The sequence below is a fragment of the Schistocerca gregaria genome, chromosome 1, assembly GCF_023897955.1.
Source record: "Schistocerca gregaria isolate iqSchGreg1 chromosome 1, iqSchGreg1.2, whole genome shotgun sequence".
In the NCBI taxonomy this organism is placed as follows: Eukaryota; Metazoa; Arthropoda; class Insecta; order Orthoptera; family Acrididae; genus Schistocerca; species Schistocerca gregaria.
Window position 1 is genome coordinate 171128035 of NC_064920.1, and position 72089 is coordinate 171200123.

Genomic DNA, 72089 nt, shown 5'->3' on the forward strand with positions numbered 1-72089 from the left:
AGGAGCGTCACTGCAGGCCTTTGTTTGGACAGCTGATCGAATCGTCCAGTATCCAGTTTTGCGGAACATTCAGATGTGACAGTGCCCCAACTTTCATGGGAACATGAGGGTGGATATAATTGTCGTCAGTCTCGCGTTCGACCACCACAAAGGTGGATCACCATACTATGCACCAGACTCATTGTAATCTCTTCATGTCAGCACCTACCATCCGATAACATGTAACGGACTCCTTGTGACATTCTGAATCATCCCACACCATTGATCATAAACATGCAGTAGCCAAACTATTGTCATGGACAGAACGCACTGGCTGCTGACGAGTGCAGCGAGAATTTCGGTTCTGCCCAACCTTGTATAATCACGTAGGCGAGTAGGGCGACCTGATGAAAGGTCTCATTCTTACAATCTTGAAAGAGGAGGGCGGTGTTCCTCCTGGCGTTATGATGTGGGAAGCCATTGGAGAAAACTTGAGATCATGGTTGGAAGTGATTGAAGGAACTCTGACAGCACAGCGGTAAGTCGCACGGATCCTACGCCCTTCTAATCTACATTCCATGTGACAATATTTGCGGTCACGAGAATGTAGTCTGCATATTGGACGTCTCTCTTTGAACTGTCTGCGTTATGTTGAGGTACTTCCAGCGTCAGCAAGATCCGCAATGTATAGGACCAACTCGGAGATTTCGTCCCAGTGGCCGTTGGTTGGTTGGTTTTGGGGAACGAGACCAAACAGCGTGATCATCGGTCTCATCGGATTAGGGAAGGATGGGGAAGGAAGTCGGCCGTTCCCTTTTAGAGGAATCATCCTGGCACCAGTGGCGGTATCTAGTTGCATAGCTGTGGGCCAGTTTGCTTTGGGGGAAAACGCAACAGCATTGTGACACCCTTCCCAACCGATTCGGTGCTTACATCGAGATGAGAGAGGGTACACTATCATACTGATAAGTGGGATCGTAGTTCCAAGTTAGTTGTTAATTTGACTCAATTTGGTAATCACTAAAATAACATGACGTTACAGCTCTGCTGATGAGGTGTCATTTCGTTTACTCCCCTCCTTGTGGGTGCTTCACTATATAGTTTTTGTGTCACGCAGTCCATATACCAATCTCAGATACAGGAAGAAGGAATGTTCAACGTGTGGTTTCCCAGTGCTCGCTGCACAGATCCTGCTGCCCTGCATGCGGTACACGCTGTTTTAGCTGCAGCCCACCAGACACAGTCCATGACTGTAGTGGATGACGAGCGTGTCTCCGTCCTCTCCACGTACTACGTTCCCTCTGTCCTTTCGTCTTTCTGATGGTCACGTGGGAGTTCTGCAGGCACTGGCAGAGTTCATGCAGTATAAATTACTGAGACCATTGACAGTACTCGAAAATTTCAAGGAGGGTGGTTGTTCGTAAGCGATGGGGTTACCTTATAAATGACTACACACCTATTTTGCGGCCGATTTTCATTCCACTTGTTTCACCCTTTCCACGTCTGCCACACAGTCCTTCTTATAAAGATTAATAATAGATGATTGATCTAATCAATAGCCTTCCGCTAAACTGCATGACACAGGAGGAATTCAAATGACATGTAGTTAACGTTTCCGTTTACTGGCCGCTTCGTTTTGTTCTCATATACACCAACGTTTGAACCACTGTTGCAAGCGGCCTCCACCATAATGGTGTACTTCCTACTGGGCCAGAGCCGCATTCCAGTTTTATACAGTGCAGTTTGGACGCTGTAAACGATAACTGTTTTGAACGTAGCGCAGCAGTGTACGGAAAGTCGAGACGAACAGTTTGATATAGAACAATTGTGGTCTGTCAAGCTGAGTAACAACCGCAAATCACATGAGCTACACTGTATGCTGACCGAACGACATTTTGAATGTCCTCTCACTCCTTTACGAGTCTGTTTGTGACCTTTTGAATGTCATTTCCTCTTCTAAAATCGATATTGTATATTACAGAATCCTGCTTCTTGAGCCTGCACATTGCATAACTGAGTTTTTTTTAAAAAAATCTTGTCTGGAAGTTTCGCGACTTTTAACAGCGTAAATTGGACAGTCTAATGGTTTTGTTTCTCTGGGCTTCTTGCTATTAGAGTACTGTGCTTATAAGGGTTAAGTTTTAATCGAATTCCTCTCAAGCGGAATTTCAAATTGGTGATGTTGATGAAATTAAAAAAAAAAAAAATCAGTAATCTGACCAACTAAGCCGACGGCGTAAATGGGTGAGTGGGTACTGGAAATACGGCGCGGCACGAATGCACTCCAGCTTAAGGGGAGCCGGAACGATCCATCTCTCCATGTTAATTTTGGCAATTTGAAGGAACATTTTTTCTAAAACCATTAAGCATATTACTCTGAAATTTGGACTACATGTTCAGTGAATATTTCTCTACGGAGTTATAACACCATGTTAATAAATATTTTTTGGTTTTTATTTTATAATTTTTTTAAACAGATGCTTATTTTTTCTGTAAAATTTTGCACTTTTTCTGCTATAACTCTTGAATTGTACAATATATTTTTTACAATTTGTTATAAAAATGAAGGCAAAGAAATAAACAATATTCTGTATAAATTTCATTTATATGCTTTTATCACTTTTTTGAGAAAATGTTCCTCAAAGTTGAAAATTTTAAACTTACAGGAAACGGCTCTCAAAGTTTTTTAATACATTCCAGCCCCATATGATGGATTAATAGTATGCTCTTCTTTTTCCAGTGTTAGTTTCCTTTTCACTGGTCTTTTCTTCCCTTTTGCTGCATGTTGTAGGCTTTTGTCTCTTCTTCTTGCACCTCTTAGTCTTCCTTCATCAACTAGGCGCATTGTGGAAATGGTGTTGTGTCCTGGCTGGAAACCTATTCACTTCAGCCCATCACATTTGATAATGTCTCCTTCATTGTATGTTGCCACAACATGATACACTCCAAAATGCAATGCTTTTATCTGTGCCAACACTTTTGCTAATCCTAATCCAAATTATGTTATTTACATCTATATTTGGATTATGTGTTTTCCCATGTAAACACTTTTCCAATGAACTTGGCTGTGATAATTCTCTGAATATTGGCTTAATTACATGAAATACTGCATTTGGAAAACTATTTTTATGGGCATAATCCGTTCCCAACTCGTACTTACACCATGAGTCATCATCTGTTCGGCACAGTGCATGTTGTGGGTGCTCATTTGCTGATGCAGGATGAAAAAGTAATGCCCGTACAGCTCTCCTCATATGCTCAATGCTTCTTGTATTTTCCTAATTGCACACCCATAATACCTCTCCAATCTATCAATTGCTTTATCTGTCAATCTTCCTCTTCTTCCAAGGATCTTACCATCTCTAAGCTTCTGGGATCCTTATGTCTGCTTTAGTTTGTGCAAGTGAGCCCCCATGCCCTTCTGCACATGTCCAGTGCACCCCTGTTTTTAATGTGAATTTCTTTGCCGTAAGGTTTGAGTTTCTCTACAACTTTATACCCCTTAGAATCACCATCTCCTAGATAGCTAGTGTATTGTGCATTATACGACTCTTGTGGTCTGGAAAAAATTGCTTTTACTCTCTCTACTTCCATTGCTCCACTCGTGCCGTGAAAATTTGCTTGACAACTTTCACTATGTTCGTCCTTGGTATTGCCCTTACATATAAAATGTTTTGAGATAATAGCTACGTCAGTTACTTTGCAACTGTCTCCACTGGTGACTGTCACAGCTCCATTTAGAGATTTATGACCTCTACATTGCAATATCCATCTAATGCAACAGTTAAATCTCTACAGTTTCCATTATCAGTCACTGCTTGTTCAACTGCTTTCTTCATTGTTGCTTGAGCAATATATTCAGCAGAACATCCCAACAATTCATTATAAAATCGAAACTTGGTTGGTTGTTTTGGCAAGTTCATAACTCCACATAACATTGTCCCTGTGGAACTGACCTTGCCAATGCAACGCAAGCCATACACTAGCTTAACATTTATATCATACACATTCTTAGCATTAGAAAACGAAACTTCTGCAGCACATTTGTTACACTTCAATAACACTTTACATGCCAAACCAATGTGTGAAGTTATTTTCAATTCCGTCCTCTTTCTTTGCGAACTTGGCATAATACGTTATGTTTCAAAATATTAGAGAGCAAGGAAATGTTAATTATTTCAGTCACGTCATTACTGTCACTTTCATAGTTTTCAAATTTATGTTTCCTGTCACAATTTTTCTTGCTCGAAGAAGTTCGGTCACATTCATTTGGAGTAGTCTGTGAAGTAGTCTGAGAAGCATCTCCCTTCGAAACAACAAAAGATTTCTTCTTCCACTCATTGTGTCCTTTCTTAAACACTCGATTGTTGAATGGGAGCATATTGATATCCACTAAACATGTATGTATAACAGGTACGAGCAAAATTCGTGAAACATGCAAAATTGAACAGCTAAACAACACAAAGCCAACTCCACAAGTCAACACACACGGTATAGCGTTTATGTTTACCGAGATGAACAGTCACTTGTCACAGAGATAAAACCATACAACGTTGGAAAACAAAACACTGTCTAATTCCGCAAAGATGCCCTGCTTGCAGCCTGCGAGCGGCGCCGCCAGAGGTGACATATCAAGTCGCTACAACCGTTTACGCGGAGCATCAACTTTGCAGCGATAAAAAACACACTTAGAAGGGTGAAACTTGATTAGTTTTATTCAGGAAACACAGTTTTGCAATTTTCATCGTTCCGGCCCCCATTAACACCTACCGTGTATGAAGACGAGAAAACTCCACAGTTTCACGCGGCTGTAGATTAGGTGGTCTAAGAGAGCCAGTTTCATGTGATTTGCAAGCTTGGTGGACAAGTGTTCCGTATGAAGTTTGTCGTCTCGACTTTCTCTACACTACAGTGATACATCTTAATAGTTACCGTTTGCACAATGTATGTCTGAACCACCTGTCTGCTGAAACTTTGCTACGCCTACATTCAACCCCCTGCGCAGTTCGTGGGATGGTAAGATTGTAGTACTGTCGTTCGTAATGGTCATCTGGAGGCCCAGCTGACTGAGTGGAGAAGCTTTTGAACTGTCAGTGGCGAAGGCCGCCCCCCTTTACCTCCAGAATGGCAGTGCGCAATTGTGCTGGTATCTCTTCGGCGTACCTTCGAGTCGTAATCTGTGGCTAGCGGTCTTCAACGGGGATTATACACCATCGACAATCTGTGCGAGGCATATGTCCAACGTATTGTGTTTCATGGCAGTGGTTAAATGTTAAAATGGTATTGGCGTGGTGAACGCTATTTCGGCTGGTAATTTACTGTCTTTCTTGCCCTAAAGGAAGAATGCGTTCTCACAGCCTGCAATTGAATTCGTCGTCACCAAAGAATGTTCATACAATGTAAGATTTTTTCTGTTATTAGAGGTCGCCTATTATTAATTTTCATGCCTGCATTTATTGTAATGTGAACTTCCTTGCAATTGAACAGTGCAAATGGTATGCTGACGTAAACGTCTGATGAAAGCATTCACTAAATTTGTCTAAATTTGTGTAAGTGCATACAAATTAACTTTGAGTAGAAATAATATAGAAACCTCAAACTGTATACTAAAGAGGTTATCATGTGAATATTATGCAGTACAGCGAATAGTTCTACAATGCGTGAAATCACAGTACACACCTTTCAATTTTAACACGTGACACTAACAGCGTAAGAATCCTGCATTAAGCTACTAACTGACCTTTGCAAGAATAAATGCCCAAGATGCTCCTGTAGAAATGACTTTCAAATTTAAGTGCCCAAACAACTCGGAATCCTGCATGACACACACGCGAACATGCAACATGGCACTGTAAGTTCGTCAAAAGATATGGATCTGAGACTGATAATAATTTGTGTTGCAATGCATCAGAGCAATTTATCTTACTCTGTGTAAACAGTTATGTTAAACTAGATGTAACAAACATTTATGACTTACCTTGTGACACTGGGAACTCAGCAATGCTCGAGAGAAGAGACTAGCATTAAAAAAAACTTAATTATGACACTGGCTTTTATCGATACAGCAACCTTTAAAAAATTTTCTTATATATATATATATATATATATATATATATATATATATATATATATATATATATATATAACTGTGCTCTGATGTAACTCGTTGATGAAATGGTAATGCAGCTGTGAGCCAATGACTGAGTCCAAGTCATGAAACAGATAATTTCCTTTAATTTCGTCTCTGTAATTAAACTAACTGATGTAAATCAAATAAGGAAAAAATATTTGCCCTCCCCAATGCAGCAATGCACCGGCAACATCTGTCTTCTCACATTTAAAATCGATATGTACAAAATAGTATTTCTAAAAACCAACATCATCTGCATTTGCTTCTGTGTGTTCTACAAGCTCATCAAACTGACAGACATCACACGGTGTCACTTAATACACGCCAGTGCTACACTGGCAACGACAAACTGATGACAACCAAAGATCACGCTACTTGTACCCAGAACTTTTGTGAAGTAACATGTCGACTATTGAAGACATTTGCCTGAAAAGCATCCAGATTTCAAGTGTGAAATGTGACTTATCGAATAAAAAGAGAACTCTCATCACTCTCGTCGACTACCACAACTAGGGGACCTTACATCACTTTACAAGTGTACTGCGAATATAAGCCCCGCCGCCCCATTAGCGACAAAGCCAGCGCGCTCTTTTCCATAGAACTGAAGTTTCAGGTTTACTCTTAAGTTCATTACATGGGAGGGATTGTGTTGTACTTTCCTCACCACTAAATGCGCTGAGAAGGAGCTTCTCCACTAATGAAATAAAATAATTATGAGAATCTTTGTAAGTCATGATGGTAATCAAGAACATTAAAACATTTTAGCTCTTTGTATTGTACAAGAAATAATCTTCATAAAGGCAAAACAAAGTCACTGCGGCTCTTTCGTATTATGTTCTGTGAGCTTCTGACATTTACTGGTGTTAATCCTAGGTCACAGACTAAATAAGAACACTTGTTCCTCTATATGTACACTTGTGAAAGACCAACGATGGTCTGTTTCTGTTGTATAATGATGATATCAGTTTACAACTGTCAAAGCTTTTTTTTGGCTTATGTACACTTCTTATTCCACTACGTACTGTTGTACACTATTCGCCTTCTAATCACATTCACACGTTTGAATGGTTTCATCTAATCATCTACTTAACCTAAGTAATAAGTGACCTTAAGCAGTTACTGGTTTCTTGGGTTTCTGTGAACATACAGTGTTGAACAAAAAGATATGCAGGCGAGAATTTAACAATATGACAATATTTGTTGGCGTTTATTCATAAATCTGTTACGATGCTGTATTATTTATACAGTAAGCCGCTACTAGAACTGATACTTCAAATCCCTGGCTGTGGCTCCTGTAAATCATAACAAATTAATATAAAAGCGTTACACTCTGCTTTTACTTAGAATTCCCTGCAGTTTCCCCTCCAGTTTCCTGTACCAATGTTTCCTCTAAACATTTTCTGTTTAGCTTGTTGTTTTCCCCCAGTTATATTTGTATTTGAATTAGTTATTCTACACGTCTTGAACATTTCTGCATAAGAATCTTTTTTCCTAAACAAAGTAATATATGAAAATTTGCAGCAAATTCATCAACAAAAGTTGTTTCTAGATGTATTTTTCATTACTTCATTGTGCCCTTGCGATTATTTTTTTACTATACTCTACATACTTTATTACTCATTTGCCTATGTTGAAATAAAAAATAAATCAAACAACAACATTAAATTTTCTCTTAATATCACCAGTTTGTGCCGTTAATTATATGTGATATTTTGAATACCGCCTGGTCTTGCAGATACACTGCTACAAGCAGTGTTAACTGAGTGAAAGATAAACGGCATCATATAAAGAGCGTCGACTTGTACCTCCTACATTACTGAAGTCTGCGTGAGATGTACAATGAAAGTGTGCCTAAAAGCTATTCAACATTGCAATCATAATGTCAGGTCTTTTTCACAGAACACAAACACCACTTGCTAGTATGGCTCATTTACAAATTAATGATGAGCTGCATATCATTCATAATTTTGTTATCATTTTCAGTGGATTTGATTATTCTGTTACGTTAGCAGAATTTAATTGTGTGAATAATTTTACCATAGCTAAAAGTCAGGTCATGTGAGTACATAGAAATGTGTTCATTCGAGAGTACTTAAATACAAAATAGCTATGCTTTCTTTCGCAATGTGACGTATGTAGGACAGTGATAGTGAAGAAGGAATCTAGAAATATTAATTTAAACACAGTTCCAAAATTAACTTGTTTTAATTAACACAGCACAAGATGAATGTTACAAGGCAGTGCAAAAGTTCAAATATGTCTTTCAAAATTAATTCAGGTACATGAGGACCCTTGTCAATGCGTCCCACACTGGCTATTTTTCGTCATTCAACTGTTCATCTACTTCCCACCTGCCTGACTTGAATGAATCTTACCCCAACGAGCTGGCCATGTTCACTGAAGATCAGATATCGTGCAAGTCGGACCCAAATGTGTCTACTATGTTGCAGGCTACATCAGTCGAACAACAAGGCCAAATACGAATCTCTCTCTCTCTCTCTCTCTTTTGCTCTTTTTCACACAAACACACACACACACACACACACACACACACACACACACACACAATGAGCTAGTCTGTCATCTCACAAATCTATGAGGACATCATCAAAGCCCGACCACGTGTCCATTTCATTCAAACTCATCCCTTCAGTTGGGGATGTTGGCGTGTGGTCCTGCTCTTCTGCTGTTGTAGCCTGCAACAATGTGGATACCATTGGATCCCACTCACGCATTTCTTCATTCATCACTTTACATTCATACATGTCCTTGTCATCAGTCACCATATTCCACTCACACATGCCCTGCTTTTCCGAAGTCAGAACCCATTTGCACCCATCCTGATCTCCATTCATTGTATTCCACACACACACGTGCTGGTCTTCAGTCATATTACATTCACATACATCCTTATGGTCAGTGATCTCTTTCAATTCATACACATGCTGATCTTCACTCAACATGGCCAGTTCATCGAGGTCTTCATCATTTTCGGCCACAGGTGGACTGCATTGTGCTTCACTAGTGGGTGGGGAGGTGCTCACGACAGTAGCTGGTTTTCTGCAGTTGTGATTTGCCTGAGCCTTCCCGCAGCTCTCGCCACCACCTTCTTCATGCTCTTCACCCTCTTTTAAATTTGCACCCTCTTCTGCCTCCTTCCTTTCTTCCAACGCATCACCGTCTTCCACTACTTCGTCCTCTTCCACCTCTTCGTCCTCCTCCACCTTTTCGCAGCCTGGTCTCTCCATCTGCCTCCGCTCCTTCGCCTCGTCGAAGCTCCTCTGCAGCGCCGCCTTCAGCAGCGACAGCCGCCCATCCTTGCAGCGCTGCCGGCGGCCCCTGCGGAGCCTCCGGACCCTGAGCTCCATCCACCTGTGTGAAAGAAACAAACGGCTGCTTAGAGTCTCCCGTGACCTGGAACCTACATTTCTCAACATGGTGCACAGTCCCAGTTAAAGACTGTCTATTTCACGCCTTCCAGGGGAAAGAAAACTTTATTTTGACTATTCATAAATTTATAAATGAATTTAAAATTTTAAAATTATTTGAATATACTAACTGACAAGTAAAATATTACCTCAAATGTGTAACAAGATAATTTAACTATCAAAGTTAGACATCGTGTGTATATCAAGAGGCAGACCAACTAATGGTGCACAATGTATACAGGTTACTTGCGTCCACCACTTGAGAATGGGAGCACTTAGCGTCTCTCAACAATCTTAACACTGAATTTCAAACCTTTTCAAAACATTTTGTTGCTGACAACCCACATACTATAGCGAAAGGATAAACAGTTTACCTGTCACCATCATTTCACTTTTCTTGTAGCAAAACCTCACCATCAGGAAAGCAATTTTAATTTATTACCTCTTGACTACTAAATCCATTCACAACACATTTTGCTGATAGTACCCAATGCAACACTAAAGGTACATACCTGCAAAATTGTATCATAGTAACATGTTCAAATGTGAGTGGATTCTTAAGGGACTAAATTGGTATGGCCATAGGTTCCTGGACTTAAACAAACTTAAACTAACTTATGCAAGAACAACGCGCACACGCACACGCACTACTGAGTACTCTAACTTCCGGCGGGTGGTGGTGCCGCGCAATCCGTTTCAGGACGTCTCAAACCACGCAGTCACTCAGCATGGCTGAATTATTGTATTAGACATTGTTCAGGACATATGACGTTTTATACCCAGAGGTTCGATTGCTAAAAGAATTGGAGGTGTGGTTCTTATTGATTTCCTTATAATCTGGCACAGTTCTCTGCCGTTATCAGTTCCTTACTTCTTCGTCTGCGAATTCTGTATCATTTAGCACAGTAAAGTGACACTAAAGCGAGACAGAAAATTGCATTTAAACTAGGTCTGTATCCATCGTATTTGTTGTTGTAACTGTGTTAGGTCAGTGAAAGACATAACTGTGTATGTGACACAAACATGAGGCTGTCAACATTAAGCCACCCCTCATCATTGTCACGGAATGCACTGTGTTTTGAAAACAAAGAGGGGTCTGGATATGAGTCAGGATTTCACATTCAAGAGACGGCAAATTCCTCGATATAATGAACGAAATAGTTTCTGCAATCGAGATCGACTGGATTCTTCTCTCGCCAGCAAGTTTCTGTGTATACAAGTAAAACGAAATAAAAGTTATGGCAACTGTCAGTAATGAGATGGTTTAGAAATGGTGATAACGAGGGAATTATCTCACCTCTATCACCTTCTGAGTGCGTGAGAACCAAACATCCAAATCAAATTTAGTGACTTATACATAAAACTAATTTCCTTTTACTAAGATAATGATAGATTTTTTCAAGAATATAAAACGGATGGAAACGGTTGGAAAGATTTGAAGATAGCATTCCATTTAAATTAAGATATATTTTTAGTTTATATGCCGGATGTTCAGAAAAGAAATTAACTGCCATTAAAGAATTTTTTTTATTTAAGAAGAAAAAGTTGTTGGCAAATGGTTCAAATGGCTCTAATCCCTATGGGACTTAACATCTGAGGTCATCAGCCCCTAGAACGTAGAACAACTTAAACCTAAGTAACCTAAAGACATCACACGCATCCATGCCCGACGCAGGATTCGAACCTGAGATCGTACCGGTCTTTCGGTGCCAGACTGAAGTGCCTAGAACCGCTCGACCACTGCGGCCGGTCCTCCATCGTCTTCGCCAGTACAAATTGCCCGACGTCACATGATGTCAGAGGTCCTGTCGATACCTGCGGCGCTAGTGGCACCTTTCAGAGCGCAAACAGCTGGCTGGATTTTGCAGTTCTCTGTCAGTGTCAAGAGCCAGCCCCAGCTGCCACTGATATATCGTCGCTGTTCCGGTAAGAGATTTTGTCACATAATCCCAGTACGATGATGCGTAAGATCAGATTTTTGTTTCATCAGATAATTTTTATTCGTTAGTGGGTTCTCAGCAAGCGACGATTTTTCTGTATCTCAACTTCCAATGTGCTGCTACTGTTCTGCACGAAATATGGAAATTGTGTCAAACGGATATAGTTTGCATCTGCACAACGGTAATCTGCGTCGTCCAGGGACGCTTAGGCCAAGATGAAAAAAGTACTTGTTTTTTCTTGGACAATCGTGAAATTTATTTTATCTCTTGTCTGCCTAGGACCTTACTACGCAGATAATCAAACTATCAACTATGTTTCATGAAACCAGAATCTCGTCCAAACAAACTTTGCGGACACTTGTCAAAGATAGTATGGAGTTCAGACTGTGATACGTTAATACTGATATTGCAGCTGCAATTGTAGATTTGCATGAAAGTGGTCTCCAGAGACGTGATACTCAAAGTTTAATCACCTTGAAGAAATACATCGCGTAATTGATGTTTTGGCTATTAGCAGGCACAAGCCCGCAGTCTTGGTACACAGTGAAATACCAGCGCCACAGTGACTGTAGTGTATCGCGCGGCCAGAGCAACCAAAATAAACTGACGCAAAGCACAGTTGATGCGTCGCTGCAGCAGCGATGTCGCGGCTTTGGCGGGCCAGTCCATAGGGATGGGGAAGTCTCCGAACGGAGCAGCTCGCTGCTCGGTTCACGTTCCCACGCCCGGCACTAGCATCGCACACGTCGACACAACCTCTATCAGCACAACAGTAAGCTGTTACTGACGAAGACGAGTGAGATTAACGTCTAAAGACAGATCGTACCTGACACCCCAGGAACGCCTAGAATAATTAATACAAAGTTGCCATTGGGACAAACATCTTTCCTGCATGCCTCGATATAATACTAACCACTGAAATCACGATGAAGATTAGGAAAATCTGGAGAAGGAATGTGATGCTATACATGATTTTAAAAGCAGTTACTGAGAGAAAAGAAGGCTTTATGAACAGATCTAATTAAGACGAAAGGTATTTATATTCAAATAGTGGACATCTCTTCCCCCCAGAAGGTTTCCGCCAGCACGTTCAGTCGCTGACACCTATGAGTCTGGTTAGGCTCGAGTGCTAAGTAATCGACTGGTTTTGATGGTAAGTTGGGAAGTGATGGCCTACAATTCCTGGTCATTAGATTTTTTACCAATTTGCCAGATTTAATTCAAAATATATCGACCATGTCTCTTGGTGTAAAAACACCACGATATGGTCCGTCCGTTGGAAGCTGACATTTCGGAGTAGTAGTCTGTGACGGAATCAAAATTCCACGCTCTGCCGTCCGTCTAATCATCACCAGCAACGACACAAACAGGATACGACGTACCTTCAACACCCATTCATCATGGCTGCTCACACAGTACATCTGACACGATAAACGTACATGTGCTAAAATGATACCTACATCGTAGGTATCCTACAAGGAATGAGCAACACAGTAAATAAATCAAATTCTAGAGAAAATAACAACTTCAGAAAGTATCACTATCTCCGAGATTTTGCCTCTGGCAGTAGCTTCTTATTTCAACCAGTTATTGGTCCCACTCAGAGAAGGCAGATCCTAGAAATATTCAGTACCCAGCTCTCACTTAGTAAATATATACGCGTTTTCATCGACATCTGAGGGGAATAAGGATTGACAATATCAGCTACCGGTCTTGGGGAGCAGCCTCAGTTCTCTCACAAAGCACTCCAGATCACTGAAGGAATACAGCAACAGTGTGGGTGCACTGGCCCCTTTACTGGGCTGGCAGAGAACGAGGGAAGTTCACATTCTCGTCCGACACTGTGGCTTTAGGTAGTTTCCCTGACTAAATGTGAATACCAGGGTGGTTCCTCGTTACATGCAAGGGATGAATTACTGCACTATTTCTTTCCAATCTGACCTAGCAGCCCGTCCCTAATGACTTCATCGATTGGCCCTAAAACACCCGTATTTCTTCCTGCAAGAATATCTCGAAAGCGTTTTGTTTAGAAAGTAAAAGAAACAGCTTTACCAGCTTCTGTCTGTATTAAATATCAGTCAGATTAATGAAAACCTCAGGCTTCTTATCTTGTGCTCTGACGGATCTCCCGAAACTGACTTACCCTTCCCCTGATCAGCTGCCACAGCTAGTTATCCCCAAAGAACAGAGCAAACAAATTGAGTACTGTTTTACTTTCTAATGTCCTAACTACATACTGGCCTCGCTATTAGAGTTATAGAATTTCATCCTTTCATCCGCCAATTATCCTCCACCTATCTTACCAGCTTCTTTTCTGTTAAGATATGTCTGCTTTCAAGTGATGCCTTTCAATTTGGATTCGTTTCAATGCTCTGAGATAGGTTTAGTGTAACCAATACTTCAAAACTATTGGCTGCTGGTTCACTCTTGGTCTGATGACAAAAGCTACTAGTAGACGTTTATCAGGGTACCAGATGCCTAAATTGTGCTAAATAAATCTGCCTCAAATACTTCATTAATTAGTTGACTCATTTAACTTAGGAAATTCTCTGTAAACAAAATGATAAAACACGTCCTAAGACAGCAGAAAATAATTTAAAACACACTACTGGGTGCTCTAGGGGGAAGATGGGGGGATTGTGGAGGAAGACAATAATTAAGGTATACAAAACAAATAATTGAAGACGATAGAGGAAATAAGACACTGACGTAGGATATAAAATAATTAACAACCGCGTAAAACCAAGCAGGAAACAGAAATCAAAGATATTCCTAAAAAAATAAAGGAATACACATTACACTGCACGATTTCGTGTAGGGGATTAGAGAAGTGCTTCCTAGAGTTATTCGAAGAATTTATCATTGATCTCTCAGGAAACGAAACGATCCATATGATTCTGAAAGCGCGCAGATAAGCCCTGTTCTAAAGAAAGGTCGTCGCATAGATTAGTTTAATTAAACGTCTGTATCACCAATCTGTGCTATATTTGAGGAATATGTTGTACGATGGGGTACCACGATCTTTCCAGTAACACGTACATTATATAAATCTCAATTGAAATAAAAGGAACTAGAAGTCAGCGTCATAGATCGGCAGTTGTAAAGGTTAAATTTACTTGCGTACTTCAAATAATTCGGCATTCCGCCAGCTGTAGCCAGTAACTTTACTTGTACTGGACATATCTGAGGTGGACTGTGTGGTAATCTACTGGGTAACTTAGTACAATAATTGCGAAATGGGATGAATTCCGCCAGCTGTAGCCAGTAACTTTACTTGTACTGGACATATCTGAGGTGGACTGTGTGATAATCTACTGGGTAACTTAGTACAATAATTGGGAATTGCGATGCAACGTAATTTAACACAAATTAAATATAAATTAATGTAATGTAAATTACTGCAGAATACTAATTATACCTGTAAAATTGGAGTTAAGGATTCGAAAAACTGGTGGAATTCTAGAAACTGTGTTGATCAGACATTCATGCTCCCTTTATGATCGATCTGAGTTTGACGCGATTTCCAAGTGAAGCTTCCACCGCCAGATTTTTTTTTTAACTCTGAATTTTCTTAGTTTTTTAGAGTTTTTTCCACTTTCCCTCAAACTAAAACCTTAATTGAAAAGCAGGAACGCACATAAAATACATAATAACAAAAGATTCGATCATGTACTAATACGTTATTGAAACATTATCTCAAAAGAAGCTAATCTTTCCTGCTGTGATGGAAAACCTTATTTTACCTCCACAACACCTGCCGTATCTACGAAAGAAGCACATAAAAATGGCTTTAAGCACTATGGGACTTAACTTCTGAGGTCATCAGTTCCCTAGAACTTAGAACTACTGAAACCTAAATAACCTAAGGACACCAAAGACGTCCATGCATGAAAAAGGATTCGAACCTGCGACCGTAGCGGTCGTGCGGTTCCAGACTGTAGCGCCTAGAACCGCTCAGCCACTCCGGTCGGCGAAACAAGCACATTTCAACAAAAATACCTATGGATCATAATTGTAGGGGATCAAGTTTTGTCATGCAAACAACTCCAAGGGAAAACAGAACAAAAAATCTGTAACGTTCGTAACGCAATCTTTAAATTTATGGTACCGTTTATTGTACACCAAATGATTTTTATAAAAGTTTTTAAACAGCAACAGTACGATGTAGATTATCGAACATTGTACAACTCTCAGATAATCCATATTACAACGGGGAGGTGACCATCTAGATTCCTACCCTTGCCCTCCCAACCATGACGGCATCTTCAGGCAGGCAGCCGTTTGTCACTTACTGTTATAAAAGTAATGTGATATTACATTAGTTTTTTTCTCATTTCTTTATGGTTTATTCTTTTGCACTTTTGGAAGAGAAGCAACTTAATCCCTTCCGTACTTGACCCATTATCTCGATCTGTCTTTTCTTTTACTTTGCTGTCATAATGATCAGCATCCCAGTTATTTGTACAGTGTTAAGGATAAGGTCATCGGATTGGGCATAGGTACAGTACATGAATGACCATTGTATGGACTGCAGAGAAGCGAGGAGAAAAGATCTCTTTGCTAAAGGGGTTTCAAAAATATCGTAGCACTTCATCTCAGAAAAAGGATTTAGGGAGCAATGAATTGATCGGGCTCAGCCACATCTTCAGCAGTAGTAGTAGGTCTGCTAAATACGTTTGCTTGTTACTGCAAATTTTTATTTCTGTCTAACCCCTTAGGTAACTGCAGTTTTTCATTTCAGAAAAGTGACTAAGCTGAATCGTAGTTGCTAAGTGCATGTAGAAATAATAAATTGACTTAGAAGTAGAGGGAGGACTTAAATTTATTGGGGCTACAGACATTAATATCTGCTCTACCAGAGTTGAGTAGAAACTTATCAGAATTTGGTACTAGTGCAGCATAACATTCACTAGGAAGATTTCTGTGGTCTCCAGCGACAACCAAACAGTCAGAAAACTGAGCAATATCAGCAGCATCAACCATAATTAACGTATCTACATCAGTTTAGCTTCCAGATTTTAACTGGAAGTGATAGGACTGTATTCGTTTTGTTCGTCTGAAAATGATTTATTTTGCCGATTAAACTCACGTTGACTCAAACTCGACATCAGCGACCTTTCTTTTTCCACAGACACGCAGGCTTTCAGCTGCTGTAGTAGTACTCTTACTTCCTATACGTAAAAGAAATTCTGAATGTATTACGAATTCCACCTTTTCAAACGAACCGAATTTTTAATAATAAAATAATAATAATAATAATCATAAAATCATAAAAATCATAAATTAATAATAATCATAAAACTCAAAACTGATATTAGATATATCTTCCAGTAGCGAAAGGATACGGGGCTAACTCGTAGAGACAATATTTCCGAAGTTGTTCATTGGATTTCCTATGGAAATCAGCTCTGCGAAATGTATCAGCATTTGCAGGGACAAGCCTGATGAGAATTTTGATTTCAGATGTCACAGTGTTTAGAGGAAATATCGATTAGTTTTTTTTTTCTAACTTCACTCTACCTAAGTTCTGCCCCTACCATGTAACGCGTTCAGTTCAGTGACCCACTATCGCAGAGTTAATAGACACTACGTTCTCAATAACACGAATAGTATCGTGAGACGAAAATCCATCGTACAATTTCTTGGACTATACGTTATCCATTAGAATTCGTACAGGTCTAGCAACCAGATGCTGCTCCGGAGTTCCAAAGGTCGCGCCACATAACGGCTGGACTTGATCTAGGAACTCAACAACAGTAATCATTGAAGCAGTCCGCCCAGCCAGAATGATATGTATCTAGTAATGCTCTGCCATGTGTTAAAACACAATGTACTCTGCACTTTTCTGGCCTTTTTTTGAAAACTTCTGATGTTTGAAAACTTTGATCCTATGACGTTTTGCTAGAAATATGGTCGTTTCGTGGATATTTTACGTACTATCAAGACAAAATGGGCGTTTCAGTTAAACTTGGTGAGACTACCTCGTTTTGGCATTGTGGTTCTAAAACGCCCCTTCATTGAATGCAAACTTGATCGACTGAAAATTTCAAAATGGCTCAACTGGCTCTAAGCACTATGCGACTGAACAACTAAAGTCATCAGTCCTTTAACCTAAAGACGTCACACACATCCATGCCCATGGCACTATTCGAACCTGCGATCGCAGCAGTAGCGGAGTTCCGGACTGAAGCGCCTAGAACCGCTCGGTCACAGCGGCCGGTGACAGAGAATTTAATATCATCTACTGTATATACTTGTGTACTTTTGAATAAAATGATTATTTTGAGAAAAAGGACAGTTACAGAAAAGTTCAAAACTTCAGACATTTTTCCAAGGTAGTGGCGTAAGCTCGACTTGGAAATTGCGCCACACTAAAATTTACCATATGAGAAGTTTTTCTCAGTGATGAAAACCTTTTCCATAACTTCTCTAAGGCATCACATTTTCTAAATCTAATTTTACACGGCCACAATGTTGTTTCGTTAGACTGGAGACCAAATCATAAACAGTAACAACCATAAAATATCGAAGAGTATACATCTGGAATGATTACATGAAACTGATTGCAGAAAAAGCAGCTGCAAGACAAATTCACGGAATAATCAATAGGATATATTGTTCACCTCCGAAATAAGTAGGCTGGAAATCTATCTTCCTACAAATACTAAAATATTACTCGTTAGCCCGGGACCATTACACGATAGGATTAGTAAGGATAGGGAAGAGAGGAAAAAAAAAGGGCTGTACGTTTTTATGGGTACGTTTGGGCAAAGCTAGAGGAAGAGAAAACACCGTCAGCATCACGGAAAAGTTTGCTGTGAAATTCTATGAGTGGTCGTTAGAGGACGAGATAAACAATATACTTCTTATCATACACTCTCACAAAATTTAATTTTTCACTCTTATTTTCCTTCTTAACCTTACAACTGGAAACAGCTTTATGCTCTAATGAAAATCTCTCTGCATGAGCCACATTAGTCGCTAATATGGGCACCATCTAATGACTTTATCTGAGAATTCTGCAGTTTATGACCTCCTTCCTACGTTAAGGCACATCAAGACGAGGGACGTAAGTTTCCAACCCTTTTATTGCTGCTGCTTCTACAGTCTGTCTATGAAGTACAGTCTGTCTATGAAGTACAATCCTATTCTGCGTTTCTCAGTAACTCTTGATTTGTTCTGCATATCTGGCAAAATGGCTTGAATGTAAAAAAAAATCTTTTGAATTTGATCTCATAATGATACTTAGCGTAGGCTGCTGTTTCCGGGCAACATTTGCAGATGCAATAAGAAATAGGTGAAATAAAAAGAGACCTGTAGTACAATCCGCCACACCATGAAGCAGCTACCGAAGCACAGATATATGAACATGTAGCCTACTGCGTCTATCTTCATTGAAACTTACTGTACTTTCTGGATCTTACTTATACACATAGCGGTTCTTTTTTATACTACGAGCAAAGAAATATTTATCCATCCTAGCCTAAAAACGAAACCACCTTTCCGATGGCAAAGTCAATTAAGACTGTATTTGGTCACTTTGTGCTTGATTTCGGCAATAAAATATCCAAGAATGTAAATTGGTGTTCCATACCCTAGACGTCTCATTTGCTCCAGAACGTAATGTATACTGAGCTCGTAACGATTGGTGTTGCAATTTAAAAAGGAAAGCAAACTCTCAGAAAAGCTGACTACCTGGAAATGCAATTACGGAATGAAACAAGTCATATTCAAAAAACCATAAGCTATTTCTACACCGAAGAGCCCGTCTAATACGGTCTAGGGCCCCCGCGAGCACGTAGAAGTACCGCAACACGACGTGGCATGGACTCGACCGATACCTGAAGTAGTGCCGGAGGGAATTGACACCATGAATCCTGCAGGGCTGTCCAGAAATCAGTAAGAGCATGTTCCAAGGCATCCTAGACATGCTCAATAATGTTCATGTCTGGGGAGTTTGGTGGCCAGCGGAATTGTTTAACCTCAGAAGGGTGTTCCTGGAGCAACCCTGCAGCAATTCCGGACGTGGGGGGGGGGGGGGGGGGGGGGGTGTCGCATTGCCCTGCTGGAATTACCAGAGTCCGTCGGAATTCACAATGGACATGAATGGATGAAGGTGATATGACAGGATGTTTACGTACCAGCCACCTGTCAGAGTCGTATCTAGACGTGTCAGGGGTTATATTGTAAGTAGGCTGTTTAGGTTTTCAGAATGAGATTTTCACTCTGCGCTCATATGAAACTTCCTGGCAGATTAAAACTGTGTGCCCGACCGAGACTCGAACTCGGGACCTTTGCCTTTCGCGGGCAAGTGCTCTACCAACTGAGCTACCGAAGCACGACTCACGCCCGGTACTCACAGCTTTACTTCTGCCAGTACCTCCCCTCCTACCTTCCTGTTTAGGTTTTTATATTGGTAACGCCGCCGCCACGTAGCGCTCTGTATGAAAATCACTGGCTGTGCCTTGTGCAGTTTGTGGCTGGTTTGCATTGCTGTCTGCCACTGTAGTGTTGGGCTGTTGGCTGTTAACAGCGCGTAACGTTGCGCAGTTGGAGGTGAGCCGCCAGCAGTGGTGGACGTGGGGAGAGAGATGGCGGAGTTTTGAAACTTGTAAGAATTGGTGTCATGAACTGATATATATATATATTATGACTATAAAGGTAAATATATTGTTTGTTTTCTATTAAAAACTTTCATTTGCTAACTATGCCTATCAGTAGTTAGTGCCTTCCGTAGTTTGAATCTTTTATTTAGCTGGCAATAATGGCGCTCGCTGTATTGCAGTAGTTCGAGTAACCAAGATTTTTGTGAGGTAAGTGATTTGTGAAACATATAGGTTAATGTCAGTCAGGGCCATTCTCTTGTAGGGATTACTGAAAGTCAGATAGCGTTGCGCTAAAAAAATATTGTGTGTCAGTTTAAGCACAGTCGTGTATAATTTTTCTAAGGGGACGTTTCATAATATGTATATCACGCCTACTGGACACGCTCCGCACCATTGCAGAGCCTCCATTAGCTTTAACAGCCCCCTGCAGAAATGCAGTGTCCGAGGATTCATGAGGTTGTCTCTACACCCGTGTACGACCGTCCGATCGATACAATTTGAAACGAGTGTCGTCCGATCAGGCAACAGGCTTGCAGTGATCAGCAGTCCAAAGTCGGTGTTGACGAGCCCAGGCGAGGCGGCAAACTTTGTTTCGTGCAAACATCAAGAGTACGCAAGTAGTCCTTGGTTTCCGAAAGCCTATATCGATGATGTTACTGTTAATGGTTCGCACGTTGGCACTTATTGACGACCCAGTACTGTAATCTGCAGCAGTTTGCGGAAGCGTTGCACTTCTGTCACGCTGAACGTTTCTCTTCATTCGTCGTTGGTCACATTCTTGCAGGATCTCTTTCCTGCTTCAGAGATGTCGGAGATTTGATGCTTTATCGGATTCCTGATATTCACGGTACACTCCTGAAATGATCGTCCAGAAAAAGTCCCTACTTCGTCGCTACCTCGGCGATGATGCGTCCCATAACTCGTGCGCCGACTGTAAAACCACGTTCAAATACACTGCCATTGTAGCAGCAGTAACCGACCTAACAAGTGCGCCTGACATGTGCGCCTGACATGTGTTGCCGGATATAGGCGTTGCCGATGGCAGCGCCGTATTTTGCCTTTTTGCATATGTCTGCGTTTGAGTACGCATGCCTAAACCATATTCTTTGGCGCTTCAGTGTATTTTTATGTTCTAGCTAGTAATGCAGTAGTGGAGAATTTTTGCAGATCGTCAGGAGATCATGGAAGGTCAGTTGCAGTGCACATCTTATTCTCTACAGTCTACGGCCACTATGCATTTATTAAACATCACGCAAACAAGCAGGCAGCTTCAACGAAATTATGCTGAATTCGTTAGAAATATCTGATAGATTTGCCACTTACCGTGGATTCCGGTTGCTGAAAGGTGTCGTGGCATAAATTTCTTCCAACGAGTGCACGGAGACCACCTGAAAACCATGACAAGAACCATATTACTTAACAATATTTGTTCAGAAGTTTGCAGAAACATTAAAAGATATTATTCAACACAGACGGGGCCTCTGTAGTTCCTTGACGATGATAAATGACTTGCAGTTCCGTTCTCGCTTAGTACTGATTACTAACTGTAACCTTCAAAGCAGGTCAAGAATTGAGGTGTTATATTAAATGTTATTAAGACCTATCCACTGTTTTTTACGTGAGTGTTTGATCTCTACTTTTTTTAATGAAGTTTCACTAATATATCAGCTCTGTAGCCATAATTGAGGGCAAATGTGAATTTAAAATAAAACACCTAGATAATACAGTGAAGTAAATATTACAGAGTATAAAAGTTGTTACATATTTAAAGAGCATTACTCACAGATGACAAAATGTCTAAAATGTCTGAATGACACTTATAGTCAAAACATTACAATATATTTCAGGTCACGTACACCAGGCGTTGCAGTACAGGATATGGGCCCGTGATAAAGATGGATAACGTGGCTGACGATCTGCACAGCAGAAACACTTCATTACAGTGTGCCGTGTTTACGGTACGATGCTGCGACGTGCATATACCACGTCCATACATCAACTAACATCAGCATTTGTCAAAATCACTTCAGAAATTGTTACAAAGTAACACCGCTGTGTTTTCTGTGTGATCTTTGGAGTGTCACTGCCATTACCATGAAGGGGAACGCGATTGTATATTTGGTTTGGCTCTCGACATCCACTTACGATCGTATCAGCATCTTACATAGGGTACAATCAACAAAAATAGATCTCATAGCAGAAACGTATCCTTTCTGAGACACACTCAAATCGTGATCAGCAAAACAGTCTGCACAAATGTCACAATATAAACCAGTAATCTACTCTAGGGGGCTGAGTTACACAAAAGAGAGGATACATGCATGTGGAAAAACATAAAACATGCTGGTGGCGCAGGGCATTAAGTTCCAAAATTAAAATAAAAACCTTTAACGCCGTGGTTCTTGTATATTGTAATTCGAAAATCAGATACGAGTCGTGGTTGGAAATAGTAATGCATTAGTTGCAGGTAACAAACCTAAAATGCGGCACGGAGGGCACAGAGAAACAACAACGCCGTCTTCACACATCAGCCTAACACAGAATTCATCTGAACAGCCATGCGACGCCACAGTACTCACGATCGGATACAATGACACGATTCCCAGCGCACAAGAAAATTGATGATGTTCCTTACACAATCTTACGAACATGATACTGTTTCTGGTCGAATAGTCAGTCAATATAGAGTATGGGGCGAGGGGGCGGGGTGCCGGAGAAATGGGTGCACTGTTACTCGGTAGTATGTGCATTACCATGTATGGCAATATGCGTTACAGAAACTGGATAACCCCATTTTGTCTTGCTGAAATTTCACTCAAAGTAGAAAAACCCTTGTTTTAGTGATCTCCAATCTCCAGGGGCTTAAAACGTTACAGCAGTTTATGTTGTTGTGAGTACTGAGGTAACGCAGTCGTTATAGACAGGTATATGGAATGATTACGGATACAGGCTGCACTGTACATGGCGCACGTGTTTTCTGAGACGTGACGAACATTACATACGATATACGTTTCCTCATTGTGATGAAAGTACATGTTTGTAAGCCGTAATGCTATAGAATATATATTTATTTTCCGTTTACAGTTTGTAAAATTTATTTACTGTGAAATGTTCTCAAGATATATATCCACGTTGACCGGGATTTCTGCATCATTGTAATTAAAGTCTTATTTTCACTTAGACGAAGCTGTAACAAGCAGTCAGCTCGATAAAATTTATTCAGTACTAATATTTACATAGCAAAAATATGATACAAGTCAAAGGATTCTGGACACTAGGATCATATTCCTGAGAAGTGGAGCTCAGGTAACAGTTTGACTATGCTCACTTTTATCAGTAAACCGTTTGAAAGGAATGTTGAGATGGTTCCTTTTAAAGAGACCTCAGTCATGTACTTTCGCTCCCTTTTTGTTCTGTGTAAGGTCCTCAGTATTGAATAGAATTAGGGGAGAGGAGGAGTTTGTGGCACAACTTAAGTAGAAGAAGGGGTCGGTTGGACATCAAGGGATCACCAATTTAGTACTGGAGGGTAGGGTGGAGGGTAAAAGTCGTAGGAGGAGACCAAGAGATCAATACAATAAGCAGATTCAGATGGATGTAGGCTGCAGAACATACTGGGAGATGAAGCTTGCCCAGGATAGAGTAGCAAGGAGAGCTGCATCAAACCAGTCTCAAGACTGAAGACCACAACAACAACAACAACAACAACAACAAGTCCTCAGCACTGACAGAATATTCAGCTCTAAGCTCCCTGCTCTGGCCCACTCCAGAGCGGCTTTCGCTAGACACTGAGTGAAATAAAATATAACTGCAAAGGCTATTTGCTCTGCCACGTTATGGTCATCAGCCGTTTACAGTTGTCACAACCTGTTCACTGTGTACCATTTCTTAAAAATATGGCCGATTCTCTTTCCAGTAGCATCAGTTTTATAGTTGATACTGATTTCCCATTTAGAGCCGAACACACAATTATCGGCTGTGTACTGCGGCAGTAGGGTTTCATTCTTGCATGCGCATACTCGTTGCGTACTGTTCTGGCATAAAATTTATACAGAAACTGAAAAATTCACAACACCAAAAAATAATTAATGTAGAGGAATGAAATTTTGGGAGTGCCTTCATCTTGGTAACATACTTAACTGATTGACATTACAAGTTCACAGGTGAATGTAAGTGCGAGATAACGCATTGCAAAGTTGAAAATCTGGTACATTAACAACCGGTGTAACCGTCAAAATGTGAAGTACAAGCATGCAGACATGCATGCAGGTGCGAGATTTCAGTTTGTGAGATGGAGCTCCACGACTGTTGCAGTAGGTCCGTCAATTAAGAGACGGTTAATGCTTGTTGCGAATGACACTGTACTTGATGTCTCATATATGCTCAACTGGAGACTGATCTGGTGATCGAGCAGGACAATTCAACGTGTCTATATTCTGTAGAGCATCTTGAGTTACAACAGTAGTTTGTGGAAGACCGTTGTCCTTTTGGAAATCCCCTGTGGTATACTGCTCACGTTTGGCATCACAACAGGTCGAATCATCAGACTGACGTACAAATTTGCGGTCAAGGTGGCTGAGATAACCACTAGAGTGCTTCTGGTGTAGTACGAAATCGTACCACAGAATATAATTCCACGATAAAGTACAATGTGTTTTGTGCACACACACAGGTTGGCTACAGGCAGTCGGCAGGCTTCCTTCTAACCAACACACGTACATTACGACAGCGAGGCAGTATGGGCTTTCGTCAGATGACACAACAGACCTCAACCCTGTCCTCCAATGAACTCTGGCTTCACACCCTTGAAGTGCCAAATGGCAGTGGTTTTGGGTAAATGGAATACATGCTATAACACGTCTGACTCGCAGCTGTCCTTGAAGTAAGTAGTGCCACGTGGCCGTCTGGAGAGGGGTCTCCTTGCGACCGTACGTTCTCGTGACCACCGCTGCCATCAGTCATGTACAGTGGCTACAGTCCTACAATGTCTTTCTGCAGTATCCCGGAAGGAACCTGCAACTCCTTGTAGCCCTATTACACGATCTGATTGAAACACAGTGAGGTGTTGATGAGGCTGTGTCACCTTAAAGGCGTTCTTGACTAGTATCAACTCGCTACAGGCAATCTCAAAGATAAATAATTCCAAGACCGTCAGAGTGTGAATATACTCGTACAGCAAACTTCATTTGCATTCTCGTAGTGGCGCTACTAACACCAGTGTTGTGCCACTGGCGCGGAACTTGAATACACAACCTCTTTCAGATATAGAAACATCACTGCCAACGTAAGTTTATGTCGCAGATCTCTGTCTTTGTGTTGCCAATTTTTTCCGTCAGTTCGCAGTTTCTGTAACTATGCGAAGAGTGACTTGATCCTAGGAATAAAGTTTCTTTAGGAAAAATTGCGTGTGCGAGCACGCAGGTGTGTGTGCGTTTTTTTTGTTTTTTTTTTTTTTTTTTAAGAAACGAATTAATATGGAAACAAGAACGAGAGTTGTGTAAAGTTGTGTTTCGACGAAATGCCTACATTAAGGAACATAATCGTTTCTAGCGCCTTTGTCACACGTCAAGACAGGGTCGGCATGGTTACGAACTGGTGGGGCGTGATTAATTTAAGGGGTGGTCGGATCCTTTGCTGTCACCATCCCGTACCCTTCCGGAACGGAATTTGTGTACCCCAGCTGTCTATGTGAAGGGTTACTCATGCAAAGAGCCGAACGCATTAGTGAGGCGGGCTTGGGTACCATCCCGGTATTCACCTAGTCGAATGTGGCAAACCGCCTAAATATAACATCCCGGCTGGCTGGCACACCGTCCATTGTCATTAATTCGCCACGTGATTACGATCCTGTGTCGACACTTCTCCCCGTTCCAGAAAGTGACGTTTTAACGCCCACGGCTATCCGGGTAGATTCACATTAAAGAACGCACTTACGTTCTGAAATTCCAGGAGAGTTGTGGCGTCTGCAGTTGCCATCTGCAAGCTAACTGCTAGGTGGTTTTCCATAACAGACAGAACTTACATCATCGAGTTTTGCTCCATTTGTAAGTGTGTTTGTTTCCCTATTTTATTCATACGGAAAATCTACTTCCAGATCTGACATTTGGGTATTCTTTTTCTTCTGTTTAACTCTTGTGTCAGTCTTAATGCCATAACGAGCGATGTGACGTCACTATCCGCCATAATAATCGTGGATGACGCTGTGTTGAGAAACTTAAACATTTTAAAAAACAATACAAAGAACTCTAAAATGTAAAAACAAATATGTATTGCCTATTTAAGTTTAATACTGCTAGTTATGCACTGAAGCTCCACAGAAACTGCTATAGCAATGCGTATTCAAATACAGAGATATGTATACACCTTGAATATAGCGCTGCGGTCGACCACGCCTGTATAACTGAGCAAGTGTCTCGAGCAGTTGTTACATTGGTTACTACTGCTACAATGGCACGCACTTAAGATTTAAGTGAGTTTCATCGTAGTTTTACAGTCGGTTGATGAGTGATAGCACGCAGAATCTCCGATGTAGCGGTAGAATGGGGATTTTCCGGTAGGGCCTTTTCACGAGTGTACTGTGAATTCCAGGAATCCGGTGAAATATCAAATCTCTGACATCGCTGCCGCCTGAAAAAGATCCCGCAAGAAAGGGACCAAAGATGACTGAAGAGAATCGTTCTCAACTTGACGGAAGTGCAGTCCTTCCGCAAATCGCTGCAGATTTCAATGCTGGGCCATCAACAAGTGTCAGGGTGCGTACCATTCAACGAAACATTATCGATATGGGCTTCCGGAGCCGAAGGCCGACTCGTGTACCCTTGATGACTGCACAACACAAAGTTTTATGCCTTTCGTGGGCCCACCAACACCGATATTAGACTGTTGATTAGTGAAACATGTTGGCCTGATTGGACGAGGTTCGTTTCTAATTAAATTGGGCGGATGGACGTGTACGGGTATGGAGAGAGTCTCATGAATCCCTGGAGTCTGCATGTCAGCAGGGGACTGTTGAAGCTGGAGGAGGCTCTGTAATGGTGTGGGGCGTGTGCAGTTGGAGTGATAGGGGACCCCTGATAAGTGTAGATACGACTCTGACAAGTGACACGTACGTAAGCATCATGTCTGATCACCTGCATCCATTCATGTCCCATGTGCTTTCCGACGGACTTGGGTAACTACAGCAGGGCAATGCGACACCTAACATGTGCAGAATTAGTACAGAGTTGCTCCAGGAACACGTTTCTGATTTTAAACACTTTCGTTATCCTCAAAGCTCACCAGACATGAACATTATTCAGCATGTCAGGGATACCTTGCAACGTGCTGATCAGAAGAGATCTCCAGCCCCTTGTGCTCTTACGGATTTATGGACGACCTTGCAGGGTTCATGATGTCAATTCCCTCCAGCACTACTTCAGACATCAGTTGAGATCATGCCGTGTCTTGTTGTAGCACTTTTGCGTACTCTCGGGAGCACTACACGATATTGGGCAGGTGTACCAGTTTCTTTGGCTCCTCTGTATATTTTGCCAACGTTTCGGGGGACCGATAAGTAAATAAAATAATAATAATAAGTGAACAAGAGCTATCGTTTTTAGATCAGCGTACTTTCATTATTGTTTTGCATAAGCCTTTTCTTTTTGGTGTCAGCCCCTCCAGTTCTGCGCCTCACCAATCTAAACAACTACTTATTATATAAAATACACTCCTGGAAATGGAAAAAAGAACACATTGACACCGGTGTGTCAGACCCACTATACTTGCTCCGGACACTGCGAGAGGGCTGTACAAGCAATGATCACACGCACGGCACAGCGGACACACCAGGAACCGCGGTGTTGGCCGTCGAATGGCGCTAGCTGCGTAGCATTTGTGCACCGCCGCCGTCAGTGTCAGCCAGTTTGCCGTGGCATACGGAGCTCCATCGCAGTCTTTAACACTGGTAGCATGCCGCGACAGCGTGGACGTGAACCGTATGTGCAGTTGACGGACTTTGAGCGAGGGCATATAGTGGGCATGCGGGAGGCCGGGTGGACGTACCGCCGAATTGCTCAACACGTGGGGCTTGAGGTCTCCACAGTACATCGATGTTGTCGCCAGTGGTCGGCGGAAGGTGCACGTGCCCGTCGACCTGGGACAGGACCGCAGCGACGCACGGATGCACGCCAAGACCGTAGGATCCTACGCAGTGCCGTAGGGGACCGCACCGCCACTTCCCAGCAAATTAGGGACACTGTTGCTCCTGGGGTATCGGCGAGGACCATTCGCAACCGTCTCCATGAAGCTGGGCTACGGTCCCGCACACCGTTAGGCCGTCTTCCGCTCACGCCCCAACATCGTGCAGCCCGCCTCCAGTGGTGTCGCGACAGGCGTGAATGGAGGGACGAATGGAGACGTGTCGTCTTCAGCGATGAGAGTCGCTTCTGCCTTGGTGCCAATGATGGTCGTATGCGTGTTTGGCGCCGTGCAGGTGAGCGCCACAATCAGGACTGCATACGACCGAGGCATACAGGGCCAACACCCGGCATCATGGTGTGGGGAGCGATCTCCTACACTGGCCGTACACCTCTGGTGATCGTCGAGGGGACACTGAATAGTGCACGGTACATCCAAACCGTCATCGAACCCATCGTTCTACCATTCCTAAACCGGCAAGGGAACTTGCTGTTCCAACAGGACAATGCACGTCCGCATGTATCCCGTGCCACCCAACGTGCTCTAGAAGGTGTAAATCGACTACCCTGGCCAGCAAGATCTCCGGATCTGTCCCCCATTGAGCATGTTTGGGACTGGATGAAGCGTCGTCTCACGCGGTCTGCACGTCCAGCACGAACGCTGGTCCAACTGAGGCGCCAGGTGGAAATGGCATGGCAAGCCGTTCCACAGGACTACATCCAGCATCTCTACGATCGTCTCCATGGGAGAATAGCAGCCTGCATTGCTGCGAAAGGTGGATATACACTGTACTAGTGCCGACATTGTGCATGCTCTGTTGCCTGTGTCTATGTGCCTGTGGTTCTGTCAGTGTGATCATGTGATGTATCTGACCCCAGGAATGTGTCAAAGTTTCCCCTTCCTGGGACAATGGATTCACGGTGTTCTTATTTCAATTTCCAGGAGTATATTTGAACCAACCTGTCTTTAGGTAGCCTATCAGTGTTGAGGAATATTTTATATCTGATATTTGCATAGTTACGTACAAATTTACTATGATGCGTTAATACCTCTTACGAGGCCTATATACTGCATTGGCTTCAAGATGGCGTTCTAACTCACACGACATTAAGAGGCGAGCATGAGGTGCGCAGCGTTGTTTGGTGACCTCCAGTGCGGCGTACCGAACAGGCAGGCGTCGCTGACGGTTGTGTGTCTACTGCTAATTTTTCGGAGTAATGTAATTAAGACTTAGCCTCTACAATTTGAGATTGCTGTTTTGATACTTAACTGTGTTTTCCAGGTAGCTTACTTGTACTTAAATTCCATACTTTATAATTTGTAGGTGTATTCTGTATTTATTTCACTTAACGTTCTCCCAACGTTTGGATCAAAACAATACTAATTTTATTAAACACAGGGGCAATACGTTTTTTCGCTGTTAAGAGAAAATTTGTGTCGGGGTCTCGTTTAAGTTTTAAGGTTTATTTCAACTTTTTAAACTTTAGATTTTATTAGTAGACACGGTATGTTCCATACACTATTCCCACATTCACACAAATATGTTTCGGGACGAAACACGAAATTGTGTCAAGAAATGTTAATCCGCCGAATTCTGCTTACTCTGACAATAGATGTATTTTTGTAAGTATCATTACAGTTTTAAGGTTCTGGCAAACGCACCTGAGATTTTGCGTTTCAGACTGGAATTATTATTCTGACTTGTTTTCTTTACTTTCATATTTTGTTTACGTATGCGATTTAGGTGTTTCTTTTCTTAATTTACAGACGCAGTCCTTGATTATTCTAGTATATATTTAGCTAATTTAGGTAACAAAAGCAGTGGCGATAGTCGTAAATGAAGTCGCAAGAAAGTGGGCTGCCATTGCGATCTCTCGCGGTAGGCTGCCTAAACTAACAGGAATAAATCATTTGATTCAGTACTGAATTGTATATTTCAAAAGCAATTACAAAAAGTCTGCAAGAGTGTATGTTTATCTTTCACAGTTGAGTCACAATCACCGCTTATCTGCTTTGTAGGTGCAAAATATGGCGGCCGCAAAGACAAAAGTCATCATCATTGTTGGTCAACCGTAAATAGTAAACAGATCTTATCACTCACTCCAGTTTGGATCCTTTTGAGCTCTACAATCCAGTACAACGTAATTTGATGTAGATTTTGTGTATTACTTAGCGTACATCAAGAGAGCGTGCGGGTGGAAAACATTTTTACCTGATCTAGCTGAAGAGATTTAAACGACTGACTAGCCTTTGTGGGATGTAACTAAGAACCAACCTGATTCAAGAAGATCTGAAATAAAAAGAAACTGCACTAGAGTGGGACCTTTCGTTTGGGAGCTACTGTACCATAGACAGGTACACAGATGCAAACGTTACACATATAACTCCTCTCGTTTGCGTCGGTGGTTAAAAACTGCCGGCGCTGCGTAGTAGCTGTTGCTGCCTGTGTGAACGGTAGAGGCCACGACAGATTAACACGAGCTGCGGCGTCACTTTAGTTGCATATGTAGACGCAGCTTTACAACCACTCATGAGCTGATGATAGCTGCTGTTAATCAAATGAAGTTAATAACTTGTTTTGGAACGGTAATGCTAGTGGCCTAAGCGAGAACGATGTTTTCGCACTAAAATAATCCTGCTGCGAAAATTGTTTTGCTGAGAGAGTTGACCGCGCTCCAGCGGTACACACGTTAATGGAGGACTCAGCTGGTGGCCCACTGGACCACTAGCAGATTACTGCGGTAGTCAGTAGGCAACAGAACCACTTTAAGATTGGAGACTGAGGGCTGAAGGCCGCTTGGTATGAGGCTATGACTCAATTCATCCCTCAATGATCATCTGAGACCAGAAAGCACTGCTAAGCAGTTAGCAGCGGGGTCAACTTTTACTCACTTATAATCCCATCTAATAGTCTTGTACAAAGGAACTGAACAAGCGTGGTGTGCGCTTAATACATAATACTCAGAATGCTTTTTATTAATGTTGATTACTTGCAGTGTTTCCAGCTCTTGTAGCCACACGTCCAAAAGATGGAAATTGTAAAGATGGGTATTGTAATAAATGTACAGTCAATGCGGAATATCAAGTCATTTAAAAATTTCACAGAAGAGAACTTGCACATTATAATAAAATGTTCCGTTGGATAGTCACGTTTACCTTGAATTGCACTGTTAGTTCTCGTAGGCTACTAGGGTTATGATTAACTTCGGCTTAAAATTTTAACCTCCTGAGGTTAAAATTTTAAGCCGAAGTTATTCAGGACAGGTCAGAAAAAATAATAACTATGAAATATAGAAATGTGTGAAAAAAATATGAAACTTAAGACTGCCTACCACGCATTGTACGTCTATCTGTCCGAGACGTAAATGATCAACAATTAACGTCGAGTATTTTGTAATGGTCAGGTTTCATAAACGGAAGTATTTCGAGACACCACCGACAGGTTTCCCTACTTTAGACACCTTAATACAAAAGTTTTGGCCTACCCGCATTGTAATGGTGATGCAAACTTTGTGCAGAACGACGGGTCAACAGCAACAGTATTTCAAAGGATGACATTCGAATAAATTACGAGCTATAATTTGATACATAGGAGTTTAAAACGAGAACCTGAATTTTAGTCTAACCATTTAACTTCACGTACGAAATAACTGTGCAGCAGCGGAACGACTGGATAGAAATTACTGAACTTCTCTTAAAAAATAGCTTTTAGCATCACCGTCGTAATTACACGTATTATGTAGTGGAAATCATCCTTATAGGCATGATGTTTTGTGATAAAATATAATTCGACCCGAGAACTAATGGTTAAAGAAAGCAAATAAAAACATTCCTCTGTATTTCTCCTGAGCACACATGTTTTCTAATTGGAATATAACTCAAGATGTCGTAATAACGTCACCATAAAAAGAGGGATAAACAGGAAAGATATAAAGCATATCCACGTCCCGTCGACATTGGAACCGCGGTGACTTTCACACATCTAGTGCCTCAGGTGTCATCATGTGAAACATCGTACTTTTCACGATTTATTAATTTTGACCTTTAATCTCAGGCTTACTGAGTCTGAGAGCGTAGTATAAGATCGCTCAAAACAAATGAACATTTCACATATTGTTATTTAGGTGGCAGAGGACCAACAAGATTTTCTTGAAGCTTGACTTTTTTTTTCTTTTTTCTTCAGAATGGTGCAAAGAGGGGATGCCAAGGAGAGAGTAGTTAACAGGAAAGTATCAACGTATCGCGTTCTGATTTACGCCTAAGAAAAGCGAATAGGATTCGACTCCCTCCCCCCTTTCCCCACCTCCATTTCACCCCGTCTACCCTCTACATAGTTCGATCATTCACTTTTTGCCTTTCGTAGTCCTACTGTTTATAGAAGGGGTGACAAAGAGGGCTATCAATCTCTTAAAAACAAAGTGCCACAGACATTGCAAGAGTCACATATTAATAAATATTGCAATACAATACTTGCTTCTACAGTAAACAATGTAATTCAATAACATAGTGAAATACAAATAGTCATAATCTTATCGGAGCGTATGGTTTTAAGCGACATTTAAGAGCTCAAAAATCAACAGCACCCATTTTCTAATGCAGAACCGAAGAAAAAGAGCGCGAGAAGAACCTATTCTCATGTCCAATTGCAATTAATACAATTTTAACATTAAATCAGGAAAATGAGTACAGAGCTCAATATATCGTTGAAGATGAGGTCACAGCAGCTCGGACTGCACAAGAAGTGGAGACAAAATCGACCGTGAGCTTTTCCGAGGAATCAGCCGGATATCACTTCGGGATAAGGCCGGGCATTTGAACGGATAGCCGCGTGCCACCCTAATGCCCTAACTATCGTAAAAGTCTGTCTGTGGCATTCACTCCAAGTTAACTTTCTTGGTATCAGCACATTGTGGACGTCCAAATACAGTCTTTATTCTACGTCATTTACGCACTATTAAGAAGAGCTGAACGGTAGAAACATAAAAATGTCACTATCTCAAGTTAGTGAAAAAGACGTGAACTTCTGATTGTACATACCTTATTGGTATCCATAAAATGAGTAGTTTTTTTGATACCACAGGTTTATGCTGCCTTCCACATGATGTTGTTGTTGTTGTCTTCAGTCCTGAGACTGGTTTGATGCAGCTCTCCATGCTACTCTATCCTGTGCAAGCTGCTTCATCTCCCAGTACCTACTGCAACCTACATCCTTCTGAATCTGCTTAGTGTACTCATCTCTCGGTCTCCCTCTACGATTTTTACCCTCCACGCTGCCCTCCAATGCTAAATTTGTGATCCCTTGATGCCTCAAAACATGTCCTACCAACCGATCCCTTCTTCTAGTCAAGTTGTGCCACAAACTTCTCTTCTCCCCAATCCTATTCAATACCTCCTCATTAGTAACGTGATCTATCCACCTTATCTTCAGTATTCTTCTGTAGCACCACATTTCGAAAGCTTCTATTCTCTTCTTGTCCAAACTAGTTATCGTCCATGTTTCACTTCCATACATGGCTACACTCCAAACAAATACTTTCAGATACGACTTCCTGATACATAAATCTATATTCGATGTTAACAAATTTCTCTTCTTCAGAAACGCTTTCCTTGCCATTGCCAGTCTACATTTTATATCCTCTCTGCTTCGACCATCATCAGTTATTTTACTTCCTAAATAGCAAAACTCCTTTACTACTTTAAGTGTCTCATTTCCTAATCTAATTCCCTCAGCATCACCCGATTTAATTTGACTACATTCCATTATCCTCGTTTTGCTTTTGTTAATGTTCATCTTATATCCTCCTTTCAAGACACTGTCCATTCCGTTCAACTGCTCTTCCAAGTCCTTTGCCGTCTCTGACAGAATTACAATGTCATCGGCGAACCTCAAAGTTTTTACTTCGTCTCCATGAATTTTAATACCTACTCCAAATTTTTCTTTTGTTTTCTTTACTGCTTGCTCAATATACAGATTGAATAACATCGGGGAGAGGCTACAACCCTGTCTCACTCCTTTCCCAACCACTGCTTCCCTTTCATGCCCCTCGACTCTTATTACTGCCATCTGGTTTCTGTACAAATTATAAATAGCCTTTCGCTCCCTGTATTTTACCCCTGCCACCTTTAGAATTTGAAAAAGAGTATTCCAGTCAACATTGTCAAAAGCTTTCTCTAAGTCTACAAATGCTAGAAACGTAGGTTTGCCTTTTCTTAATCTTTCTTCTAAGATAAGTCGTAAGGTCAGTATTGCCTCACGTGTTCCAACATTTCGACGGAATCCAAACTGATCCTCCCCGAGGTCTGCATCTACCAGTTTTTCCATTCGTCTGTAAAGAATTCGCGTTAGTATTTTGCAGCCGTGGCTTATTAAACTGATAGTTCGGTAATTTTCACATCTGTCAGCACCTGCTTTCTTTGGGATTGGAATTATTATATTCTTCTTGAAGTCTGAGGGTATTTCGCCTGTCTCATACATCTTGCTCACCAGCTGGTAGAGTTTTGTCATGACTGGCTCTCCCAAGGCCGTCAGTAGTTCTAATGGAATGTTGTCTACTCCGGGGGCCTTGTTTCGACTCAGGTCTTTCAGTGCTCTGTCAAACTCTTCACGCAGTATCGTATCTCCCATTTCGTCTTCATCTACATCCTCTTCTATTTCCATAATATTGTCCTCAAGTACATCGCCCTTGTATAAGCCTTCTATATACTCCTTCCACCTTTCTGCCTTCCCTTCTTTGCTTAGAACTGGGCTGCCATCTGAGCTCTTGATATTCATACACGTGGTTCTCTTCTCTCCAAAGGTCTCTCTAATTTTCCTGTAGGCAGTATCTATCTTACCCCTAGTGAGATAAGCTTCTACATCCTTACATTTGTCCTCTAGCCATCCCTGTTTAGTCATTTTGCACTTCCTGTCGATCTCATTTTTGAGACGTTTGTATTCCTTTTTGCCTGCTTCATTTACTGCATTTTTATATTTTCTCCTTTCATCAATTAAATTCAATATTTCTTCTGTTACCCAAGGATTTCTAGCAGCCCTCATCTTTGTACCTACTTTATCCTCTGCTGCCTTCACTACTACATCCCTCAGAGCTACCCATTCTTCTTCTACTGTATTTCTTTCCCCTATTCCTGTCAATTGTTCCCTTATGCTCTCTCTGAAACTCTGTACAACCTCTGGTTCTTTCAGTTTATCCAGGTCCCATCTCCTTAATTTCTCACATTTTTGCAGTTTCTTCAGTTTTAATCTACAGGTCATAACCAATAGATTGTGGTCAGAGTCCACATCTGCCCCTGGAAATGTCTTACAACTTAAAACCTGGTTCCTAAATCTCTGTCTTACCATTATATAATCTGTCTGATACCTTTTAGTATCTCCAGGGTTCTTCCACGTATACAACCTTCTTTCATGATTCTTAAACCAACTGTTAGCTATGATTAAGTTGTGCTCTGTGCAAAATTCTACTAGGCGGCTTCCTCTTTCATTTCTTAGCCCCAATCCATATTCACCTACTATGTTTCCTTCTCTCCCTTTTCCTACACTCGAATTCCAGTCACCCATTACTATTAAATTTTCGTCTCCCTTCACTATCTGAATAATTTCTTTTATTTCATAGTACATTTCTTCAATTTCTTCATCATCTGCAGAGCTAGTTGGCATATAAACTTGTACTACTGTAGTAGGTGTGGGCTTCGTATCTATCTTGGCCACAATAATGCGTTCACTATGCTGTTTGTAGTAGCTTACCCGCATTCCTATTTTCCTATTCATTATTAAACCTACTCCTGCATTACCCCTATTTGATTTTGTGTTTATAACCCTGTAGTCACCTGACCAGAAGTCTTGTTCCTCCTGCCACCGAACCTCACTAATTCCCACTATATCTAACTTTAACCTATCCATTTCCCTTCTTAAATTTTCTAACCTACCTGCCCGATTAAGGGATCTGACATTCCACGCTCCGATCCGTAGAATGCCAGTTTTCTTTCTCCTGATAACGACATCCTCCTGTGTAGTCCCCGCCCGGAGATCTGAATGGGGGACTATTTTACCTCCGGAATATTTTACGCAAGAGGATGCCATCATCATTTAATCATACAGTAAAGCTGCATGTCCTCGGGAAAAATTACGGCTGTAGCTTCCCCTTGCTTTCAGCCGTTCGCAGTACCAGCACAGCAAGGCCGTTTTGGTTAATGTTGCAAGGCCAGATCAGTCAATCATCCAGACTGTTGCCCCTGCAACTACTGAAAAGGCTGCTGCCCCTTTTCAGGAACCACACGTTTGTCTGGCCTCTCAACAGATACCCCTCCGTTGTGGTTGCACCTACGGTACGGCCATCTGTATCGCTGAGGCACGCAAGCCTCCCCACCAACGGCAAGGTCCATGGTTCATGGGGGGGCTCCACATTATAGCAAAGAATAATGAGTTAAATTAGTAGACAAATACTGTATTCATCACATTCTAAGTGCCATGACAGCATAATTAGCTGTTCAGAGTGCCAGTAACAAAGGTTTTAAAAGTCGTTTCTTGCAAAGAGGGAAACATGAACTGACAACTCTTAATAATGCAATTTGTTTACACAGACAGTGGAGTTACCTGTTTCTAAACAACAGGTTTATCTGCAGACGGATGTTCTCGTTTATATTGCGCTTGTTATTGTTTACATCAGTCGTTGTCTGTTTTATCAACAACTAATGTAAACAACAAGTTTATTACAAACAACAGCGGCTGCCTGAACATGCACCAGCAGTTCGAAACCGATAACGGGGTATTTGTGTAAATAGACAGCGTTATTGTCGATAGCTGGTTACTGTTTTCTTCTTTGCAAGAATCAACATGTACTTTGTACACAGTCGTAGTCTCAGAAATGTCCATTGTCGATCAAATTGCCGGAGGTAGTTTTTGTTCCAAGTGCTATTAATACTGGGGTACTACGTTTTAAGTGAAGTACAGAAATACAGCATTAGCTTTAACTAATACAACCGTAATGAGCAAAAACCTCCCCTCATATTTATTAAATTTCGAAACTTCAGAGGGAAGTACAGCTTGGCAGTAAGACTACGTCCTGTCTTAAAGACTTCCTCCACTGTTTGGCCCCTGAATCAAACCCAGGAACATACAACAAAGTACTGTAAGCGCAACAGCACAGACAGCACGTTTTTTGAAAAATCGCACTCAGAACATTTTCCTTTCACACTCTTCAGTTAACAGTTCTGTGCTCCCTGCTACTGAGGAAAAAAATTTAATATATATTAGTACCATATAATTCTAAACTAGTATCGTGTGATATTACTAGCTCATTTACAAATGTTCCCACCGATGACTGTCTAAACAGATCGTAAGTAAATTTCGTCTAATGGCATGACATTAATCGTCAAAAAAGCAAATCTCCGTAAAATGACTTTTTTCCAGTTACAGAAACATTTTATTAATTGTTCGATAACCTAGTCATGGATTTTCATGTTAGTCCTGCAATACTTGGGTTTTAATGGACAATTTCGAAAAAGTTTTCTTACAGAAAAGTACACTAAGTTGTAAAATTAAATTTGAAGTCAGTTATGTGGATCATGCGTTGTGTTTACGGATTCGTATTATTGGACTATGAAACACTAACGCAAAGCATTTAAACTGTGCAAAATAAAATCCAGTTCACGACGGAGCTCGGAAGCTGTTATATGTTCTTGGACATTAATACAGACTTTTCACAAAGCAACAGTTAGCATTTGCAGAAAAAACAGTTCGCAATATGAAACGACGAATATGCAGCTTTCCATTCGATAGTGTATCACTTCGTAACGGTTTCATTATCCGAACACGCTTTTCAGTCAGAATTACAGATTGTCAAATTATTCGTTTTTAATAATGACTGTAGGTCCCATCTGGTTGATAATATTGCACGAAAAGAATTAAATTCGTAAATTTCCAGCATTTCTGTATGTCGACCAACAAGAACTTACCTGTCCCGTTTGTCAGGCAAGTCCAGACATACGTTTCACAGTAACAACAACGTAGTAAAATTTTATGCCTCACAACAAACCCTTTACCCCGTAATGGAGTGTACGAAATGAGCTGCAAGAGATATTGAGAAATATATCTTGGTCAGTCAGTCAGAGCTGTGGCAGTTAGGTTATCGGAACGTGATATTAGCTAGAGACCAGGAGAGACAGATTTTACCTACGCGGAACGTTTTTAACAGAAAACCACACTTATGGTGGGGGCTGCGACATTTTAAATATGTTACGATTCGCAGAAAGATGGCGTTACTAGACACACATGAAATCAATAAACATATGATTAAAGGGACCCTTTGCTTTAAAAGACAAAATACGATTCACTTTTTCTCCTCTGTTAAATTAAGTTTCAGACATGCTAAATTTAGGTTAAAATGAGAATTTAATTGTATTTTTTATTTTTGTTTTATGTAATGATTTTCATACAATGTAAAGAAAATAATGCTTTCCTTTGAAGAAAATATGGCCGTAAAGATTGAATGTATCTTCTGTATCTGCTTTGGTATAGGAAGCATGGCACTTCACCTGTGATTGCGACATTCAGTTATCATAGGGCGATGGTAGAAAGCTGATTCGCAACCAAATGGCGGAAAATTCAGTTACACTCATCAGTTAATTACTTTATGAAGTGTACATTGCGTCTCAAGCTATACTGTGTTATTGCGTCCAACGTGCTACTAGCTCTTTAATAACCGAGTTACTAATTCTACATCTGAGAAATCAACCAACTATCCAGAGCAACTTATTTTAGCAAGTAATCACTGCTTGTACTGCTAATACCATCGATTCCTCAAGATGTCTCAAGGCGTGGCGAAGCAGACTCCATTTGTCACAGAGCACCACCAGCTTTGTAGACAGAGGGTGACAGTTCAGTGCCTCGCCCTGATAACTGAAACCCACAGAGGTATTTAACATAATTACTCATTGGTAAAGTAACCGCTCTGATCCCTAAGTTCCATTCCACATTCGCCGTTTCGTTATACGATTGCGTTGTGGAGAGTGGTTGAAAAGGGAAAAATGTTAGTAGTGACAGCTATGCAGTAGAAGCTACAGGCGTTAAGAGGGTAAACACAATGACAGGAAGCCTTCTTCTGCTAAAGGACAGCGAAACCTTGCTGACCGACGCGTCTGATTTGTATTGGGGAATGCTACGAGGGAGACCCAAGTCCGGTAATCAACGCGGGATGCGTCGTAACTGTATATGAAACGGTAACAGCACCAATCGCAGATCACATTGCAGCTGACAGCTAAAAATAATATATTTTTTATATAGTACGAGACTCTGAGAACATAAATCTTTGAGAATGAATACATCGTCCAAATGCGCTGTATTCTATTTATTATCCGTGAAATTGGCCAATTTCAACTGTTAATCATTTTCAAGAATATATTTTAAGCTTTATGCATCATTCCACGTTCTACTTAATTGCTGAAGCGTGTGGACAGGTATGCATTGTACGTGTGTGTGTGTGTGTGTGGGGGGGGGGGGGGGGGGGTACGATAGTCTGTAGTGTTCATGCTTACATTCCTCAGGAGGTGCAAACAGCTTTATTGTATTTTACTACACTGTTGAATTGTTTTTGTGCCACATACACACAAAAGTATGATTTATATCTATCCTTATGTACCAGCGGTTGTTAGAATGTGAAATGATGCTTGAAACTTAAAATATGTGGTTGGAACTGACCCACGGTTAAAACTGGCCAATTGCAGGGATGATAAAGAGAATTGGACTACTGGGACCAAGTTTTCTTTCTCAAAACTCGTTGAGACTGTGTACCCCACATAAATAAAATTTTAAATAGCAAGAAACTTTTCTGGACTGTTAAAACTTTTTGGAAATAACGTGTAAGGTCCATTAGGCTGCCAGTGGATGATGATATTCTATATAGGAAACTGGAAACGATAGTAAATTGTAGCGAATTGCAGGAAGACCAGTAAATTACCCACGCTTGTTACAGCGACTAACAGCTGAAGATCCATGTAAATTATAGTAATTTATAGTTCATAAACAGACAAAATCATTCAATATTACGAGAACGTTTTCAGTATTCCCACACCTTAATACCGGTAAACTAATAGTATGTGACAGTAGGGAGCTGAAGTGTTGTGGCTACTAACTAGGTGTAGCAAAAGCAGACACTAGATTGAGATTTATTAGAAAAAGCCTGCGCAGAAATAGTTTACCCACAGATCCTTCTGTTGATTCTCGGGGACTGCGTATTTCTACTAATAATTAAGGAGGCAGGAGTTAAGAAGTCGAAAGACCCAACGAGACGCGGCGCGTTTTGTCACCGGTTTGTTGAATACGTGCAAGAGCTTCAGATAGATAAACTCACAGACTTCAGAGGCGTTAACATCACGGAGAGATTAACGGTTGACTTTCTGAGAGCGTGCCATCCGGGAAGATTTGTATATACTGACTGGAAAGAAACGAGGGGACTCCATTTGAGGGAAGTCAGTGAATGTGTAGTGACAAGAAACGATATCATTGCAAAACCATTCAGAATTGATTATATCGTCAGGTATAGAAATCGGCTAGCATAGCGTAATTGTTTGTTATGTCCTGCTCCTTGGGATTTTGCAAACAACGTATTTAAAAACAAAACTGCGGTTTATATAGAAGCAGAATATTTTAAACTAAAGGAATTCCGCAAAGAGGAACGCTGGTTTCAAAATTACTTTGTCGATAGATTTCCATGTTGTTGTTGTTATGGTCTTCAGTCCTCAGACTGGTTTGATGTAGCTCTCCATGCCACTCTATCCTGTGCAAGCTTCTTCATCTCACAGTACCTACTGCAACCTACATCCTTCTGAATCTGCTTGGGGTATTCATCTCTTGGTCTCCCTCTACGATTTTTACCCTCCACACTGCCTTCCAATGCTATATTTGTGATCCCTTGGTGCCTCAATACATGTCGTACCAACCGATCCCTTCTTCTAGTCAAGTTGTGCCACAAACTTCTCTTCTCCCCAATCCTATTCAATACCACCTCATTAGCTAGGTGATCTACCCACCTAATCTTCAACATTCTTCTGTAGCACCACGTTTGAAAAGCTTCTATTCTCTTCTTTTGCAGACAATTTATTGTCCATGTTTCACTTCCATACATGGCTACACTCCAAATACTTCCAGAAACGACTTCCTGACACTTAAATCTATACTCCATGTTAACGAATTTCTCTTCTTCAGAAACGCTTTCCTTGACATTGCCAGTCTACATTTTATATCCACTCTACTTCGAACGTCATCAGTTATTTTGCTCCGCAAATAGCAAAACTCCTTTACTACTTTAAGTGCCTCATTTCATAATCTAATTCCCTCTGTATCACCCGACTTAATTCGACTACATTCCATTATCCTCGTTTTGCCATAACAAAGTGAAATAAGTTGACATTGCCCGGGTTACAGGATCAAGAATTAAGATTAAATTCAGACTCTTTACTTTAGTAAAAACGTCTTCTAGTATTTTCATAAACACAGGATTGCGAGAGTCTTGAAGAAATGAGCATTTAATTTTTTGTTAGTGCACTAGAAATTTTGTTTTATTAACTACCCCCTCGTTCTGTAAGGTGACAGGGCAATTTTTCTTCTTGAATTTTAATTTACAATGTTTAAAGGCATGAATAGGGAGCTCGCGATAAGCAGGTAACTCGGCGTTGAGTCATTTGCTTCCCAGGCTCTTTCGTCCGAAGCTGTGTCAGGCAACGTATCACATCCTTCTTCTAATCGCACTCTAGTAAATCGCCGTTACGAGAAAATCGGAGAAACTCGTACGAAAATTTTGTGACATTTTTCGCACTGCGCTTTTGTCAATGAATGCAGTTGTGACATACGAAGTACTCTCCTCTACACACCATGAAGTGGCTTGCCAGGTACAGACGCAAATACAGAAGTTCGTTCTATTACAGTCGTCAGCTCGTCCTAGACACGTATTTGTGTCACACATATCTCACCTCCCCCCAAGCTTTCGATACTCGCAACCCGATTTATTGACACATAGTCAGCACAGATCCAGAAAATATCGTTCTTGTGCAACACAAATAGCTGTTTATGCTCATGAAGTGGTGAGTGCTATCGACAGGGGATGTCAAATTGTTTCCACATTTTTAGATTTTCAGAAGGCTTTCGACACCGTTCCTCACAAGCGCCTTCTAACCAAACTGAGTGCCTATGGAATATCGCCTCAGTTGTGCGCCTGGATTCGTTATTTCCTGTCAGAAAGATCACAGTTCGTAGTAACAAACGGAAAGTCCTCGAGTAAAACAGAATTAATATCCAGCGTTCCACAAGGAAGTGCTATAGGCCCTCTATTGTTCCTGATCTTTTATAACTACGTAGGAGACAATCTGAGTACCCGTCCTAGAATGTTTGCAGATGATGCTGTCATTTGCCGTCTTGTAAAGCCGACCTAAACGAATTGAAAAATTATTTAGGTAAGATATCTGTATGGTGCGAAATGTGGCAAATGACCTTGAATAAGGAAAAGAGTGAAGTTATTCACATGAGCTAAGTTTTTATTACGCGTTAAGTCACACAAATCTGAAGGCTGTAAATTCAACTAAATACTTAGGGATTACAATTACAAATAACCTAAACTGGAACGATCACATAGATAATATTGTGGTTAGAGCAAACCGAAGACTGCGATTCATTGGCAGAACACGCCCTATTATTGGAATATTGCTGTGCGGTGTGGGATCCGCGTTAGGTGGGACTGACGGATGACATCGAAAAAGTACAAGAAGTTCAGCTCGTTTTGTATTGTCGCGAAATAAGGGAGATAATGTCATAGACACGATACGTGAATTGGAGTGGCAATCATTAAAAAAAGGCGTTTTTCGTTGCTACGGGATGTTCTCATGAAATTTCAATTACCAGCTTTCTCCTCCGATTTCGAAAACATTCTGTTGCCAACCACCTACATAGGGAGAAATGATCATCACGATAAAATAAGAGAAATGAGGGGCTCAGAAAGAAAAATTTAAGTGCTCATTTTCCGGCTTGCAGTTCGAGAGTGGAACAGTAGATAGACAGCTTTAAGGTGGTTCATTGAGCCCTCTGCCAGGCACTTTATTGTGAATAGCAGAGAAATCACGTGGATGTAGTTTCTCGGTTTTAAAAGTACCATTATTCTTTTGATTTCTAATTTTTTAGTTCATATCTTCCGCAAATCGTTTGGACGCTCGTTTGAACAAAATGTATAGTTCCTTTGTAGACATTTTCACCTGTGAATGACGAAAGTGAAAACTAAAATAAAAGATTACGCGATATCCTATTAGGTAAACCTAGAATACATGCTATACAGATGAAAGTTGAGAATTTTGTAAGATATTCACATTTCCTACGTTATTTAAAAGATCACTTACAGCTCAGTACTCTTACGTGATGGTAAACATCAGGATGGCTGCTCAAACTAGCTAAAAGAATGGTGCGAAGAAGCCCCTGATAAATTAATAGAGAGAGAGCGCAACCATAAGCAACAGTTTAAGCGGAGTTTTCAAACACCGATAATTTGTGTAGAATAACATTTATACAATTAACATAATTTGCGATATTAAGCATTTTAAAGTCAGTGATTTACGAAACTCGTTAAAAATTCAATTTCCGTGCAAGGTTAAAGACGCAGAATTCCCAGCGATTTCATGAAATTCCTGAAATTCCCTGATTTCCCCAGATGAAATGCAATTCCCTGACATTACAAGGTATTCAAAAAGAATCGTCACGCTGCATGTTATCAACAGTCAGCTCACTAGTAATAAAAAAGGAAAGAGTGCTTATATGACACACAAGCCATATTGAATCGTAGTCACTACTGAAGTACTTTTGAAGATACCGTTCTGATAGCGTCCATACGTCCCGCAATGTGACGCATTTCATCACAACAAAATACTTTCTTTAAATGAGTTATGCGAAATCACAGAACGCCAAGAATCCGCTTACTTAGCCGTTTGAACACTCGTTAAGATTTCGTCCTACTCGGAGTTGAAATGGGCAAACATGGGACGAAGCCGCTATTTTTCAGTTCCTCACATTACATTAGCACTACATTTTCAAACATAACGAGAGTAATATTTCTTGTCTCATCTAGATAGCGTACAGCGTTGACAACAGGCCAGGGGTACAAAACTTCAGGTGTAGGCATACATAATCTAATCATAAGTGAGTCATAAAATAGAACTGAAAATGAATCACAACTTTAACGATATTATAATATTTTTTATAGAAGGCTGACTAAGGAAAGTTAAAAAGAACATTTATCCATAAACATAGCTCTTGAGGCTGACAAACCCATTGTGTACTGATTCACGAAGACTTGTAGCTAAATGCAGCCGATTTTTTTTCGTTTCCTCGTTACCTGATTACCACTACCAATGGGATACGGACTAAATACAGTTCCCACTAAACAGTCGGAAAAAGTACAATTCTGTTCAAAATGCTTTCCACATGGCAAACCAGTCAAACTAATAATTGTGGAGTCCGTTTTGCAGTCGAAAGTTAGCAAAGTACTGCAGACGAAAATTCAAGGTTTTATGTGCCTTGTAGCGAGACTGTAAAAAGTATTACGAAGAAGGCAACGTCGGATCACTTAAAATACTGCTATTATGAAAATCACCACGTTGCGTATCATTCTTGTAAGTGGCCTACTCTACATCTCCGAACAGCCAGGAAACGAATCAAGTGCTAAATCTGGTTGTGGCGCTTCTCTGTAAGCACCAGATCGTAACCGAGCACCGCCCAAGCCTCTGCGGACTCACCTCGAAACCGCTGTAGTGTGAGGTCGGAGACGTCGCCACCTGCCCTTCTGGGGACGATTCCATCCTCTGTCGCTTTGCCGCCGGTCCTCGATGTGAAGAAGGCTGCGGATTCATCTCCAGCGCGGCTTTCACTGCTGTGAGAACGATATTAACCGATGCTGCGTCGACCAGAGACTGGTTCAGCTCGTGACACCCCAGTAACTGAACCACTGACCTGTGGGCTCACACGCAGTACCTGTGACTAGTATTGGTACTGCAAGGCAGGGTTAGTGGTAGGGGTGGAGGGGATGACGCGCTGGAAATTTCGGAGAATTGTTTCCGAAACCAGCGGCGCCGCGTGAATAGACTCCCCGCCCCCCTAGGTACCTGGACTCGAAGGAAGGACCAAAGGTCAAGGTGTTTGGAATGTCGCCGACGACAATATAGCCACAGAACAAACGCGGAGATGGCGGGGAAGAAAATCGGCCGTATCTTTGTTTGACGTTCGCAGTACTTCATTCACGAAAACTCTGGAAAATCCTAACGTGGACGGCCCGACTGGAATTTGTTCTCCAGACTTCTGGAATACGAGTCTGCGACGGTTGTGCTGTCGAGGCGAGCACCAGCATGTGTCATGTAGAATGCTGCACTCCTTTAAGACCTGACAGCAAGTAAATGCAAGTCAATGTATAAGTAGCTCTGTGATGCAGCTGGTAGGTGTGTGTTGGGGGACCGGTTTCAAAGAGCTGTATCTTAGTTTTCAGTACAGACCTCGTCTATGGTAGTACAGGTGCCGTATATGTATACATCTCTACGAAGTTATAATTTCCTTAACTTACAGTGACACTGCATTTCACATCGAAGTTCAGATTGTGACTTACAGGACATGAGTAACACTGCAGTTTTTTAATAACAGATTTTCGTTCTCAGGATTAGTTATCAAAATTGTAACTGGATTGCTTTTAGTTATAAATTGTACTTCAGATACTGAAATAGCGTTTAGCATAGTGATATTGAAAGCAGTGAAATCATTTACATAATTGTGAATATTACTATGCAACTCACAGTTAATTGCCTGTTAGAGTATTCATCGAACCACTTTCAGACTATTTATCTCCGCATTCCTTTCTCGAATAGGGCACGGAAAAAACGACATGACTTTCCGTGCGAGCTCTGATTTCTATATTTTTTTTACCATGATCATTTCTCCCTACCTAGGTGTCGAGAAACGTTTTTCCTTTAATGATTACCACCACAACTGGCATATGATATATTTTTTTCGCTATAACACAAAACTAGCTGGCCTTCTTTGGACTTTTCAGATGGTTTCGTGTATCCTATCTGATATGGGTCCCATACCGACCACAAATCCTCCAGAGGAGGACAGAAAAATGTAGTGTTGATAGTCTCTTTTAGTAACTTGTTGCTTCTTCAAAGAGTTTTGCAAATGAAAAGCATTCTTTAGTTGCTTACCCCACAACATTGTCAATGCAATCGTTGCAATGTAAGATTTTCGTTATTGTGATTGCTATGTATGTAGTTGAATATACAGCCTTTAGATTTGTGTGAGTTATTGTGTAACCGAAATGTAACGGATTCCTTTCACTGCTCATGTGGATGATCTCACATTTTTCGCTATTTAGAGTCCATTGTCAGCTTTAGCGCCGTAGATATCTTAACTACATCACTTTGCATGTGGATCTTCTGGTGACTTTACTAGATGGTAAATGTCGGTATCATGTGCAAAAGTTCCAGAAGGGCTGCTCAGACTAACATCTAAATCGTTTAAACTATAAGAGGCAATCAAATCAAAGAAATACAGATGCGAGAAAAGCAAGTAGATAGTTTACTATTTCAAAAGTAATCGCCATAAATGCTTACACATTTAACCCACTGTGAGACAACACTGCCAGTATTTTGTGGAAAAATGTTTGCGGTTGCCTATGGAACGATGATTGTACTCAGCCTTCGTTGAAAACAAATCGACGGCCACTGATGGCGGGCCTACATGGTGCCAATGTTGTTTGGAGGGCGCTGGAGAAGTCTCGCTGGACAGCCCTTACACATCCTCCATTCGATTCCGATCGCTCTCCGCGAGATTTCTGGTATTTTTGGATCCCTAAAGGAGGACATTCGTAACGGTCGACTTGCTTCTAACGAGGAGGTGGACGCCAGGGTACGATCTGGTTCCGTAGGCAACTGAAAAAACTTTTCCGTGAAGGCTCTGACCACCTTGCGTCACATTGGAATAAATGTCTTAACAGTTAAGGCGATTACTTGTGAAATAGTAGTGAGTTTACGTACTTTCTTCTCCATCTGTCTCGTTTTGGTTTGACTGCCCCATAGAGGTTAGGAAAAGCAGGCACCTTATAACAATTCCTTGGGGAATGCGATGTATCTATCACTCCTCTTTTACTTGATGGACTTCTGTCAGTTTCTACCATCTGAACGCAAATCGATACCGGTTCTAGCACCGTTCTTATCTTTTTCTTGTAATCATTTGCTTTACAGATTGTGATTTTTAGTGAGTTTGCGTATATTTTACCAATGCTTCAACTTCAGAAACGTCTAACCCTTATTGCGTTGCTTCTACGTTCACGTCTTGTCATTATATGTTCTGCAGTGGTTTGTTCTGACACTGCCTGTTGCAGCTGTGTTTGCGACACGCCACCCCGAGCCACGCGCCCTTATCTCATGTTGTAATCCCTCTACCTGTGGTGACCGCCCCCTGTCCGGCGAGATAACTGCAACTGCTAATGACAGCAGCCGGGCTCGCAGCCGGTCTCGCCCTTGCTCAATACTGCAGAAACCTCCCGTCAAAGATTTCTAAACGGCGAGACAAAATATACACAGTAGGAGTAATAGTTTTCTTGTTGGTTATTTGTGCCTCTCGAGATACTCAGCAGACGATTTGCTGTTCTGTATGCAGACCGTATATTATACCAATCTAATAAATAACGAACAACAACCATTGTCTCTTAGCGGCTATTTTGTTAAATTTATGTGATGAGACCTGTACAGAGACTCGTAAAATTTATTAGTTATACAGCTGCAGACAGAGCGATTGCTCAAAGAACCACAAATTACCATCTGTAATACGGATTCCGTATAAACCTTGTCCATATGGTCATTATCTCGACGCCTGTTTGAATTTTAGTTCCTCGAGTTTCCAATCCACATATTATGCAACTATAGTAGCTTAATGCGCTTTCTCTCAATGTGGGCTGCGCAATATATATTGCTTTTACACAGCAATTAAACAAAGGCTGTAAACCTAGTAGTGCTTATCCTGAGTCGTCTGTTTGCTGACAGTACAGCGGCCGATGTGGCTTATTGGATTCGAATTTGAGAGGGCGGCGGTCGAAACGTCAGTCTGACCTTTCAGTTTCAGGTTTTCTGTGATTTTCAAGGGGCACTTAAACCGAGTGCTAGAATGTTTCTTCTCAAAATTTTACTTCATGACGTCATCGTCTATGGAACGTTAAAACTTGACTTTATTTTATTTATGAATTTATTTAGTAATTGGCCAATTTTCGATCTTGAATCATCCTCCAGTCCCTTTTCTTTCACACAGTAATTTATCCATAGATGCTCTAGCAAGGTATTAAATAATAAGTGCGTCCGAAGGATTTGTGTATAGAGAGTGTCCCTGGGAGAATGTCCATATTCAATCTCAGGATTGATCATACGAAGAAAAAAAAATCTACTAAATATGGGCTGAAAAATGCATACCTTAGATGTAAGTCCTATGAGTACATGTTCATCTTCGCTGCTGTGAAGCACATCCCTTCTACCAAGCTAGGTCCCACATTTTAAGGCACGCATTTTAGAGTGTATATTTACTAGTTGATGTTTTCTTGCTTTCGTCCGTACTACCTTCTCCCAAAATATAGAAAGCGAAGAGCTTACAGTGGAAGACCATTGCTTCAGAGTATAGAAGATAAAAGAATTAAAAGTTTGAAAGTTTGAAATTCTGCATTTTTCCGTCAACGTTTACTACTTTTGTTTGCTTCGAGTGATCGTTCCTGTAATGTGCCTCAATACTGACCATTTATCATGAGATGCCTTTTTTAGGCATAACGAAAACGGATAATTATTTCTGAAATTTACATGAAAGAATTAGTATGCTTGTTTGAGGTATATTTAATTTTCAAATTCTGAAGGTGGCAGGGGTAAAATACAGGGAGCGAAAGGCTATTTACAATTTGTACAGAAAGCAAATGGCAGTTATAAGAGTCGAGGGACATGAAAGGGAGGCAGTGGTTGGGAAGGGAGTGAGACAGGGTTGTAGCCTCTACCCGAGGCTATTCAATCTGTATATTGAGCAAGCAGTAAAGGAAACAAAAGTAAAGTTCGGAATAGGTATTAAAATCCATGGAGAGGAAATAAAAACTTTGAGGTTCGCCGATGACATTGTAATCCTGTCAGAAACAGCAAAGGACTTGGAAGAGCAGTTGAACGGAATGGACAGTGTCTTGAAAGGAGGATATAAGATGAACATCAACAAAAGCAAAACGAGGATAATGGAATGTAGTCGAATTATGTCGGGTGCTGCTGAGGGAATTAGATTATGAAATGAGGCACTTAAAGTAGTAAAGGAGTTTTGCTATTTGGGAGAGCAAATTAACTGATGATGGTCGAAGTAGAGCGGATATAAAATGTAGACTGGCAATGGCAAGGAAAGCGTTTCTGAAGAAGAGAAATTTGTTAACATCGAGTATAGATTTAAGTGTCAGGAAGTCGTTTGTGAAAGTATTTGTATGGAGTGTAGCCATGTATGGAAGTGAAACATGGACGATAAATATTTTAGACAAGAAGAGAATAGAAGCTTTCGAAATGTGGTGCTACAGAAGAATGCTGAAGATTAGATGGGTAGATCATATAACTAATGAGGAAGTGTTGAATAGAATTGGGGAGAAGAATTTGTGGCACAACTAGACTAGAAGATGGGATGGTTGGTAGGACATTGTTTGAGGCATCAAGGGATCACCAATTTAGTAATGGAGGGCAGCGTGGAGGGTAAAAATCGTAGAGGAAGGCCAAGAGATGAATACACTAAGTAGATTCAGAAGGATGTAGGCTGCAGTAGGTACTGGGAGATGAGGAAGCTGGCACAGGATAGAGTATCATGGACAGCTGCATCAAACCAGTGTCGGGACTGAAGACCAAAACAACATATTTCAGACACATATTGAAGTATGTCATCTGTAAAGTCCAGACAGGGAATTTATCAACACCAATGAATTATCAGGGGAGAATGGTCAAGATCAGAAGATGCTAGTGCCTGGTAACGATTTAAGTTCTGTATTTGTTTTCACTTCCTATTTTGGTGTTATGTCCACAATTTCAGACATATGATTTTTTTAGTGTATGCCCTACATTCAGTAAACGAGTTGATAGCACCAGAAACTCCACTTCACCGCACTCAGAACACCGCCACATCACAGCAACACGCCCGTGACGCGGTCCTTACGCTTCAGTGAGGTTATACCGGAAGATCCCTTGAAAGACTCAACTGCAAAAAGAAATTGGCAACTGTAACAACTGATACTCTACATTTTTCTTTTACTGGTTAATGAAGCAGCTTTAAGGGCTAAAGGCATGCACGGAGCGACTCTTGCGTACACGCGCGCGTAGCTGCCGCCATCTTGGATTGCTGACCAGCATGTTGTGAGATGACAAGCGGACGCCCAGAGGCAAAACGTATCCACAGCTGAGTCTCTGGCAGAGCCGCTTAACCAGGGAGGCTAGAACGAGTTGTCAGTCTTTCACAACGGCGAATCTCGTCATATCTGCAATTAAGTGCGGTCACGGTGACGGAAATAGTGTAGCGAGTTGGCGTAGCGTTAGTGTTATTGTAAACTATATTTGCGAATTAAGTGGTGACGCTAGTCACTCGGAGTTCGTGTATTTCTGCTCCTCACGCACCCAGGTCCACAGTCGAGGATAGCTCATTACAGAAGTCATTTCTGGGACCCTTGGCCGATGATAACTCTTACAGAAATAATGTGCAAGAGGATCTGCAGCGAATTGACGCATGGTGCACGGAATGGCAATTGAATCTCAATGTAGACAAGTGTAATGTGATGCGAATATATAGAAAGATAGGTCCCTTATCATTTAGCTACAAAATAGCAGGTCAGCAACTGGAAGCAGTTAATTCCATAAATTATCTGGGAGTACGCATTAGGAGTGATTTAAAATAGAATGATCATATAAAGTTGATCGTCGGTAAAGCAGATGCCAGACAGATTCATTGGAAGAAGCCTAAGGAAATGCAATCCGACAACAAAGGAAGTAGGTTACAGTACGCTTGTTCGCCCACTGCTTGAATACTGCTCAGCAGTGTGGGATCCGCACCAGATAGGGTTGATAGAAGAGATAGAGAAGATCCAACGGAGAGCAGCGCGCTTCGTTACAGGATCATTTACTAATCGCGAAAGCGTTACGGAGATGATAAACTCCAGTGGAAGACTCTGCATGAGAGACGCTCAGTAGCTCGGTACGGGCTTTTGTTAAAGCTCCGAGAACATACCTTCACCGATAAGCAGTATATTGCTCCCTCCTACGTATATCTCTCGAAGAGACCATGAGGATAAAATCAGAGAGATTAGAGCCCACACAGAAGCATACCGACAATCCTCCTTTCCACGTACAATACGAGACTGGAATAGAAGGGAGAACCGATAGAGGTACTCAGGGAACCCTCCGCCACACACCGTCAGGTGGCTTGCGGAGTATGGATGTGGATGTAGATGTAGAATATAAAAGTGGAGATGAAATCTGCAAATAACATAGCGAGCGCGGAAACTACGAAATAAGAAACAGTAAGCATTCAGCTGTCCCTATATAGCAAAAATAATGAAGAATTTATTGTACGGCCTCGTTTCTCATACAGTGTGATACTAAAATCCAGTATACGTTTATACGCGTAATCGGATGATTCTTTTTGCCGAACTTCATTTATATTCTTAAAAAGAAGCTTAACTTTCTTTGAATAATTTCTTGAAGCCTTCAGCTGCCGTTTTCCTTATTTCCTGTAGATTTGTACAATTTCGGTCTTAGGCCATTTTCTAGTACTTTATGCATGATTGCATGGTACAATCGTACAGAAAATAAAGAAATGGCAGCTGAAGGCTGCAAGAAATAGTTAAAAAAAATTCACTGCAGCTGCGGGCCGGACGCTACCACATTGAAAACCTTAACTTTATCTACACGCTTTTCAATTTCTCGAATCAGTTTTGTAGAAATGTTTTCCCAGACAAGAAACATCTAAGAAAAACCATGGTACGTCAGCTCCACCACATTGTTCAGTGCTGGATATTTAGTAGGCATTGCTCAACACCACACGAACTGAATTTGGAAACTAATATTTGGTCCGTTTGAGACTGTTCTCACTTACCGAGAATTCTCAATGCTGCGGCGTGTCTCCTCGTGTATTTTAGTGATGGACATCACCGACATCACCTGAAAATTAATACAGGAAGCTTAGTTGCCCAGTACAAGGCAGGTAATAATATATTGGTGTGAGGAAGCTTTACTTAAATTACTTAGTAAGGAGGGAACTAAAAACTTACATATTAGGGACGGTATAGCCACCATTGTTGTGCCCCTCCCATCTCTTTCTTTCTCCTCTCCGTCACAGCTTCGAATTTTACCATTCTATTTCTCTTCCTCTAACCTATCTACCTCTTATATACCTCTTTCACCCCATTCAATCGGCTTATGTCTCTGCTCGATGAGAATAACTCACAAGCTGCAAGAACATAACGAGAAAATTCCCAGCTAACAATGGAACTGACATTCACAAAAGAAAAGTATGTTTACTTTCATATACATAGTCATTATTATTATTATTATTATTATTATTATTAATATTCTTGATTGTTATAATTATTTTTACTGTTATAATTATCATTGTACTATTGTTATATTTATTTTTTTCTGTAACATCAATACTGCATAATACGCTATATGTCCTTAATGTTATGTAGAAACTGTAACTCGTTCAATCTGAGTATGCCTGCTTAAGTGTAAGAGAGGGCCTGAAGGCCCTAATCTTGCCAGGTAAAATAAATGCATAAATAAATAAACTTCAAAATTTCTTAATGAAGAATAGCTCCACTTTCAGCTATCATATACGGCCCCTTGTTTGTCTAATGAACCGTATGTAAAGGCTGTAAAGTTTTTACGGGTCACGCCAATACCGAAGACAAGAAATAGAAGCAATAGGCTGAATTATTGACCCATAACAGTGACATAGGTTTGTGGTAGGACTAAGAAACTATCATGTTCGAACACTGCGAAATAACTAGTAGACAAAGGTCTCTTGACAAGCAAAAAGCACAATATCAGGCAATTTTATTCTTACAAAACACAGCTGGTTCTTTATTTGCATGAAGTAATGAAGTCTATCGACAGGAGTTCCTAAGTTAAATGTCAGTTTCTAGGTTTCTAGAAGGCTCTTGACATCGTTCTTCACAAACGGATTCTATTCGGATGACATGCCCATGGCGTATCGTCTGATCTGTGAAACGTAATTTGTGCTTCCGTTTTAGAAAGGTCATAGTTTGTTGTCATAGTCGCGAAGTCGCCCTAGTAAACCAAAATTAGGCCTGAGGTTACGTGCGTTGTAGTCTCTCTACTCTGAAAGGTCTGTTGGATTCCTTTCATGTTAATTTCTTAAATCTGTTGCCATTTACGGCACAAATTCCTCTTCTAATTTCACTGTGGTGTTTCTGAATATCTGGGAGGAGACTGAGCAGTGTTACTTTTCCACATAAACAAGAACGATCTGTCACACTACTACACTTTAAAACACAGTTTACATGCAATTCATGTCACACAGTCTCATACGGAACCTACATCCGCTTTCTTTTATGTACTGTATATGATAAGATACTGTCGTCCCCCTTCCCTTCTGTGTGAGTGGATGCCGCTTTCTTTTATGTACTGTATATGATAAGATACTGTCGTCCTCCTTCCCTTCTGTGTGAGTGGATGAATGAGCAAATGTATTTCTAGTTGCATGCTTGAGGGTAGCAGAAAAGCCTGTCTGCTCGTCGGAACAGGTAGCTATGCTTTCTAAAAGCAAAGAGGTTTCTATCCTTAGTATGGTTCTGTCCGTCCCTTGTCATGTTGGTATAGGAAGCTGCCCCTCTGGTCACTTCCGTTTTGTATCGGGAAGCACGCTTGGTAGGAGCGCAGGTCAGTCTGTCCGCGGCGAGCGTCTGAAGTGGTAAGATCTCCGGCTAAGCGCGTGTCTGCTAAGTCCGCAGGACAATGGATTTCTTAAGTTCAGCCTAATTGAAAATTTAATCACCTTTATTTCAGGTTTTAGCTCTAAAATATATAATGTCATCTTAAATTGCAACGCAGTGTGATTCGAGTGTACAATTCAGAATATCGCGTAGTTGCTTTGTCACTACTTTGTGAGTAAAGTGGAACCACGTGTTGATCAGTAACTCTAACTAAGATCATCAATCTTAAATACGAATGTGCGTGAGATTATAACGTCTCGTCTTAACAGTATTTTTCAATATAGCAACTTTTCTTTATGTTCAACATACGTGGGGTGTACTTTGTGAGACCAGTACCACGTGGTTATACAATTGTTTGACCCATCAGGTTAATAGTAAGACGATAGTAACCAGTTCAAGGTTTTTCTTTTGTAAATTGCTTTTCGATCTAATTTATTTTAATTATCAAAATTATTGTGGAGTTACACTCTATGTGTAAACCAAGTTAACCACGTGAAGCATGTGGTGTAATCGCCAAAGTAGCTCTCAGCTATTCTTTTCGGGAAGATTTAACAGAGTGTTAGTATGAATTTAGTATACCAGTGTGTGGTAATTACATGACGGACAGGATTGTGCTACGAATGTAACTTCTTTAGGTGAAATTTAATCGGTTGGTTGTGGTTAACTTCCTCTTGCATATGTTTCAATGTTCTTCGTGTGTTGTTTTATGAATGTAGTGTTGTATGCAGTCTCCCAATCTTGGCTCCCTATTTGATGTGTTCCGTAAGATTACAAACTCACATTTTTACAATCCTAAATAAGGCACCAGCTTAGTTATGACTCAAGTTTAATATGCTGAAATTTCAAGGATCAATGTTACAAAAAAAATTTCCAAATTTATTTTTATTTAAATTCCCTTTTTTATATATGTATCACCGGTTTTCGTATGACCATTCAAAGATTATAATTAATGTTGGTCTGGTTGGAAATTTGGTAAGCTAGGCTGGATACCTGGTGAAACAGTTGCTCAGTAATGCAACCTTAACTTCTTCAGATAGCTCACAGCTTTTAACCCGCTTTTATTGTCTATCAGCACCGCTTTCTCATAGCAAATTAAAGCAACAACTTTACAACTCTTCTTAATCTATATAGAATATTTAGGAGACAATCTAAGCAAATCTGTTAGATTGCTTTCAGATGATTCCGTTGCTTACCGTCTGGTGAAGTCAACACACGATTAAAAAGACTTGTAATATGGCTAAGACAAGATATCTGAATGGTGGGAGTAGTAGCAATTGACCACAAGCAATGAAAAGTGGTGTTTGGAGCTCTAGAACTTTTTGTGCTGCACCAATTTTGAATTTGCCGTCTGAAAGATATACGGGAATGTACAATACCCTTTTTCATCACAGTAATAGTTATTTCATGTAAAACTGCGAAGTGTTTGGAACTGCTTACCAAAGGACGGTCTGAAACTGTTTATCATAGGACGGGCACAATGACGAAAGCAACGAAAGTGTTCACGATTAGTGGAATTCATCAAATCGAATGCCACGTTTTCACACTGGATGATTTCCTACCTTCGACTCCTATAAACCAAACTGACAGTTTCAAAAATGTTTTTCTGTGTCCGTCCTTGTGGTTGGAGGTTTGAGGGACTTCGTAACTAGTCGACAGTGGAGACACGACATCGTTATTGGGGCACTATGGAATCATGTATACGATTAGCGTTAACCGCTCAGTGTCATTTGAGGCCTCAAGATGGTGTACTGAAGCATCCACAGCTGAAGCTGGATCTCTCCAGAGCCAAAATTCACAATTGTCTACAAATGAACTGTAACTAACACTAAGTACCTACGTTTCCTGAAAAGAAATAATTTCTTTGCCTAAGGAAAAGATTGTCACAAATGACAGAAGAAAGGGAAGAAGGAGGAAATATTATCTGGGACTCCATTCAAGAATCATGTGGAACCCCAGTTAAGAGAACAATAAATAAATAAAGCAAAGAGGAAACTGATTCTACTCAAGCAAACGAAATGAAAAGGAAGCAAAATTTAAATACGTCGACAGAAAGAAAGGCAGCCTTTTCGGTGTTCAGACTGCTTGGAAAAGTACAACAGTCCATCAACAAAAGACTGCATTCAATGTCTAAAGAGTGAGGAGTGCAGGCATGAACACTGCTCTTGTTATGTAGGCTCTGGCCACTTCATTTGTGTTTCCTATTACACAGAATTTGCTCCGATTAGAATATTTTCGCAGGTTTTTGTTGACAAACAACAGAATTATTCATTTAACTATGAAATTAAATACACTACTGGCCATTAAAATTGGTACACCCCGAAGATGACGTGCTACAGACGCGAAATTCAATCAACAGGAAGAAGGTGCTGTGATATGCAAATGATTAGCTTTTCAGAACATTCACACAAGGTTGGCTCCGGTGGCGACAGCTACAACGTGCTGACATGAGGAAAGTTTCCAACCGATTTCACATACACAAACAGCAGTAGACCGGCGTTGCCTGGTGAAACGTTGTTGTGATGTCTCGTGTAAGAAGGAGAAATGCGTACCATCACGTTTCCGACTTTGATAAAGGTCGGTTTGTAGCCTATCGCAATTGCGGTTTATCGTATCGAGACATTGCTGCTCGCGGTGGTCGAGATCCAATGACTTAACAGAATATGGAATCGGTGGGTTCAGGAGGATAATACGGAACGCCGTGCTGGATCCCAACGGCCTCGTATCACCAGCAGTCGAGATGACAGGCATCTTATCCTCATGGCAGTAACGGATCGTGCAGCCACGTCTCGATCCCTGAGTCAACAGATGGAGACGTTTGGAAGGCAACAACCATTTCGACGAACAGTTCGACGACGTTTGCAGCAGCATGGACTATCTGCTCGGACCGCTACGGTCGCAGGTTCGAATCCTGCCTCGGGTATGGATGCGTGTGATGTTAGGTTAGTTAGGTTTAAGTAGTTCTAAGTTCTAGGGGACTGCTCAGAGCCATTTGAACCATTTCGTCATCGCCATTCTGGCGTATCACCCGGCGTAATGATATGGGGTGCAATTGGTTACACGTCTCGGCTACCTCTTGATCGCATTGACGGCACTTTGTACAGCGGACGTTACCTTTCAGTTGCTATAAATTTAGCTAAGAAGGACAACTGAATGAAATGTATGTTTTTTTTCATTTTTAACTTTCTGCATCTCAGTAAGACCACTCTTTTGTCCGTCTGTCTGTCCGTCCGTACGACCGTCAAAAACCCCCTTTCTGTTGAACGGGTCGACGCACCAAGTTGCAATTAATGCCACATATTAAGATCTACGATCCCTTCCCAGTGCAAAAAGTTGATGCTCCTACGTCAATGCACTCGAAAGATACGTCCGCTTATGTCGCCCATTTAGATATTAGGAAGCTTGCTCTTCGACATTTATAGGGTACTTCCTGTAGACTTTTAAACTATGATATTTGTCAAGTTTCAAGATTTTACGGTGATACAAATGGAAAAATTCCGAGAATTGTAAATCTGTAATTATCTCAGTAGAAAAAAAATTGTCATTTGATATCAGACTATCTGCCCGTCCGTCCATTTGTCTGTTCGTTCGCTTTTTCTTAGGAACCGGTAGTAATATGAAGTGAAAATTTCTGTCGCGTACAAAGCTCTACGCTCCCTTTGTGATATAAAACATTGAGGCTTCTGCGTCGATGCAATAAAGAAGTAAGGACATTTATTTCATACACTTTGGTACCCTACCAGTATTGGTATCAATAACAGGCAAAAACCGTAGAAATTCTCGATTCACTGGCTAGATGAACTATATGTATGCGTTATTAAACTTATACGGAACCTTCGGTGCGTGAATCTTCTCGGCACTTATCTGAAATTTTTTAATTACTTGCAAATGTACCCCCATTTAAAACTCAATGACACCACAGTCGAGTAATACCGAGCATTTACGTCACTTCCTTTTTTTAAAAGTTTTTGCTAACATGGAACCATTCGAGTGCGAGGTCGCAAAAGGCCCATAATGCTTACGGCATTCGACGCCTCACATAGTGTTTACGAAGCAAGCTCATTATTGGCTGCAAATAGCAACGAGGGAGCGGGATTCGAGGTATCCAATGGTTGACCATAGCATGAGGCTACGGAGCTTAGTTGAAAAGCTTAGTTGCTAAGTTGTTCACAATGGGGCTACAGCGCTAGTGATGACACAAAACAAAGCAATGGCAACGATAAACAAATGCAAACATTGCGTCATATCTACAACAACTTGCCGAAGTTCACCTAACGAACCTAAGGAATTTCACAGAATGAGAAACAAGTAAGAGATAAAATATTAGCATATTTGCGAGACGAGTCAGTGGGATGTGTGCTGTCGTATACTGTCGACGGTGCGGCCAAAGAGTACAATAATGTCGACACGTGCTTAACAAGTGAAAGTGATACTTAAACACGTGTCGAATCTTGCAGTTCATCATCCTTGTCGGACAGGGAACCGAAAATCCCGTCTCCAGCGAAACGTAGTAAAGGACAACAGTTGTCCAAGGAGAGGGTACTAAATATAACTTTGTACATAGATTTTGTGCAGCATAGAAAAACAATTACGATCAGAGTTTCAGTAAGTCCGCAGCAACATGATCATGTAGTGCATAACAAAAACTACAGATATTCGAGAGAGTACAAGGCACACTTGTTGCGAAAAGTGCTTTCTGCGCGTTTCAAGGATGCTCGATACAATTTACAGCATGTGTTTGACAGTCACCTACTACGTGTCGCGTAATCACCACCGCACTTTTAACTTTATATGTAGTTTACATGGCATAATATTTTAATTAACTGTTTATTGTTTACTGTTACGGGGACAACATGCGATTATCACTATTAGTTTCTGCAGTTGAAAATATTTTAACTTTGAGCACCTTGATCTATTCGTGGAGATTCCCACAGCTCTAATAGATTTCCTGCTTTGCACGTATGATCTTTAATTGCAAACTGTTTTTATATAAGCCTGATCTGGCTTGTTAGAATTGAAACACGGTATCAATACTATAATTATGAAATTAAACATGTCCTTCACTATTTCCACCTCTGAAATGCACTGAAAATTACTCTTATTACGCATACAGAAGTTACAGTGTGCTATGTTCACTAAACGTAAAGACTGCAGTGGATTTTTAATACATGAACACAAATGAATGCCACGACTAACACCAGAGCATGAACTAAAAATGAAATTTGATTTTTGTATTATTAGCCACAACAGGTTTTATCAGAGCAGCCCTTGCTATCACACAAGTAAAATGTTATTGCTCTCATTTATTTGAATTACTTACCTCTGATATTGTAATAGCAGCTGCCCATGTCCACTTGAAAAATGAAATAATAAAATCCACCATTCACCTCTGAGGTCCCCGGGAAGCTGAAAGAAATAATTTTAATGAACCGTTAGCAGCCCCGCTTAATTACGGGAAAACTGCTTCCATTCAACTTCATTTGAATTTTCCGCAGCTGCGACTCCTGCTATCGCTGCACAGCTCTGTCACGAAAAATCCTACATATACAGAAAACGGCTAAAAATTTTGAATAAAATACTAGGCAAGCTAGCATTAAATTATTACAAGTATTTTTCACAATCTCTATATTCAAAAATCAACATAAATTTAAGTACACACCTTTTAGATTCCTCAGCCTTCAATGGCGTCTTTCTCGAACAAACAGCAAAAGAAAGCCAACCAAGCATTCAATCGAGAGTTACAGGCTCTTATAACTTTGACGGCTAAAAGAAGACACTTACGTTTTAACCTCCACTAATTATAGGTAATTTAATATCCATCTTAGTTATCTGTTTTAATTACCAAGATCTGTTTCGATTTCTACACTCGCTAACCACAGACGTTTCTTGCAAAATATAGATCCCTAATTACTACACAAACATAAAAATGAAAAATGATGCAGAAATAAAATAATAATAATAACCCTTGGACGTCCGAGAAAAGAATAGGCCTCTGGTATGTTCTGCCTGTCGTAAAAGGCGACGTAAAGAACAAACCACTAATAGGGCTAACCCCCCTTTTAGTGTGATTAGTTGGTTTAGGACAACTAATGAAGCCTCAGACAAGCACTGTAATGGTCGGAGACGATGCTTGAACCCTATGCCGTCCACAATGGTAACGATACTGCTAGTCACACGGAAAATGATTCAAATCCAAATAGAGGTGTTTTGCAGGATGTGCTTCCTGCAACCATCTACAAGGAAAACATAGAGGATGAGATGGTCAGATGAAGTTAACCGACATCTTATGTTCTGTTATTACCAAGCAAGAAACTTAAGAACCAACACAACTGCCTACACATCACAAGTACACATAACATTTATTACCAGATACACAGACTCAAATTTTTTAACAGAACAACGACTTGCTGATCAACTCCATGTAATAATAAAAAATCACAGGATACCCCAGTCAGAATTAGAAAACATCAAACAACAAGTACAACAAATACTGGAACAAAATAATGTGCAATCAGAAGAAGAATAAAATACAGTAATGGTCTCAAACATCCCAGAGCAAACAAAAAACAACACGTATCAAACAATCAGAGGAAAACAAAATCATAAGACAGCCACCAAAACAAGCACAAAGTGACACACACGAAGTGACATACATGTTAGAAATAGAAGAAAAATTTCAGCTGACATATATAGAATGCAAAGACACAAATACAGTCAGTAGGCCACTCTTTCCTAAACCACCAAATAACCCACAAGCCGAAACAACAATAACAACTATCAACAGAATCATACACAACAAAATAAATGAAAATACAACTATGGAAGAGTTATAACTACTGGTTTATATAGAAGCAGTCACTACACTAAATATACACACTAGGCAGAGATCAGAACCAACCAACACACAGAAGAAACCCACCAAGCCAGCATGGCTACACAGGCTACAGATCAGAATAGAAAAACTGTGGAAAGACATCAGACAGCTGACAATTTATAAGAAATGAAATATCAGACAAAAAACGGAAGAGGTTAGGTAAAATCTCACAACAAGAAGCGATAGAGCAATTAGATGAAAAGAAGCAGAAATTACAAGCATTGGCCAAACGACTTAGAAGATACAAAAAAAGTGAAAACAGAAGGAAGTAAAACCAAACACTCAACACAAACCAGAAGAAATTTTACCAGAGTAACAACATACACATTAAAATAGACAATCCACCAAACATAACAGACATGGAACACTTCTGGAGCAGCATACAGTCAAACCCGGTACAACATAACATATGCACGGTGGATAGAAGCAGCAACAGACACATACAAGATATTTTTGCAACATGAAGTCACCCCAAGCAATTAATTCTATGCACAATTGGAAAGCCCCTGGAAAACATAAAATAGCAAATTTCTGGCTAAAGAAGCTCACCTCAACACATTCACACCTAACTAAATTATTTAACAGTTACATTGCACAACCATACACAGTCCCTGATACACTTACACAAGAAATAACTTATCTAAAACCTAAAGATAAAGCAGACACAGCAAACCCAACAAAATATCACCCTATAACGTGCCTACCAACAATATACAAAATATTAACTTCTGCCATTACACAGAAATTAATGACACATACAACACAGAACAAAATTATAAATGAAGAACAATAAGGCTGCTGCAAAGGAGCATGAGGATGTAAAGAGCAACTGCAGAGGTGACATATCAAGCTGAAACTAAACAACAGTCGCTACACTACGCATACATCGATTACCAAAAAGCTTTTGATAGTGTACCCCACTCATGGTTACTACAAATATTGGAAATATACAAAATAGATCCTAAATTGATAGTTCCTAAACATAGTAATGAAAATTGGAAAAACCACACCTCATATCCAAACAAATTCAAATAATATCACATCACAGCCAATACAGATTAATCGCGAAATATACCAAGAAGACTCATTAAGTCCTTTCTGGTTCTGCCTTGCTGTGAACCCACTATCCAACACGCTAAATAATACAAATTATGGATACAATATTACTGGAACATACCAACACAAAATCACACATTTGCTGTACACAGATGATCTAAAAGTACTGGCAGCAACAAAGCAACAACTCAACCAATTAATAAAGATAACAGAAGTATTCAGCAATCCTATAAATATGGCTTTTGGAACAGACAAATATAATGAAAACAGCATAGTCAAGGGAAAACACAATAAACAAGAAGATTACATGTTGGATAACCACAGCGAATGCATAGAAGCGATGGAAAAAACTGATGCCTGTGAATATCTAAGGTACAGACAAAAAACAGGAATAGAAAATACAAATATTAAAGAAAAACTAAAAGAAAAGTATAGACAAAGACTAACAAAAATACTGAAAACAAAACTGACAGTAAGAAACAAGACGGAAGCTATAAATACTTATGCTATACCAATATTGATCTACTCATTTGGAGTAGTGTAATGGAGTAACACAGACCTAGAAGCACTCAATACACTTACACCATCGCAATGCAACAAATATAGAATACATCACATACATTCAGCGACAGAAAAATTCACATTAAGCTGAAAGGAAGGAGGAAGGGGATTTATCAACATAAAAAACCTACATTATGGACAGTTAGACAATTAAGAACATTCTTTATAGAACGTGGAGAAAGTAGCAAAATACACAAAGAAATCACTCATATAAATACATCGGCAACACCATTGAAATTTCATAACCTCTTCTACAACCCTTTAGATCACATAACATCAACAGATACGAAGAAAGTAAATTGGAAAAAGAAAACACTACATGGCAAGCCCCCGTAACATCCAACACAGCCACACATCAGTCAAGACGAATCATACACATGGCTAAGAAACGGCAATATATACAGTGAGACGGAAGGATTCATGATTGCAATACAGGATCAAACAATGAACAACAGATATTACAGCAATCATATTATTAAAGATCCCAATACCACAACAGATAAATGCAGACTTTGCAAACAACAAATATAAACAGTAGACCACATCAAAAGCGGATGTACCATACTAGCAAATACAGAATACCCCATAAGACATGACAATGTAGCAAAAATAATACATCAACAGCTTGCCATACAACATAAACTGATAAAACAACACGTTCCCACATACAAGTATGCACCACAAAATGTACTGGAGAATGATGAATACAAATTATACTGGAACAGAACCATTATAACAGATAAAACAACACCACATAACAAACCTGACATCATACTCACCAATAAAAAGAAGAAATTAACCAAATAATCGAAGCATCCATACCCAATGCAATAAATATACAGAAGAAGGCAGGAGAAAAAATTGAAAAATACGTTCAATTGGCTGAGGAAGTCAAAGACATGTGGCACCAGGATAAAGTTGACATTATACCAATCATACTATCAACTACAGGAGTCATACCACACAATATCCACCAGTACATCAACGCAATGCAGTTACATCCAAACGTATATATACAACTACAGAAATCTGTAATTATTGATACATGTTCAATTATCCGAAAGTTCCTAAGTGCAATGTAACATATACCGTACAGTTAGAAGAAAGTCACGCTTGATCAAGGTCCGCGTCACTTTCCATTTTTAACCAGACAATGTCTGAGAAAGGAAAGAAGTGATAATAATAATACAGATAAATATTTCTTTTTATTACATACATTAGAACGATTTTGTGAATTTCTTGAGAGGAAACGTCACACACGTGACGCACCTCAAATTGAGCGCGACGTAGGTTACAGTGATTTCAAGGGAAGCAGTTGACGGTTGCACAGCTTTCAAAAGTGCTACAGAATTGGAAGACGTAAATTTCAAACAAGACGTCAAATTTACGGTGCGTTGCAGAGACGGGACGAGGGGGCGCCACGCCCACAGCGATTGACTCGTGTGCTGGAGGCCCGGGGCTAAGACGACAGCAAGTCAGGGGCCTAATCTTCCTCTCTCTCCTGTGTCGTTACAGATATGCCGCACTTAGATTTATACTGTGAAAGATACTATGAGAGATGTTCGATAAATAATGCACCATTTTTTTCTGGAAGTAGGTTGAATTTATTATGAATTCCAATATACCACTTAATTCTCCAGTCTTTGGGCTACAGAACCCCATTTTTCAGCATACTCTCCGTTGAATGCTACGACCTTACGCTACTTCACTGGGAGGGCCCACATGCCCGCAGGGTACCACTTCACTGGACGACGTCGGAGCCAGCGTCTTGCTGCATGAATAACTTCCCCATCATCCACGTATCGCTTCCGCAGAGCACATCCTTCATTGGGACAGATAGGTGGAAGGTGGGAGATCCGGACTGTAGAGTGGATGAATAAGAAGAGTCCAATGTACTTTTGTGAGTTCCTCTCGGGTGCGCAGACGTGTGTGAGACGATACGTTGTCATGAAGGAGACGTTTGTTTGCATTTTTGTGGTGAGGAACACGCTGAAGTTCGAAACAGCGTGAGTCATAGCTGTGTACGGCCGGCTGGCAAGCGAGAGTACCAACAGGTCTGCGCGACACTATTGCGATGATCTCAGGTCCCTCGCCCAACGGCACACCGTGCTTTTGTTCTGTGACAGGTCTCTGTAGACATCGTGCAAGAGCCTGTGAATAAATGCTATGCTCTGGATTTCTGCCAAAACAAATTCTATGACAACTCTGTTTCGGGAAATCACCTCCATTACAAACACCATTTGGAAGCTTACGTTTATCGCCACAACCTATCGGAACTTCATGAATCTCTAGCGGCAGAAGCGAGAATATTCTACGGTGTACCACACAACAAACTCCGAAGTTTTTCAACTGAAATTGCTCGACAAAAAAAGTGTTGCATTACTTATAAAACACCCCTGATGCAAATAGGTATCTCCACGATCGACTTGATTTCGGCTTGAGAGTGTTGTAATGTCTGGCAGTGTGGATAACACTATGCTCTAGGAAACATTGTCAGTGACGAAGATCGTCCTTTAAAATCGTACAAATGGCATCACCCGACTGTAGATAAACTGTTTGTGAGGGGTCGATTGAAAATTACTGTCTCTACCTATTAATTTTTGTTTCAGCAAATACTTTAGACAAATACTTTACCTACATGTTGTTTTGTCCGAGCTTGTACTCGGTCCCTAAAACAATCCACGTCCACATGACTGACAGTCTGTATTGCTGAACACAATCAGTTGATACGATGCAGAACGGTAGCCTCTTCTCAGTGTACAACAGACTATAAAATTTTATACACTGTTCTGACTAATAGTTTTGTTCCCTCGCAGCGATACGTGGATGATGGGGAGGTTATTCATGCAGCATGATCTATGATGGTACTGTCGTTGTAGGCGATAACGAACTGGGTACGCGGCGCTGCGCACTGACCTTACTAATCTTCTGGTAGCCGTGGCGTGTGGAACTCCTGAGGACGCCTATACATCGACGTCCCTCATATTGTTGCAGCGTCCAGTAGCGACTAGCCTTACGTGAGGTACAAATCTTGACAAGGGATCTCGTTCTTCGGACGACACCACAAAAGTTGTAACTTCCTGGCAGATTAAAACTGTGTGCCCGACCGAGACTCGAACTCGGGACCTTTGCCTTTCGCGGGCAAGTGCTCTACCATCTGAGCCACCGAAGCACGACTCACGCCCGGTACTCACAGCTTTACTTCTGCCAATACCTCGTCTCCTACCTTCCAAACTTTACAGAAGTTCTTCTTCGAACCATGCAGAACTAGCACTCCAGGTAGGAGACGAGGTACTGGCAGAAGTAAAGCTGTGAGTACCGGGCGTGAGTCGTGCTTCGGTAGCTCAGATGGTAGAGCACTTGCCCGCGAATGGCAAGGGTCCCGAGTTCGAGTCTCGGTCGGGCACACAGTTTTAATCTGCCTGGAAGTTTCATATCAGGGCACACTCCGCTGCAGAGTGAAAATCTCATTCTGGACCACAAAAGTTGTTTGCATTCACAGGGCATCACATTTTATCGTTACCTCTGCATCAACAGTGGCGTGTGGCGAGGGGTACTTTGTGTACGATCCTCAGTACCCCCCCATTTTTCTGCAAGTCGCGAGTTTCACGTGGGACAAATGACTTTGGTCAGTTTCCGTGCCACCTCATTAACTTTATAGTCAAGACCTTTTTCGCGAGACATGTGTAGAAGGAAGGTATGTTTCCTGGCCCTCCTAAGAGCGTACACTGTGTGGAACATAAAATGGGATTGAGACCATGGCACTGGATGAACATCTTCGTGAGGCCTTCGTGCTTGTTAACAAACACCATGCCCGAAGGCGCGACTCTTCTTTGGGTTTTCTCGGTTTCTTCGACCAATCCTCAGAATGAGAAGCAATACTCAAACATACCTCAAGCGATGGTTTTTTAAGCAACCTCCTTCGTAGATGGATTACACATTCTTCGAATTGTTCCCATGTATCTGTCTGACGTCTCCCGTTCCTACGATAGGTTTCAGGTCGTCATCTCACGTTAAATCGCCTCGTAGGCACAGTCCCTTTCCGGGGGAAATATAATTTCATTCTGTTGTCATTGGGAGACAAGTTAATCTAATTTGAAATTACGTTACTGTTATAACTTGTAGTTGAGTGCGAAGATTCTATTATGAAACAATATTTGATAAGATTTCGTTGCTGATTTCGTATGGAGTTAATCTATTTAGCTCAAAATAAGTATTCCTTGGGGTTGCATGAACACTGTGTCGCGACTGACTTCGGAGGCGCATTGCGAAAAGGCTAGGGAACAGCCTGTAGGAGTTCCTTGTGACGTAGGCACGTAGTCAGCGAAGACTCGCGAGCTACATCTCCAGACTGCCGACAGAGTGCACCCTAGGCAAATATTGTAAGACCGTTGTTAACCAGGAGACCTATACATGAACAGGCGAATAACAACCTACAGTATCTATTCTTTATTGGGGATCACACTCATCTGAAAGCTCTTAAATGACAGCGTCTCCGCCATTATATTGCAAAAACAGACAAATGGTGAACACGCTACCGTTTATAAGCATTCACAGAATGTTCGCGGATAATGGTGTTGTGTACGTATACCAAGGAAAATGTAATGATAAGCAGGAAGCCCTGTGGGGGATAGTTGAATAGTGGAGAGAGTGGCAGTTGAACCTTAACATAAATAAGTCTAACTTTCTCGACTGCAAAGGTGTCTTCATACATGTAGAAGTATTCATCAGTTTTCAAGCTGAGCGATGGAGCAAGGGCTAAAGCAAACATTAAGATGCCTCCTAAGATGGTCACTTTACGAATGGTGTGAAGGACGTTTGCGCAGTTGTGACTAAACGCAAGTTCGAAGATAGCAGCTCCCCCAGATGTAGACACGGCAATAAAGGGGAGCGACATTAACGTTCTGTATATACCAGTAATACTATACCCAGTGCGAGGAAACAAGTGTCTTGGGATTAGCTAAATGCAACGGGAAACAACAGCCGTTACTTTTTGTGAGGACATCTAGCTGTATTATATGGTTTAATGATGATGGCATCCTCTTGGGTAAAATATTTCTACGGGGAAACTAGTGCACAATTCAGATATCCTGACGGAGACTACCCACGAGGACATGTCATAAGGAAAAACAAGACTGGCAGTCTACAGACCGGAACGAGGAGTGTTAGATCGCTTGATAGTGTAGGTAGGTCAGATAATTGGAAAAGGAAAATGGATAGCTTGAATTTAGATATAGTAGTGATTAGTGATGTCTGGCGCCAGGATGAACAGGGCTTCAGGTCACGGTGGTACAGGGTTATAAACACAAATTCAAATAGAGGTAATGCAGGAGCAGAGCTAATGATGAATAATAAAATAGGAATGCAGCAAGCTACAAAGAGCAGCATAGTGGATGCATTATCGTAGCCACGGTGGGCACCTAGCCAACACCCAGTATAATTCATACAGCTCCGTAGATGGGAAAGCTGAAAGTATGTATGATAACATAAAAGAAATTAGTGAGGTAGTCAAGGGACGGGAAAATTTACCTGTAATCGGTGATTCGAATTCCGTGCTATGAAGAAAAGGAAAGTACGTGGAAGACACGCTGAGATGCTGGAAGGTTTCAGACTGATTATATACTGTCGGAAAAAAGTTAGTACGCATGAAAAGACGGCGTCGATTTCGATCCTAAGACGGCATATGCCATATGTGGACGATAGATTAACTTATAATGATTTCAACGTCATCCTCTCCCTTTAACAGTCTATGCCCATAGCCAGAAGGCTCAGTGTGGTGCGAACGTGTGAAACAAACGGGCAGCCATACCATGGAGCTCAGTCGCGCTTCCTGCACCCAAATGAGAGTTCGAAAGAGGTTACACAGTGGCATTCCGAGTGTCGGGATGGACCTTTCGGAGATGCTGGTATCAGTGGTCACGTGAATTTTAACGTACCCGTAGATAAGGTTCTGTACAGTCAATGCCGCAGAGTCGCACGCCAGGATGGTCGTAATGTAAGGGCAGCATGGTAGGTAGTACAGCTTCCACCGAGTAGATAAGAATGATTGTGAACCCAGACGTGCCAGTTTTCTACTGGAAGCGGCAGTGTGGGGAGGGAGGGAGGGAGGGAGGGAGGGAGGGAGGGAGGGAGGGAGGGAGGGAGGGAGGGAGGGAGGGAGGGAGCCCTGTATGTCCCTCGTCTGTTTTTGTTTAAAAATGCATCCAATCTCAGATTTAGGGGAGGCAGTGGCCTCTAAGTGAATATTGTCAAATGGCGCGTTCCGGCACTGCTGAGCTCTTCCTTTGGCTGCAGCAGAGATGGGTGGGGAAGGGGAGACATGGACCCAAGTGCAGTCAGAGGCAGGCGAGCGGCTGTGCTGGGACCCCACAGAAGTGACTGGTAAGAAAAGCCACAGGACCGATGAGTAGAATGAGCCAAGTAGTAATAACAAATGGCAATTAGTTCTTGTTACCCGCAGGGCCATCTATTTTCTCGAAATTTACGCACAGACACTGCTTTCAAAATGTTCAGTGGGTTGCCCACGACGCTACTGCGAACGCTGTGCGGATCAAATTCCATACCCGTGGCACTGGACACTCAGACTGGCGGATTTTCCAAGAACGGATTGCGGCTATCTGGACCCATGGTGCGACACTTACTGGCTGATTAGAATATGAAAGGACTTCACACCGTAATGAATCTCAGACCAGAGGTCGAGTGCATTTCTGTAATCATATGTTTGCAATCTATGGAATCACTTGTGTTGTTATTGTTGTGGCCTTCAGTCCTGAGACTGGTCTGATGCAGCTCTCCATGCTACTTTATCCTGTGCAAGCTTCTTCATCTCACAGTACCTACTGCAACCGACATCCTTCTGAATCTGCTTAGTGTATTCATCTCTTGGTCTGCCTCTAGTATTTTTACCCTCCACGCTACCCTCCAATACTAAATTGGTGATCCCTTGATGCCTCAGAACATGTCCTACCAACCGATCCCTTCTTCTGGTCAAGTTGTGCCACAAACTTCTCTTCTCCCCAATCCTATTCAATACTTCCTCATTAGTTATGTGATCTACCCATCTAATCTTCAGCATTCTTCTGTAGCACCACATTTCGAAAGCTTGTATTCTCTTCTTGTCCAAACTATTTATCGTCCATGTTTCACTTCCAATACAGTTATTTTGCTCCCCAAATAGCAAAATTCCTTCACTACTTGAAGTGTCTCGTTTCCTAACCTAATTCCCTCAGCATCACCCGACTTAATTTGACTACATTCCATTGTTTTGCTTTTGTTTATGTTCACCTTATATCCTCCTTTCCAAACACTGTCCATTCCGTTCAACTGCTTTTCCAAGTCCTTTGCTGTCTGACAGAATTACAATGTCATCGGCAAACCTCAGAGTTTTTATTTCTTCTCCGTGGATTTTAATACCTATTCCGAATTTTTCTTTTGTTTCCTCTATTGCTTGCTCAATATACAGATTGAATAACATCGGGGACAAGCTACAACCCTGTCTCACTCCCTTCCCAACCGCTGCTTGCCTTTCATGCCCCTCGAGCCTTATTACTGCCATCTGGTTTCTGTACAAATTGTAAACAGCCTTTCGCTCCCTGTATTTTACCCCTGCCATCTTTAGAATTTGAAAGAGCATTTCAGTCAACATTGTCAAAAGCTTTCTCTAAGTCTACAAATGCTAGAAACGTAGGTTTGCCTTTCCTTAATCTTTCTTCTAAGATAAGTCGTAAGGTCAGTATTGCCTCACGTGTTCCAGTATTTCTACGGAATCCAAACTGATCTTCCCCGAGGTCGGCTTCTACTAGTTTTTCCATTCGTCTGTAAAGAATTCGCGTTAGTATTTTGCAGCTGTGGCTTGTAAGTTATGCAAAAAGAGACTGTCTGATAGGATAGCCGCAATCAGTGATTTTACAATTTTACTTATAATCCAACTTAATTGCAAAATGTTTACTCATATGACCGTTTTCGGTTCATCTAGAATTATCTTCAGATCTGTAAAAATAATACTAATTTACTGCTTCATGAATGAAAATCTCTTTCATCCTATCTAATCAACATCAAATGTACCAGAACATACCTGGTTATTCGGTTACAGGAGTAACCCGTCAAAATCCAGCAACTTTCACATGCTGCGTCACATAAAATTTTTTGGCAGAATGCACGTCATTTATATTAATTATCAAACTATTACCAAAAGGTGGCGTCTGGTGGTGGTCTGTTCGTATCTGTTCAACACGGCAGTTAAATTAAGGAAGTAGATTAAAGATGAAATGCATTCTCCTCATAAGAACAGAAACGAGCTACTAACTCTTAAGGGCTTGAATAAGAAGTTAGAATCACATAAGGCTATAGTCACAAAGCCAGATAAGGGCGGCACTATGGTTTTAATACACGATACAGACTATATAGAGCAAAACCTAAAAGCTCTTTATGGAGTAAAGGTCAAGAAAGAACCAACCAGAAATTTCAAACTGACTTAAGGAAACAGATAACAGTGTGTTTCTCTTCACGGAGGAGGAAAATTTTACACTGAAAGTAATGAATCCGCGAATCCCCGAATCACGGTCACAAAGCTCCATAATGTTGAAAAATTGATTCACCCAATCGTCAATAATACCAGTTGCCCAAGCTATAAATTAAAGAGCTAAATAACAGATTGAAGGCGGCATATACATATCGTCGGACGTTTAACATTAGGAACAGCTACGAATTTTCCGAGGAATTTAAAGACAGTTATACCTCCGGATGCGTCACTAGCTTCATTCGATATCACCAATCTGGTCACAAACATTCCCGTAAAAGAAACGATTGAGGTCATTAAGAACAAGCTCCTCACTAATGGTAAATTGGCATTGAGGGAAGTGATTGAACTAGTAGAAATGGTAAAATTTATCAACAGAAAGACGTGTGGACAGTGGGAAACAGTTTAGCTGGGACGCCGGCTGACATTTTCGCAAATCACTTGGGAAACGAACTCTTTGATGAAAATCCTGATATCGCTGAGAAAATTGTATATTACAGGAGATATATTGACGACTATTTTATTATACAAAGGAGATAAAAATGATATCGAAAATGCAGCAGAAAAAATGAGCTCTCAACACCCGTAAATTAGATTCACTATGGAATTTGAAGAAGATAACCGTAAAGATTGTTTAGGTTTAACACTAATAAACAAAGATGGGAAGCAAGAATTTAGCATATTAAGAAAACCTATGCGTACAGATTCAGTTATCAATGAGCGCTCTTGTCACCCACCCAAATACAAATGGGCATATTTTACTTCGACGGTATACATGCTACTAAGATTGCCACTAAGCCAACAGGAAGTAGAAAAATAGCT

The 72089-nt window shown here is 41.0% G+C and overlaps 1 protein-coding gene across 1 annotated transcript; it reads right to left on the reverse strand.

Moving 5' to 3' along the window:
• Positions 1-8329: 8329 nt before the first annotated feature.
• LOC126285037 (uncharacterized) lies at positions 8330-52469 on the reverse strand. The gene is made up of 3 exons (XM_049984361.1): positions 52404-52469; positions 21407-21471; positions 8330-9481 (listed from the first exon to the last, which is right to left on the reverse strand). The coding sequence occupies exon 3, from the start codon at positions 9475-9477 to the stop codon at positions 8695-8697; it is 783 nt and encodes a 260-aa protein (XP_049840318.1). The 5' UTR covers positions 9478-9481; positions 21407-21471; positions 52404-52469; the 3' UTR covers positions 8330-8694.
• Positions 52470-72089: the final 19620 nt, after the last annotated feature.

Bases quoted from the DNA above. Each gene is read 5' to 3' on its own strand.
- LOC126285037 (XM_049984361.1), bottom strand. From the start codon at position 9,477: ATGGAGCTCAGGGTCCGGAGGCTCCGCAGGGGCCGCCGGCAGCGCTGC.